Source organism: Portunus trituberculatus, chromosome 25 (assembly GCF_017591435.1).
Source record: "Portunus trituberculatus isolate SZX2019 chromosome 25, ASM1759143v1, whole genome shotgun sequence".
Classification (NCBI taxonomy): Eukaryota; Metazoa; Arthropoda; class Malacostraca; order Decapoda; family Portunidae; genus Portunus; species Portunus trituberculatus.
In genome coordinates, this window is record NC_059279.1 from 15651941 (window position 1) to 15716940 (window position 65000).

Sequence of the window (65000 nt, forward strand, 5' to 3'; positions counted from 1 at the left end):
AGATTAAAGTTTTGGTTAACTCTTGCATTACAAAGATGAACAGAGTAGTAAGGACAGTACGTGGAAAGTCTTACCTGATGATGCGTTCTGCCAGGTGTGTGGAGGTCCCGGCATGCACTAAGACAACGTGACACTCCCTCAGCTTTCCTTCCACTAAGCTAGCCACCTCTTCCACTACCTTGCCATCTTTCCAAGCATTACCTAGCCTTCCCTCGCCTTGCAGCTCGCCCGTCAGTACTCCACACGCCAAGCACAGGAGGATAGATGTCACCCACATGCTTGTTTTGCTGTAGACCCGAGTTTGTGTCAGCTGCAAAACCACAACGCTCTAGAAATTAGATCTGTATAAGTGTGGTAGATATGTCTTCTCTCTGCCTCACGTGTTCATACCAATGAGGTCCAGATTACGAAAAAAGACTAGTACCGTTCAATGTAATGCTTGGTAATCTACATCATCGCCAAAACTCGTGCTTTTTTAGTAGGCTTTACCGACAATCTTAACTTCAAGTAGTGTTTTGTTTATTTATTCATTTTCTTTTTACATATTTATTTAATCATTTGTTTTATTTTATTTTATTTTATTTGTTTATTTATTATTATTATTTGTTCAGGCATTCAGGCAAGTTGGAGGAGGAGGTGAAGAGAAACACAGATATGGAGGTGAGTTTTTTTTTTTTTTTTTTATTAGACTCGCCTCCTTACATCTGTGTTTCTCTTCACCTCCTCCTCCATTATTATTATTATTTATTTATTTTACTTATTTATTTATCTTCTTTTAAAGGTGTGGCAGAATAAATTGTTCTAATAGTTACTGTGTGGAAGTAGCAATAGGAAATTTAATCTTCGGTGAACGGTGCAATTTAAGGTGTGTTAGAGCAGTGCACGCAGCCTCGCCACATTCGGGTTTCTAGCCAAAAGAAAGAAAATACACTAGTTTGTTGATCTATACTGAGGGCCTCTGCTGAAGTCGATACCGTTACTGGTGAGCTACATGTGGGAGAACAAAATAGAATAGTACAAGACTTCTCTCGGTCCGCCTGCTCTCTCTCTCTCTCTCTCTCTCTCTCTCTCTCTCTCTGGTATTGATTACTAATTTACGCTCGTTGATGGGAGAGAAACACCATTAATCAGAAACTTTACAAAGACAACTGGATTAAGACTGTCATTTCTTGTATTACTTATTGACTGTTTGGGGATCTCTTGGAGCGAGCTGGTCAGAAGTTGGCGTTAAGTGTTTGTGAAGGTGATTCTAACTCCGTTTTTATTACTTATCGAACGGAATGATATTACTTACGTGGGAAAAAATGCGATTAATTTGTTGAGTTCATAGATGAGAATGGATTAGGGTTTTTTGTGTTATATTTCAGCAAGCCAATATTTTCACACAGAACAAAGAATAAACTGCCATTGAACAAAAAGAAATGATTTATGTACATTGTTTTCTGTCAAAATTCGCTTTTTTTCTACTATATATATTTTTTTTCTAAGAGAACAAAATGGTTATCGACGGAAAAAAGTGTTAATCTACGTTATGATTTCGTTATACTTAGCTTCTTTTTTCATTTCGAGTACTCCTTTTTTTTTCATTTCAAGTACTTCTTTTTTCATTTCGAGTATATATTTCTTTTTTTTCATTTCGAGTATATTTTTCCATTTCGAGTATATATTTATTTTTTTCATTTCGAGTATTTTTTATTTAGCACTACGAGTCACTATAAGTCTGAATTCTTACCCTTTACTTTGTTCTGATCAAGTCCTTCACATTACAAGTTTTCTTTCATGTTTTTTTATTTCCTTCTTTTTTTACAGGGCGAGGAACTGATTCTCATGAAACGAAAACTGTCATGAAGTCTTAATTTGTGTCATAATTCACCATTTATTGCTCATTTCTTTTACTGGAGTTTTCTCTCAACTCACATTTGAAGTCATTAATTACAAAACTTGTCCGATATGCTCTAATGCATTTGAATAAAACTACTCAGAAGTCTTAATTTGCGTCATAATTCAGCATTTATCGCTCATTTCTCTGTTGTGAGTGTTCTCTTGGATTGCCACGTGCTGCCACTAATTATAATACTCACCCAGACTTTTTTCTTTCTACAGTTGTACGAGGAAGCAAATCTGTTCACAAGTGTTAATTATTTACATCATTTAATCTTTCAGCACTTTCCTTTGTTCCAGTTATTGTTCTTAGCAGCAATTGTTCTCTGTAATTACAAAACTTGCCTTGAATTCCTTGATGCGCCTATTAAGGAAGCAGAATTGTTCACAGGTGCATATTGTCCTCATTACTCAGCGTTCATCGTTCATCTCCTTGGTTATCCAATACTCTTTGTACTTTAACATGCGTCACTGATTACAAAACTTGCCAGGAACTTATGGACAGACTTCTGTTTGTTGACTAAATGACTTCCATAAGCATCGCTAAGGAGGATAACTCTCAGGATCAAAAAGTGCATTTCTTCCCCTTATACATTAAAACTACATCGAAGAGTAGTCCTTATGAAACAATATATCATTATTATTATTATTATTATTATTAGTAGTAGTAGTAGTAGTAGTAGTAGTAGTTCATTTTTGTGCGTTATTACAGAACTGAATACATCTTTCTACCAAAAGATTAAAGATTCTGCAGGAGTACATTTATTTCTTCCTTTAATGCGTCAAACTCCGTGACGAAGAGGCTCCTTTTATCATCTGGGTCAAAGTGGCCACTTACTCTCACAACAAATATACGTGGTAGGTTTGATTAATTGATCGAATGAATGAATTATTTATTTATTCATTCAACCACTGAGTTATGGCGCCGCAACAAAGAGATCGCATAGTTCCACCCAACGTTTAGAGACCGCTGCCTCTCCCCGCTGAGGAAGCCACGCACCAAAATCGAGCCTTCAACCTTTAGTTTTAGACTCAATATTGGCCTGTAGACACCTCACAACCACGCAGTGTATGGAACTCCCAGTTAATTCCTGAATGGCGCGATACATCAGTGCTCGAGAGTGTCACACCGATACTAGGCCGATAAGCGACAAAAGAACACTGTGTGAAGTAAACGTAGGAGCGAGAGAAGAGAGAAAAGTCTATAAAACACAAAAGAATGCATAAGTCTTCGTGTATTGTCCCATACGTGATGAATACCTTTTGTACATACTGAACTTGTGTACTTGTAGGCAGCCAAGTGTTTGTCGCTCGAGTGCACAAGGCAGTATCCCATCTTATGTCGAAAAGGCAAAATCTAAAGTAAATATAGAAAAGAAAGGATATACGGTATAGCCTATGTCGGGCGTGGAACACAGTAGCGATATCGAAGACACCATCACCTCCTATACAAAGTAGAAAATCTATACAGAACAAAACACACACACACACACACACACACACACACACACACACACACACACACACACACCGCGTAGTGTAGTGGTTAGCACGCTCGACTCACAATCGAGAGGGCCGGGTGCGCGGCGAGGCAAATGGGTAAGCCTCTTAATGTGTGGCCCCTGTTCACCTAGCAGTAAATAGGTACGGGATGTAACTCGAGGGGTTGTGGCCTCGCTTTCCCGGTGTGTGGAGTGTGTTGTGGTCTCAGTCCTACCCGAAGATCGGTCTATGAGCTCTGAGCTCGCTCCGCAATGGGGAAGACTGGCTGGGTGACCAGCAGGAGACCGAGGTGAATTACACACACACACACACACACACACACACACACACACACACACACACACACACGATACATTAGACTAAGTGTAGATGTACTTTGCCATAGCTGATTGACGTTCTTATCCTTTCAACTCCTTCAAATAAGAGTATTTACCTAACACCTTCAGAACAGCGTGTCCTTATGGTTGTGTGTGTGTGTGTGTGTGTGTGTGTGTGTGTGTGTGTGTGTGTGTGTGTGTGTGTGTGTGTGTGTGTGTGTCGCTCCTCATAGAGCTTTCTTTCACCTCTCCTAAAGAATTCTAGCATTTACTTAGCATTTTTTGTCCACTACTTCTTTCTTTCTTCTTCTTCTTCTTCTTCTTCTTCTTCTTCTTCTTCTTCTTCTTCTTCTTCTTCTTCTTCTTCTTCTTCTTTCTTTCTTTCTTTCTTTCTCTTGTTTTGTTATAATGAAACGTTTGTCGTACCGGTGTTACATGCCAAAGTGTGGCCCGTGACAGTGTTTAGTTGCGTCTTCTGTGCATGCGCGGCCCGGGAGCGAACGACAGACACTATATATTATGTCATGCCTATAGCTATGACAGAATGTGACAAGTGATATTGTGTGAATTTAAACAATTCGATTTTTTTTTTTTTTTTTTTTTTTTATATTACAGTAGCCATTGGCTTTCAGCATGTATCGGTGGAAAGACTAGTGCCTCACTCTGGTAGAAAAAGAACCAAAGCAGAAATATCACTATTTGTTTGATATGGGTGGCCTAAAATATGCTGTGACTGAAAACAGTGTTAATATAGCTCATTTTTCAATGATGCACTAAATATGGGCCTTGAAATGTATGTCATACCTTCTCCATAATCCCGTTGGATGTTTCCATGCCATACTTTGTCACAGCAGGCCGCGGATCGCGCATGCGCAGAAGACGCATCTAAACACTGTCACAGCCACACTATATCACGGGACACCGGAAACACAATATTGATTAATCTAATGTAAAGCAAACATTTTCCATTACTGACAAGCGTCCCTTACCATTCACGTTGAAACATTGATAGTGTTTACCTAAGCTATTCAAAACACTGTGTAATCTTTTATTTAAATGTTTATCGCCCAGAAAAGACAGTATTGATTATTAGACTTGTGGTAGGCGCGTAGTAGAAACATCCTCTCATACCTGACAAACATCCGCTCACCTTTATTTAATGAAAGTGTTTACGGAAACCGTTTATCACACATAAAAGACATAACACCTTTTTTTTTTTTGTGAGAAAATGTAAAAGATTTCTCCCATGAGTGACAAACATTCTTTAGATAATAAGTGTTTACGTAACCTATTAGAAAACACGGTATACTTATATTTTGTATCCACGCGCTTATCACATTGAAAACCACATTATCGATTACTGTTAGACTAAGCAGGAGTGTAGATCCAAGCATCGTCGCATAGCTGAAAAAACATCTTAGCTTTTCCGTTCATCCTTATGTAAGAATAGTGTTTGCTCAACCTATATTCAAAACACGGTGTTCTATTTTTCTATTAAGTGTTTGTCGCATCTATGGAACACGCTAAACAGGAGTGTAGGAACCAAACATTGTTCCATACTCCATCTACCACTTTGAGAGAGAGAGAGAGAGAGAGAGAGAGAGAGAGAGAGAGAGACGCCCACGAAAATATATTCTTTATTTATTTTTCGTGGCGACAGTTTATCATCATTAGTGAGGCTGATGGAGTAATGGGACCACGTGGGACGCAAGGAGGACTCATCACCCCTATGCTCGTCCATCACCATTAGTCTCCACCCACAAGAATCTTTTGTGCTGACGAGAAAAAAAAAAAAAAATTAGACAAACAAATAATTGCATACATTTTTTTTACCCTTTTTGTTTCTTACTTTTTCGTTAAAGCAAATACAAGGGACGAATATATCTTAAACTCCCTATCCTGCCCTGGACTGAATATCACGAGCTTAAACTTTGTAATGCGAATCTTAGCCTCGGATTCTCAAACGTTTCTGTGCTTCACCTCCATTATTTCAAAAAGGTTTTATTCAAATTTACACGAGTATTTTTGTGGCGTTTTTATGTTCCTAGAAGCAGAGTGACAAAATTTCTATATTATCAAGAGGACAAACACTCTGGAAAACCCTGCTAGTCATCACTGTGACTTTGAAAACTAATGGTGTTAGAGCAAAGCGTTTCTGAGTATGGACTTTAACTTCACTACAATTGACACAGCAACATCGCTATGGGATAAGTACTGCAATGACAAAGGAATCTTGACTACAAAACAACTCATTTTTCTCCATTACTTCTTCCCTGCGAGTGTTGACATCTTTATTACTACTCAATGATAACCACACCGATATATCCATATAGACACAACAGGCGAGCGTGTGTGAGGGAATATTGACCGTATGGAATGTAGCGCTATTTTATCGCTTTTTTCATGCTAACTGCTCTATTGATCTTGCTAACTGCATACCTCCCCTCCTCCTGCAGCCTCGCTCCACAAGGCTTTTTCTTCCTCGTATCCCTATTCTGTCCAACCTTCTAATGCGAGAGTAAACTAGTATTCTCAATCATTGTCCGTGAATCTCGGCTAATTCTTTTGAATCTTTTATGGAAACTACAATTCCAGTGAGCCTTTTTCTTCTTATATCCATTATTTTTGTCCTTGGTAGTTCTCCCTCTTACAATAAAAAAAAAAAAAACGCGCTTGCTCCTCTTCGTCACCTTTGCCCTGATGTTCCCAATGGTTGTGTCACTCCCTTCTTGTAACTCAATTATGCACCTCGTTTCTTCGCTTTCCTCCTCCTCTGCGTGTTGGTTATTTCTCACTATTATCATTATCTTTTTTTTTTAACCTTCATATGTTATTGTACTTGATTATATCTCTTTTCTTTTATCATTGTCCAATTTGCATTTCGAAATTACAATGCTTTCCTTTTCTTTTTATTATTTATCAGTCTATGCCGTCCGTCCTTTGGTAATCTATAATCAAACGGTGTGTGTGTGTGTGTGTGTGTGTGTGTGTGTGTGTGTGTGTGTGTGTGTGTGTGTGTGTGTGTGTGTGTGTTGAGAGTCACGTGCTGGACTCGTGGCCCTCCCAAACAGAATTCAGGACCTTAGGGAATCTGATTTATGAGTGTGGACAAGACCTTTCAGACGCCACTCATCAATTGCTAGGTGTCTATTTACAGTACCAGCAAAGAGCATGGCGTGTTGCGGCGCACTCCACTACCACCAGATATCCAATAATTTGACACGAACATTATCATAATACAATGGAGAAAACCACTTTTGGGGGATATGAATTATTTGGAGCCCCGACTAATGCCCTGGATGGCTTGTACAAACTGAGTATTGATAATGGAAAGGATAGGCAGAATTATAATGTTACTGCCTGAATCTATGGAACAAAAAAAAAAGGTGTTAAAGACTTAGCTTGTAGAATAAGAATATTAGAATCAAACTACTTAAACTGCCTTTCGGAGTTACGTGATTCTAATAAAATGAAAATAAAGATGAGATTCATATTTCATCACATCAGAATGAATTGAAGACAAATATTTCAAAGACGTGAATAACCAGTATGAGATGAATATTGCCCTGTTTGGCCTTCAAACAACCCAGATTGAAATAATGATGAGAGAGAGAGAGAGAGAGAGAGAGAGAGAGAGAGAGAGAGAGAGAATTAATACCTCATCAACTTCAATCTTCACAAATGGGTGCTGGAATGGCGTGTATAGATCAGGTCATCAAGTGAATCTTTTGCCCACCCCCCACTCACACTCAGCAAGAAACAATTACCTACACAAGCCCACCCACACTCACATCTTTTCCACACGACGAGTTACTGCTGGGAATGTGTGTTGCTTCATATTAGAGACTTCTGCATCTTGAGAAGCGGGTTGTTGATAATGGTGGGCGGGTGTTGTGCTATGTTGTGCTGGCGCGGCTGCTATGAGCCACGATTTATTCCGACTCAAGCACTTTTACCGGGACTGAAACTATTTGCATACGTGTGGTTGTGATTTTACTGATCTCTTTTCACAAGACACCAAGACACACCAAGGCGGTGGCGTAGTAGATAAGGTGGTGAGCGTGGGATCGGCAGACGTTCACGCGTAGGTTAGAATTCCACCACGTACTGCTATGAAGCTATGCCATTTGTCGACTGGTTTAAAGTTACCTATACATGTCACCATGATACTCAAGTTCTAGGTGGTTACACCAAAGATGCGCTTTGGTGGTGATATGGGCCCTAATAAGGCTACCACTATAAATAAAATCGTTTGCGCCACTAATGGGCGGAAGCTGAACAGCGCTTCCCACACCTACTTACTCTTCAAGTATGCTTACAGGCGCTAAAGGCCATAACATAAAAAAAAATAAATAAATAAATAAAACAGTTCCTCTTTCCAACCTTTAACCATTCAGGAAGGCACCATTAGGTTTCCCGTGGTATTACATTACAAATACAGACTAATATTGAGTGTAATGCGAGCCCAAAATATGATTTTTCTCTCTTTTTTTTTCACACGTTGATCTTGTTGTGGTGTATGTAATGCGAGGTGTGAATGTGATTTTGTTTACACTCCTCAACCGTCTCTCTCTCTCTCTCTCTCTCTCTCTCTCTCTCTCTCTCTCTCTCTCTCTTCATTATTTCAATTTGGGTTGTTTACGGGGCAGACAGGGCCTGCCGCTGGTCCGCCAGGAAGACCCTTGCAGCCCAGGAGCAGGGTGCCGCTCCTGTGCTGGAGTAGCCTGGTCGCGGGGTCAACATCTGCCATGGGGACGGCCAAGCGGCTACAGTCCACGACTCTCACGCCTGAATACTCTCACCACAGCCACTCCCACCTTGACGACCCTCAGCTGGGCGAGTATCACACAGGCAAATATTTCGATGGGGATTCTCTCACAGTCCAAATCTGATAAACGACTGGACCCACCCTGGACATTTTTGGACATTCTTGAGGACAAGCCTGACCAATTCTCCCGTTGCCAAATCTGCTAACGATTGGACCTCCCCTGGACATTTTGATGACAACCCATCCTACCCTGGCCAAAGCTATCCTGGCCACACCTGATAACGACCGGACCTACCCTTGACAACTCTCCCCTGGCCACGCATGACTCTTAGCTAATTTCTCAAAGCCAGGGGTAAAAATGTCTTTTCTTGAGTTCATTTATTTTTCTTTCATTTAAAATCACCTTACATTCAAATACTTGTTCACACTTTCCGTGCTAATTTCTCTCTCTCTCTCTCTCTCTCTCTCTCTCTCTCTCTCTCTCTCTCTCTCTCTCTCTCTCTCTCTCTATATATATATATATATATATATATATATATATATATATATATATATATATATATATATATATATATATATATATATATATATATATATTGCTGATTCCCTCACTCGCACGCTCGAGCTCTGTCCCCGAACCCCGAATTTTAGTATTATTGTAGTGGATAAGGTGGTGAGAGTGGGATCGGACGGACGTTCACGCGTTGGTTCGAATCCCCACCACATACCACTTTGAAGTTATACCAATTGTCGAGTGGTTTAAAGTTACCGACATGTCACCATGATACCCAGGTTCTAGGTGGTTACACCTTGGGTGGTGATATGGGCTCTAATATTGGTACTACTATAAATAGAATTACCTGCGCCACTAATGGGCGGAAGCTGAACAGCGCTTCCCATGCATAAAGTCTTCAAATATACCTACAGGCGCTTTAGGCCATAACGTAAAAAAAATAAATAAAAAAAAAAAAAAAGTAATAAGAGATTGTTGCTGATCCTCACCAATCTTCACAACTGCTCTATTTTCATGTGTATCCTACTGAAACTTCTCCCTTAAGTTGTCTTTTGTATAGTCCTTTCTACCGCAACTTGCTTCCTCCTTTTCTCTCACCCACATACATATCTAGCATTCCTAGGGCCACACACTACTCGCGTCTCTTAATGTACCCGTGCTGAGAGAACGCTGTCATGTTAGAGGGAGCTACGGTGCTTTTTTTTTTTTTTTTTTTTTTGCCATTTTAACGATGTCCTTGCTTGATACAGAATATATATTACGGACCTGATAAAATATTACAACCTAAACATTAATTACAGTAAAGTAAAGGAACACTGGCTGTAAAGTTTAGATGAATCCAGAACGTAATGGAAACAAAACGCGATCACACGGGCGGTGATGACTAGAATCAGTGTTGTTTAAATAAGTTAAAGGTAAATACCATCATAACTGCAACTACAACTACAACTGCAACTATTTAGTCCTGGTGATTGAAATTTTTATAATGTATGATTTTTACATTCTTAATACTTGGTGTGTCGATGCCGCTTGAAAGGACAGACGCAGGAGACACAGAAGCAGCACGAATGAGTCTGCTTGATGTAGGATATGGAAGACTGTCATCAGTGCAGCTATCGCCACCAAGCAACGGTAATTATTCACTGACATTATACAACACACAAAACTTCTTCCAAATGCGCAGAGTAAAAGCAAATATTATAAAATAAAATAAAAATGTTGCACCGGCATTATAATATAGTAGAGTCGTCTCACCATCAATTATATTTCATGTAAGTGTGAGGTTTGTTATCCTATCCTATTATTTATGATAAGAGGTTTCCGACACACGATAGGTTTTTAGAACACTTAATAGAGATCAACAATTTCATACAACAGCTTATTCTTTTTAGAGTATTCCAGTTCTTGGCGATCGTGGCTAAATATCCATATTTTTAGTTGTACTTTGATTACATTACGTCTTATCAAGGTTTCTCCTCTACTAGAACTGCCTTCCGTGTGATTCTTGACTTCATAAGCGCAACACAGACAGCGGTGGTGAGCGGGGAGGCCACATGATGCGGGCATGTGGGTGAAAGGAGAGGGTGGAGGCGGTAACACCAATGCGGTTAAGGATATAAAGTGCTATATAGAGCGGGACACACACACACACACACACACACACACACACACAGGGAGGAGATACCGTTACTGTTGAGTGTGGAGTGTTGAATGAATGCTTAAGGAATGAAGTCCTGGATAAATATGAGAGGAGTATCATACCTTAGCTCGCTCGCCCCACACCGCCCCGCCGCCCCTCCTCTTCCTGCCTGCGCCACGTAACGCCTCTGACTCAGATCGGGCGCGCATTTACAGCGAAGGCAATAAAGTACCACCGCAGCACAGACCAAAATGTCAGAAACGCATGTAGCATTATCTAATATTCTAACATGTAAACTGACACGTACAACAGCATTGGGCGAAGTGTGCTAATGTTAACTGTTGGCGTGTCACTTGTAATCATGAGAATAAATGCAGACGACTTTACTGAACTCCCGGCATTATAGTCTTGAAATACTCTTTTCTCAAACATTTAGACGTCCTATTGTTGTCATTTTTAACACGCTTTACTAAGTATGGAGATTTTGAGGGACGTTTGCATGATCATTAAGTTCAGCAATGATCGAAAAAACGCCCTCGAAAACCCGACAAATCATCCGTGGAGCCTTAGAAATAGTCCATAGGAGAATTTAATGTCACTGGATACGTGCTCTGATATCTAAGAATGGTGTCTGCCGCAACGATTATATTAGCTTGCACCAGGATATGAAAGCCAAGGCAGTCAAAGGTCAAAGGACACTCATGCTGGTTGTCACTTTTCAACATAACACAAACTGGCCTCGATCCGTGACACCCGGTTGTACGTTTCCTGTATTCATAAGACTGTTACTTATTGTCAGACATAGTAATGCCGTCCACTCAGGAGCTTAAAAGTGTTGTCAGCAATAAAAGAGAGCAAAACCTGAAGGAATTATTGAATCTTACATAAGAGAATTTGGTAGTAATGCAAATTCCCCGCATGTCACTTTAATTCAGTCCACTAACACCTCCATCCTTATCATCTCAATTGCCACTTTCTTGAACTCAGTGTCTCTGTTGCCTGTTGTCTGTTGCCAAAGGTATTCTTATTACAACATTCACTATCACGACACTACACGGCATTGTTAACTATATCTCTCCTCCTCATCCTTCCTGTCCTCCTCTGGCTTGCTTTTCTCTGCTATTTGTCGCGTTTCACTCTGCGCTGCCCCTCTTTCCTCCTATTGTGTTAGTGTTTCCTGTCTTCCTGTCCTGTCATATGTTTGTTCCATTGTTGCCACGTTACATTCTGCTTTGTATTAACCTCCTCTGTCCTTGCCTTCCTTTCCCTTGCCTTACCGTGTCTTGCTTCATTCTGCCCTCCCTTGCATTTGCCTTCCCTTACGCTGTCCTATGCTTTGTCCTTAGTCCTGCCCAGCCGTTCACATCCTTCCTGTTCCGTCGTATATTTTCTCATAGCATCTATACCTACTGTTATGATGTGCAGTGCCTGTTTACATATTACATATACGTGACTGTTCTATATAGCAGTACATATATTCATCCAGCACAATTCCCTCCATATTACTGCACTTTGAGTATCTACTATGAGTTTTATTTGTCTTCCGATATTCATTTTGATCTACCATAAGATTTATAAGATGTTTTGTTACGTGTATTTTTGTAAATATTTAGTTCTAGTTATCCGATGCACATGATCTGCCCTGTTCCTCTCCTGCGCTTTTATTTGTTAATTGATTGATTATTTATCTATCTTTATGTATGTACACAACAATGCGTGGATCTTTTTTATTGTTTTTGTTGTCCTTGGCCGCCTTTCCCCTCTTATATAAAAACTCGCACGGTGATCTTATTTTTCCCCGAACAGAGTTGAAAGTGGAGTCAAATTGCAGGATAAATGTCTTTAAACCACCTCCTTCACCGAGTTCATAGGAGGGTACAGAAGCAGGCAGAAAGTTCCGGAGTTTACCAGTTTGTCTGTTGCATTGACTTCTGTACTGAAAAAGCAGACTAATAGGAAGAAGATGCTATGCGCCCTGTCTACTGATCGCAGGGAGGCGTGGGTGAATGTGCCGCGTTGCCAGCTCGGTTAGCCAGTAGCCCTCGTGAATGATAAGGCCGCAATAACTGAGTCATATATACGCCGCCGCCTCACCAGACCAGAGAATAAGAGAGAAGAAATTATTATGACATGGTATCATTGCATTACGACGAACTTGCGCGCACACACACACACACACACACACACACACACACATTTTTTAAGGAATTTGTGAATGCAAAGCGTTTCTCTTTTTTTTCTCTCTTTCTTTCTTTCTTTCTTCAAAATGAAACAGTTTGTGAGATATTATACAACGTACTGCAAACATATGAATGATAAAGTTAGTTAACTATTTTGGATATGTGTATTTTACATGTTAAGAATGAGTATAGGTATGGAATTGAATAGGCTATGTAAGTTTGGTAATTTTTCTATTCACGGGAATTTTTATGGGAGCTTTCAGGTTGATATAATTGCTATTTGAGTGACTTGATATTTTTGTGGACTACAGTATTTCACTTGTCTGTGGATTTTTTATGTATTTTTTTACGTATCTGTTTCTGTAGTCAATAAATCATCTATCTATCTATCTATCTATCTGTGTGTGTGTGTGTGTGTGTGTGTGTGTGTGTGTGTGTGTGTGTGTGTGTGTATTCACGATCGCCTGCCAGTCACCCAGCCAGCCTTTCCCCTGCAGGAGCGAGCTCAGAGCTTATAGACCGACTGATCTTCGGGTAGGACTGTGTGTGTGTGTGTGTGTGTGTGTGTGTGTGTGTGTGTGTGTGTGTGTGTGTGTGTACGGAGAGTACATCTGTAGTAAAGAGGTTTAAAAAAAGTCAGCGCTCACTAGTTTTGTGTTGCCTCACTTATTTCCGCGACACTTTGTACTTATCAAATATGTATGAGTATCTACTTATTCAGGATGACACACTTGTTTAGTATAATGAATTGACGGAGCTATTCGTCACTATTCTCTCTCTCTCTCTCGTCAATTCATCTTTACAATCTCCCCCTGCAGTATTTGCCAACCATCTATCTGCTGCAGAGATGAAACAAGCAAGTCATCCTCATCCCTCACGTAGGGATTGCAAGCCACTTCTGCTCTCAAAACTCGTGTCGCCTACAGAATAGAACATTGCGATGTCAAGCACAAACATTTTCTTTTTAGTGATCGTCAAAAATCCTTACTTTTCAAAATTGTAGTGGCATCATTTCTTTTGTTTGCATTCTACAGGACAAGTCAATTCTTTGTTGCAATTTTTTTTTCTTTCTTTAAGCATCACTTTTGATGCTTCCTAATGTGTGTGTGTGTGTGTGTGTGTGTGTTTGATTGATCTGCTGCAGTCTCTGACGAGACAGCCAGACGTTACCCTACGGAACGAGCTCAGAGCTCATTATTTCCGATCTTCGGATAGGCCTGAGACCAGGCACACATCACATACCGGAACAACAAGGTCACAACTCCTCGATTTACATCCCGTACCTACTCACTGCTAGGTGAACAGGAGCTACACGTGAAAGGAGAGACACACTCAAATATCTCCATCAGGCCGGGGAATCGAACCCTGGTCCTCTGGCTTATGAAGCCAGCGCTCTAACCACTGAGCTACCGGGCGTGTGTGTGTGTGTGTGTGTGTGTGTGTGTGTGTTCCTTACCCATATAATAATCTCTAATGCATGTGCACATTTCAAGATGCTACCCCAGTCACTTATTATTCTACAAGACCAGGTATGATCATGTCTGCATTTTTTTAAAAGTCTTCAGATTTGTCATGTAATTGTTTTATTTTCATGATAAAAGTTTGTCTGTAAAAATTTACATTGCTGTAAAATAATAAAATAATCATATGTACAAAGATGTACAATGTTAAAATAATGTTACATGATTGTACAATGTAATACATTGTTACATGGATGTATAATGTAAAAACAAAATGTTACATAGTAAATATAGAACAGTGTACAGAGTTGTGAAACAGTACATTGTGTATAATACTTTGGTTCACTGGTCCTATTGTTTCCTCTCTACAACAGAATCTAATCAAAATACTGATGAACTATAAATTTGTACAAAAGAAACAACATTTAAAAAAATATTTTAATGTTACACCGTAGTAATCCCATAAATGCACACAATATGTACTTTGAAGTCGATTTAAAATACTGGCAAGAAGAGGGTAAAATAAGTTAGTTGTACTTCCATACATAAAGTATATACAAATACATTTAATTAAATGTCTATTGTTGGCACATAACTGTGAAAACTTAATAACTTATACCACCATATTGTTCTTGGTTTTCTTGTTTCAAACCATATCATTGTCTTTCCTAAGTCTCCTTTATCAATACCATTCCTCCTAACACTATTTCTCAAGTCACCAGCCACTGGGATTCCGGCATTCTTGGACAGTATGCCGGTGAGGTACACGTCATCCACCCACAGCACCGGAACCCTAGTGGCCGCCTCCAGGAGTTTGGGTGCCAAAGACGTTGCTACAACCCACGCTCCGCCCGCACAGTAGGTGGGATATATGTTGTCTTCGTATTCATTCTGCCGCACACACCACTTCCCATACCTCCTCACGGGGGAGTTCTCCCAGGGGTAACAGAAAAGACTATTCTGAGTACCATTGTTTTCTAAGAACTTTTTAAGGAGAAATATATCAATGAGGACATCATCATCTGCATGTATGGTCCAGGGCACATGGGAGCAGTGCTTTGTGACCCAGTTGAGGGATGCCAGGCCCTTGTAGCTCAGCATGTGGTAAGTGTCAGTGTAATTACCCTGCAGGAAAAGTGAGCAAGATCAGTCTCAGAAAGAACAAATATCACACTGAAACGAGATAAAGAAAATAAGAATGACAAAAAAACTTTCCAAATAAAATGATCCATCAATGGAATGCATTATGAGAAGTTGTGTAATGCTGTAGTATTTTATAATTATGAAAAGAGAACATCTACCCATAAGTCTTCTTTCATTATTTGACTTCATCATTCTATATTTTTTTTATTTGCCTATCATGAACATATTGTCACATCCCATCTATTGACTTGTTGTATCTTCACAAAGCTAAATAAGACCTCACAAACCTGCACAATGTCCTGATAACGATGGCTTTCCTCCCGCAGGATGATCTCTTCCTCCTTGGTTTTTGCCAAGCCCACCATAAACACCACGGCCATCCTCACACTGGAGTCATACAGTCCAGCTGATGCCCAGGTCAGGCGGGTCTCCTGTCTCTTTTCAACTTTCCCCAGTGAAGAGTGAATATATACAATGAAGCTAAGGTTGGAGTGCCGGTGACAGAAGTCCGCTTCCTCTATCAGATACTGGTTCAGATGGATGGCACTCAAGTTGACAGGCATACCAGCAGGAGACATCTACAGGTAGGAAAATATAAAATTAACCTTTACTCTTCTATATGTTATATGATGAAACCCAAGATAAACATACAACCTACTGGAAATGTTACAGCACAACATAATACAGCAGTGTTGCATCACTGTCAAGTATTGAAGCACCCATATTTGCAAAATTTTTCCTAGTACTACAATATTTCTAAAAAGTATTTTGTCTTTATTCAACATAACTTAAGTGTTATGTCAGTGTTAATTAAAGATGTATGTTTCCTTAGTAAATACTATGGTAATAAGTCTGACTACACCCCACACACCCTACACACACACACACACACACACACACACACACACACACACACACACACACACACACACACACACATACAAGGACAAGAGGACATGTAAAGAAGATTAGGATGAGGCAGTGTGTGAAGGATATTGGAAAATACAGTTTTCCACATAGAACAGTGGGAAACTAGAATGCATTGAGTGATAAAGTTATTACAGCACATAATATGCATAGCTTTAAAGAAAAATTGGATAAATGGAGACGTGGAGACAGGATACTATGAGCCCCTTGCTCAAATCCTGTACAATACAACTAGGTAAACACACACACACACACACACACACACAGAGATGCTGTGTATCCTTAATAAAATGGCCATGAAAAGGTTCCATGGAATCAGCCAGCCACATCATAGGACAGTGCACAGTTCAGAAGATATTAATTATACCAATGCTTCATTAGCATACGTGGGGTATAAATCAATGACCCCAATCTGTTCCATGGGAGTGGTCAAAGTGTGCATCAGAAATGATACTCACATAATCACAGCTGTAGTCCAAGAGGGCAACCTTGATAAAGAATAGAGTAAGGCAGACACAGTTTATCAGCACTATATGTCTCCTCCCTTCTCCAGCCACATCTGCAAACATACAATAAATATTACAAAAGTGTGAATAGTAAAACTGTCATGTGTAAGATTCCTAAATGTTAACATATTTATAATGGGAAAGCATTATAGTACTGAACAAAATCATATATATATTTAAGTTATGGCACTGATACATGGAACAGTAATACCTACTACAGCTGAAAATTTTCAATGTCATTCTTGCTTAAAAATTCAGGAATAGTGAGCTATTTTAGTAATAAATGTGTGATCAGACTGTGTTAAGACTTATTTCACAGTAAAATGGTTCACACTTTTTTTTTTCTTTTTTAACTAATTACATTTCAACAACTCTAGTGTGTGCATTTACTATTTACTTAGTTGTATTTACCTAGGTGTGTGTGTGTGTGTGTGTGTGTGTGTGTGTGTGTGTGTGTGTGTGTGTGTGTGTGTGTGTGTGTGTGTGTGTGTGTGTTTAACTAGTGAACAATGCCTGCCGGGGTGACCGTTGCAGCACAGTCGCCGTGCCGAGCAGCGCAGCGCTGCAAGCACTTCCCAGGATAACACTCAAACCCAAAGACTTACTCGCTATCATAATCAAAGGGTGGACTAAACTTTAAGATAATGATATACAATACTGAATTCGTATTAGCATAACCAAAATGTGGAATAAATTATTGCAAATTATAAATGCATGCCTAAAATTTTCATTCTAGAATAACTCTTATATAAAAAGAGCCATGACTATAACTATAAAAAAGCTAACTATATGACTATAACTCAAGACACGCACATACAGTAACTTTACGTGTAAATCTTCAAAAGGACTTTGGATTTTTTTTTTTTTTTTTTTTTTTTTTAATGTAAAGCTTAAAATTTAAGTGATCTATTATAGATTGGTCAATGTGTGTTGGAAAGGCATGAGCTCGTACACTGAAGACTACGCATGTGTCCTGAAACAGCACAGTTACCGTAAATAATAATAACAATAATAATAATAATAATAATAATAATAATAATAATAATGATAATAATAATGATAATAATAATAATAATAATAAAGTGGCATAACTTCAGGTTAACGAAGTAATGTTTCTCAGTCAATCGGGTCTCGCCTTTGTTCAGTTCAGTGTGTCAGTGTACTAGGCTTCCTAGCTGTATTTTGCATTTTGATGATGGTCATTACTATCAACATATATTTCCTGCCGTCTCATGTCGAGAATAATGTAGTATATTAACACAGACATACAAATGCAGTACTGTGATACGTAAGCAAAATCAAACCTTGAGTGTGTGGCGCTGGCAGGCAGGTACCAAGACACAAAACATAATGTTTGTTAACATAAAAAGTGACTGAGTATCTGTGAAGTGACTGAGTATCTGTGAGGGAGTCCTGTACCTGCCCTGCAGTGAGGACTGAGGAGTGAGACGCGAGGCGGGAGGAGTTCAAGGTGTAGTTTTGCCTGGCAGCGAGACAACGATTTTACTCGGTACCATTACTAAGTACCCCCTCCTCAAGAAACTCATAGTCGCAATACTGCATGCACCTATTATGTTTACGTAGGGCGCGAGTATCACTTGTGTGCGTATAAGCTGCATTCAAACCTATGCATTTTCCAAGCCACCATACACTGCAGTTATTGATTAGCAGGCAACCTCGGATTCCTGTAGTGTCGGTAACTTAAAGAATTCCTGGAAAAGCATGTCAGTAATAATGTATGAAATGAAAAGTAATACAAATACTTACATTTACAGAAATGGCGTGTCCTGGCCAGCAGTGTGCTGCGGATCATCCTACACAAGCTTGCAATATAGACAGAGAAGGGCGGGAGGTAGCGCCAGGAAGTCTGCCAGGATGCCACTGCAAGGATGATCTTTGTACTAACTTATCTCTTTCTATAGAGGACGGGAATGGAGAGGGTCGATAGAGGCAGTAGATTAGTAGGCACCATCCTGGCTGGCGTGGTGACCGGAACACGCCCCTCAGTGCACTGAATCAGCTGTGAGGGCTTCACCTAGCCACCAGCAGCCACCCGGCCCTCATCCTGCACCGCCGAAGGTATACGCTCACACATCTCACAATAGCATCACCCTGCAGCCATCCAAATTACACTGGTGTGTTGTGTGTTGTGAGTCAGCAGAGGTGTGATTCTGAGGAGTGCTGAGATATAAGCTAGGGCTAGTGAGGACACGAAATGGAGTTGGAGTTGTGTGAGCGTGTGGCTGGCAGCGGTGTGGCGGCGCGCGCCAAGTACAGTATTATTGAGATTTGAGGTATCGTGCTCACAACCTTGACTATCCTTATTAGGAACATATCTAATTGTATAATGCTATGAAAGGAACTGCATGTTGCATGTTTTCCTTACTTAAGTAAATTGTATGACCACCTCCTTCCCATCCGTACAAAATATAAAAAAAAAAAAAAAAACCTACGTGTTTTGTCCTTCACCAGACTCAATGCTCCCACACCACATTTGAAGCCTATGCAGCCTTCCTCCCAGTCTCACACAACGTCATGAGAAACATGAATATGAAAAAGAAAAAAAGATAGGAATAGGATGATCACGGTGTTAAAAAAAAAATGTATGTGTTATTGTATGCATTTAATCCCTTCAGTACCATGATGTTTTCATATTTATTCTGATTGATATTTAGCGATTTTATACATCTTCAAAAACTTATGTGTGGATTGAAATAGTGAAGACTATGACCATTAATCGTTTGACCTCCGTAAACTCTTCCTAATGTAAATAAAATCGTCTAAGGTACAGTACATACACAAATCTCAAAGCAAAACTGCCCCAGTATTGAAGAGGTTAATGCAGTACATTACCACATAAGTTGGCCCACACAATAATTTGGGCCTTATTGGCTTATTCTGATGTTTGGTTAATCATAAACAGCACACGTCACTTTCAGATAACTTTGTAGATTCTGCACAAGATAATTCAAGAAGGGGAATTTCCTATCAAATTTCTTAGTTACCAACTTATTTGTCAAAAATACACGTAGTTGTGGATTTTGTTAAAAGGTTTAGTTCGAATAAGGAAACATACCTTATGCAAGATTCTCTCATGAATCACAATAGTATTATTGCTAAATGAGTTCATGTTTCAAGTGTACCGCTGTATCATAAACGTTTTGAGATGTTATTTGATATTTATGATACAGAGTACCTAAATGAAAATAAGGAAAGGACGAATTATGTTTTATAAAACAAAACATTAATCCATTTAATGATGAATGGATTTTCAAATACAAGTTTCATACGAAAGTGAAAATACACAAGGTGGAAGTTCCTAGGAAGTGTTAGAAAATGCATAATTAGAGTTGTCATTTAGGTTTTCAAACAAATGCTGGGCCAAAAATCAACACTGCACAATGCTTACTTACAACATTTGGGAGTAATAAATGGGAGATAGAATCTTTGACTGTTAGAAAAAAAAATGGAAGAAATTATGTTACAATTTGTTCATCCTTCATATTCTCTTCCTGAGTATCTTTCTGTTAAATTCAATGCATAACACGAAATTATTCTCTCTCTCTCTCTCTCTCTCTCTCTCTCTCTCTCTCTCTCTCTCTCTCTCTCTCTCTCTCTCTCTCTCTCTCTCTCTCTCTCTCTCTCTCTCTCTCTCTCTCTCTCTCTCTCTCTACTAATAATGACCAGTGTTTTACTTACATTTTTTTTCTCACATTCTCTTTTTATACTCTTCATTACATGAGCATATTTTCCTTTAAATGCTATTAGAAACTACTGGAGTTAAGAATCCTAGATCTATTTAATTCGACTACAAAGCATTAACTATTTGGTTTATTAGAGTGTGGATTTGCCAAAGTAAGCATCCATACCGCCCACAGCTCTATAATTAATTGGGCTCGATCATCTTATCTTTCCCCGGAGGGTTGGTCTGAGGTACACAAAAGATTATTAGCTCTTCAGAAAGTTACCATTATGCACCAAGAAAAATGTTGACCAGCATATGCAGAGAAGAATGCACCTTGCTTGTTTTGAGAAGCAAGTAATGACGGTGGTGGTGGCGGTGGTGGTGAGCGGGAGATAAATGCAATTACTAATGCAACCACCGGGTCTTACTTTAGTACGAGATGCCAGCTACGTGCACACTACCTAGTCGTGTATGTATGAGATCTATTTCTTTACTGTATATAGCGAGCTGTGCTACAGATACAGTATTATACATACAGTCTGGTGCTGTAGGCGGTCGTGCCATCAGTGCTAATTTTAGAGGATACCCATTTAGTAGAGGCGCATGCGTGTTGATTGTAGCGGTGAAAGGGTGCGCGATAGAAGTATGTATGATAAAGGCCATAATTACATCAGGGTTCTTTTTTCAGATTAAACTATTACTTGCACTCTTGAAATACTTAAATATGATGTACTGAGCTGTTATGAGCCGATTAAAAAAAGTAAGAATAGCATTACACGAATCTTAACCGTCACATGCTGAGGCTACCACCGTGCAAGCCGCTATAGGGAGTTTTGAAATGTCTTGTGTGTTAGGATTGACTGCTGTGCCTATGTCAGAGAGAGAGAGAGAGAGAGAGAGAGAGAGAGGTTACGATCGAAAAGTGCAGGTGATGGCATTGATTGTGGATTTCTAATGTACAATAGTTACGCATTTTGTTTTCTCAAAGTATTTTTTTTCTTTATCTTTAAATGAAAAAAAGAAACACAAGGAATACTTACTCGCCAACCACTGCTGTCACGGTTTTTTTTACGTCACTTGAGATCTTCACTGCACACAATCCACATGGCTTCAGTGATATAACCACTAATTTTCTTATCTTAAAATCAAAATCACAGCCTATTCTTCACAGTGTTCAAGCTAAGAAAAGATAAAACATTTTTATCATGTTTCTGGAACGTGGAAGTATTGTAGTTAACACTCAGTATTGCGTAAATGTTATCTTCCTTTACACTCGGATATATTTTTCTTCCTAAAGTGTAATATCCTTAGTTATATGACACACACTTGTGACTTCCGTTCAAGTTGCTGTATAGCTACACTTATGGACATGTTTTCTTTTTTTGTTTTTTAACCCAATTACTCGAGTTCAATTGACGAGAGGGTTTTCCTACTTTTCATCACGCTAAAGGAGACGCAGCGCATTCAGAGTTTCAGACAGTTTTGTGTTCACTAGGATGATGGAACATTGTACAGTACGTCCCCACGGTTGTTTATTCCTGCAAAGAGAGCACGTGATTCCTTCTGCTGTGGCTTGGAAACCTTTCCTCATCTGAAGTCCCACTCTCTGTAAACCTCAATCCGATGCACGTTGCCTCTTGTTCATTTGATGAGACTCGAGTGAAGTGTCTTATATTCCTCTGAACCACTCTTATTAGATTTTTTTATATATATATATATATATATATATATAAGGACTATTGGTATTCTATTACTCTTTCACCAGTCTCAAGAGAGCTTTTCATACGCTTCTGAGTAATTCTAGGGAAGCTAGCTCACTCGATCCCACGAAGACGCACACGTTTGATTCAGAAGCGGACACAGTTATCTACCCCGGTGGAGTTACATCCACTCGTGCCTGCATGTGATATCTGTTGCACAAACGCAAAAAAATAACTACTGTGATTGCAAGCTGTCTAATTAAAAAAGAAAAGACATATCCTATTTATATAACCATAGTGTGGTTGCATTTTATGCTATGAAGGGAAAGAGTCGGAGGTAGGGGAGAATCGGGTATGCGTAGATAAAAACTAATGATTTCCAGGTAAATAACGTGCTCACATGATATTTGGCATGTGCAACAATAACATGTGTTATTCATCTACGGTACATTAACCTAGACTAGGTAACAGTCCTGCCTGCTCGTTTTTTATTTTTTTTTCTTCTTTATCTGTATCACTATAGCTTGCACCGATTATTTACCTATATATTTATTTCATTTGTGTACTAAAACACACACACACACACACACACACACACACACACACACACACACACACACACACACACACTTAGTGTAGTGGTTAGCACACTCTGCTCATAACCGAGAAGGCTCGGGTTCGAGTTCCGGGCGCGGCGAGGCAAATGGGCAAGCCTCTTAATGTGTATAACCCCTGTTCACCTAGCAGTAATTAGGTACGGGATAACTCGAGAGGTTGTGGCCTTGCTTTCCTTGCTCATAGACCGAAGATCGGTCTATGAGCTCTAAGCTCGCTCCGTAAAGGAGAAGGCTGGCTGGGTGACCAGCAAGGATCCTTGGTGACCAGCAGACGACCCTGGTGAATGAATCACACACACACACACACACACACACACACACACACACACTCTCTCTCTCTCTCTCTCTCTCTCTAGGTATTGTGTTTAAATATACGACACTTGTCTCGAGTTATAGTTAATCTGAAATGAAACATTTATTGTTCAACCTATATATGCACAGGAGGAAATCGGGGTCTGTCAACTGTTAACTAATTTATTACTTTTCCTCTTACATATTGCTTGTGCCCTTGTTCCTGAATATACTTTGCTTAAGTATTTGGAGTATGTTAGTGGGCAGGAGGTGAAATATAGGGTTGGTGAAAAATAATAACTTTTCCTATTATATTGATTCTTTTATGTTTCTCAGTCCAGTTTTAAAACAAGTAATTCCAGGGAAACATAATGGGCATAGGAAAAAGTAAGGGATTTGGAAAGAAAGAAAGAAGCGAATCGAAGCGTCTGCACATATTAGGAGAACAACATGCATGCTTATCCCGTTATGTTCCCCTTTTGTTCCTCACTCTTTTATTCAATATAGGGAATAAATATGTCCCGAGTAACAAAGGTGGGCACAGCTATAACTCCAAACTGAGCAGCATAAAAAGAATCAAACACCTTTATTTCCGCATTGGGTTCATATATTTGATCCTCTTTTGTTTACCACTGAAATAACATTAATTGGTGCAATCCCTGAAGTTAGAGAATGTTTGTGTCTTCTCCAGATTGGACGTGAGGTTGGTGGTTAAAATTGTGGTGTTAAAAAGTGGTGTATAAGGAAGAGAAACCGTTGGAGTGTGTTGTTCAAGGTGCAAAGGGACAGAGTGTGGTGTTGAGGTGCGGATGGAGTGTGGCGTGAGTGTCTATTAAGGAGCGTTGGTGTGTATTGTGGTGTATTTCCTGTAGAGGTCAGCTGTTTGTGAAGGAATGTGAAAAATGCGGTGAATGGTAGGGCTGGTGTGGTGTTAATGAGGTGTGTGTGGTAGTGTCTTTCTGCCGCTCGTGTGTTGTGTGTGGTGTGTGGTAAGTGTGTGTGCTTATCTACGTGTGTTTGCCAAGCGTTCAGTCTACTTCGTAATATTCCGTCTTCTAATATAGATTTACCATATTTTCTTACGGTGTTACTTGTTCTTTTCTACAAGTGTGAGTTTTAGTGAGTGTGTCTGTGCATTAACCTGCTTGTATTTTTACGTTGTTGTACAAGGTTCATGGTGATTTGCCCCTGTGAGTCCAATAATAAGATGGAAATTCATATGATACACCACCTATTTTTATATTTGTCAATCTTTGTGGATTTTCATGCGGTTTTGGATTGTGTGATGCACGTAATTATAACCATTAGCAAGTATATCTGTCTTTTTCTTTATAGTTATTACAGAGTTAGACATTTCAGTAATAACCATCATCCTGTCAGTGTTCATGTGTTAGTGTCAGTGCAGCTTGGGGTGTTACTTTTCACAGAGCTTCATCTCTTATTCCATTCATTGTTCTACTATCTGTAGCTTCAGTAATGACAAATTCATATTGTGGCATGAGACATTGGCCGTGAAAGACTCATTGAATCCTTGACGCGATACTCAAACAGGATAGAGACACAAGGGCAACACCACCAGGCAGGCCAGTAGAGATTACCAAAGTCCAATCAGATTTTGGTGAGCTTTGTCTGTGCTGTAACTTTTGTAGTGGTTTGTGCTGAATCTCAAAGGCAGTGTCTCGTGAATGGTAATAGCAAACTGCTGTCTCATTGTAGAAGGCAAAAGGGCAGCTATGTAACACATCTGCAATGGCCATGTAATGTAAATGTATTATGTGAAAATTGATGCACAGTTGTCATTTTGGTAAAACTTGATATTTTCTGTTTAATTAATCTAATGTAATTTTCTTGAATATTTTTTCTTTATGGTCCCGGTAATATAGACAAACATGCTTTTGAGCTAGTTTCATCTGTCCCAATAAGCTAGACACCAAGTTATTTCTCAAATCCTTAAAGTGACAAAACACTGGCAGCAAGTCATCAAGCTAAGTGAATGTGTTTTCCAGCAGAGTAGCAGGGAGAGTATCTGTGCCATGACGTAGCCATGACCTCGCACCAGGAACACCAGCAAGCCAAATCCAGCCAGCAGCACTCCTCATCCAAGGACAAAAGCCTCACTGCACCCCAACACAACCCTCTTGCAAAGAACAAAGGTAGGCTCACATGCACACTGTCCACTGTTACATGTCTCTCTGTACTGTTTCTTGCTTTACATTAATACAAAAGTAACATAGAAGTACCACCTTTCTCCCACAGCATATCCATTGTATTAGTTACATTTCAGTTGTAATGTCAGATATACGTGACTCATAATGATGTAAATACTGGTTTGAGCTATCAATGAAGCTTTTATATTTGATGATTCTCATGTTCTTTACTAATGCTAGTTTACATTTCTATCCTGGGACAGACTATGGTTACAGCTTCAGTGAAAGTGAACCTGATGTAAGCACCTCCAATGAAAATCTAAGCCCGGAGGAACGTTATGCCCTAGAGCACACCCAGCGACAGGAGCCTCAGGGTCAGGAGAATGTTAGCAGCACTGCCACCACCATGGCCAACACACAGACTCCTGATTCACTGATGAGTGGGGCATCAAGCATGTCCAATCACAGGTCCAATGAGTAAGTGCCCCATTCATGCTGATCAGAAAGGGTGTCTTGGATGCAGTTTGAAATTTTTTGAAAATGTACTACATGATATATTCTGTGTATCTATAAGGATACCGCAAGTTATTCTAAGTAGAAAGTATTTTATGTACATATGCATTATGAGGCAGTATAGCTGTGTATGAAATTCAAGTGTTCCCTGGTGATAGATTCACAACCACTAGGATGGCATCCATGGCATGATTTGTAGATGCAGAATATTCATTGGTGTAGCATTACAGTATTATTATGGTATTAATGAACAGGTGATTTATTTATAAACATTACACAAGGATAGTAAGGCTGATATTCACTCTCTGCCATTGTCTCTTCAGTGATGATAGTTATGCTGTTTGTATTGGGTAGCACAACCCACCACAGAATGCTTTGGTTGGCCCTCACAGCCACTCTGCACATGTTTCATTCTCCTGTTCTTGCTATACCAAATTTGTGATTATACACACTTGGATCCCCTCTTTGTTAGTAGGTGAATTCAAGAATAGTACTAACTGGTAATTGTTTATTTATGATTGCATATATCATGTATTTCTGGTCAGATGTAATTATACTTACATCCTTTGTGTCCTTTTCCTTTCAGTTGCAATGCCTCCATCAGCAGCAGCACAAACACCCTGATCATCCACAACTCTGTCAATGATGACTCATGGCACTACCGCTGGGGTTTTGGAGGATATTCAGGCTCAGGCAGGAAGTCCATGTAAGTGTCAAAGGTCAAAACAAAAAGGTAATGTTTTCCTTAGATTATCACAGCAGCAACACCCAATGCATATCCACTGTCCAGTGATAGCCATTCTTGTGAAATATTCCTCACTGTGTGTGTTGTGCTACTTGGCTTGTTTATAATCCTGTCACCATTGCTAGCCTAGGTATTTAATGTAGCATGTCAAGTCTTCTTACTCTATTTATGGTACATATCTTATTCAGAATTCTCCAATTTTTCCTTTGTTGGAATAGATTAGTGGGAACAAAATTGCTATTTTTGTATATGTTCATTTTTACATTTGAACTAAAACCATTTGAACTTCCCAGCATCTTTATTTTGATGGAGTGAGATTTAAGCATCAGTTAGTGCTGTGGTGATAGTTGAATGATTCTAAATTACCATAACCGTTACTATAATAAACATGATTATCAGGTATTAACTTGCTGTGGTGACAATCATCTTGTCTTGTTTCATATCTATCCACTTGTGTGTCAATTGGCAGATGTCCTATAGAATCCTATCATGACCACACTGTTAGGAATAATGTGGCATCTTGGTATTCATTGATTAATTGATTGCCTTGTGTTGTCAGGTCTGCCAGTCTCCTGGATGGGCAAGACACAGGACCTTCGCAGTATACCAGTCAAGCTCACCAACTCAACATGGAATCTCTCAAACTCAACTCCTCTCTACTCAACACACCTCTCATCGAGTCATCGGCGGGCAAGGCAAACCTCCTGTCTTCTACTCTACTTAACTCCTCACTCCTGGACTCCTCAGTGCCGTCTCAGAAATCACACGTGCCTTACTTGAACCACAGCAGCATTCCGGGCTCCCCAAAGCTGTCCTCCCGTGCATCCATGAACTACCAAACTTCCACTGACCTGCCGGATATTCCCTCCTCATACCTGGATCAGTCTGAGGTTCTGAAGCACCTCTTGAAGCGTGAGGGGAAGGGGAGTGGATGCAGTGACCAGAGTGCATCGTCCTCAAACAGTGGTATCAATCTGATCACGGAAAATGGAATGATGACCAGAGATTTGTCGCAGGCTCCTTTATATTTTAGAGATTTTGATTCTAGTGGAAGTTATGATCTGTTGAATTTACCTCCTCCGCCGGCTTATCCCATGTGGCGGTCAAAGCAATCTGAGAAGCCGGAGAGACAAGGGGACTTTGGGAATCATTCTGTTGAAAAAGCCAGCTTGTCAAAGTCCCAGCCTGATCTGACGAGGATAAATAATGCCAAAGATGCCTCTAGTCCCAAGGAGCTGCTGAGTCAGAGGTATTGTGGTGCTGCTGTGAAGTAGATAATGAAGTAAATAATGGTCATGAGATAATTACAGTTGAATTCTTAGAGATAAAAGATATAGAATGATTAGGGATGATTCTTGTCATATTAGTACTGCATGTAGTTTTTGTGATTTTTCAGTAACTAAGTATATATTTCTTTTCAGAGTTGTGTCAGGACAGACTGATTATGCTGAAGGTCCCATGCAGGAAGTAGCAGATTTACTGGCTCAAGAAAATAGTGCCTTGAAGATGGAAGTGGATATGTATCATAGAAAAGTAGCAAAACTTCAAAGGGTAAGTGTGTATGAGTATAGGAGAGAGAGAGAGTGAGTGAGTGAGTTAACTAAGGGGTGTGTGGCTTTCTGAGAAAGTATTGGACTTATTGCTAAAAGACTGCAAATTTGATTCAGGCCAATAGTTGAATGCCAATTCCACATTTTTACTCTTACCTTTTGAAATTCAGTGATTTATTTTAGTTTTTCTGTTACAGTGTACAACATGAAAATTGACTTCACAACCTCTTACAAGATTTGGCATCATAGTTGAGGGAATTAATTTATAAACAGAAGTGGTTTAATATATATGAGTTCCTGTTATCTTTGTCATTTCATAAGAATAATTAAGTTCATCTGTTTCTGGATGAGCTTGGCTATGTTGTATTTAGTTACCAAGTCTCATCTGACCAGTTCTAGCTTAACCTAATTTCAATTTGCACATCCCAGAATACCAGTGTTGCTGGTCTGCATGTGATCCAGTATGTCTGCTGTACCTGCATGTCAGAGTAATTACCTTGTTCCCCGGCAGTTTGAGATGGAGATTGTGAAAGTTCACGAGGCCCACCAGGCATTGGTGAAGTCATCTGAGCGGCGGGAGCAGTTGGAGCGGCTGGCCCGGCACAAACTGCATGCTGAAGTGAAGCGACTGACTGAGCTGAACGCTGACCTCAAGGACCAGGTTGATGTCCTCAGCACTCAGATTTCTAACCGCCCTGTGTCCACCGACAACAGCGATGCACTCCGCAAGGAACTGAATAAAAGAGATGTCTTAATAGCACAGCTCATATCACAAAGTATGTTGCTTTTACTTTTTTGTATTGTTTGCTAGCCTTTGTGATCATCACCACTGTCTTTACTAATCTCCACACCACACAAGCAAAATTTCTCCTTTTATCTTCATCTAGTTCTCAACCTGCCCTTCCTTCCTTTATTATCCCTATTTTGCCATTAGCTTCTCTCACTGTAGTTAGCTAGTATTTTTTTATGTCTGGTAAAGTAATCTGTAAAGCCTGTTCCTTGAAATTCTCATTTGTTTTTGTCTCTACATGATGTTCTTCCACTCTCCATCTTACTTGAAGAATGATGACTGGGCATGTTTCAGATAAAGAGCTGATTGCTGCAAAGGAACGACAGGAAATTGAGTTGACTGCCCAGAAGCAAACTTTGAATGAACAGCGGTCACACATTGACATCCTGGATTCTGCCTTGACCAACGCTCAAGCTAATGTTGTCAAGCTCGAAGAGGAGGTATGTTTACTGCTAGTGTTATTCCAGTATATCTGCATACCTGACTCGATGTGTGCTTGTGTGAGTGATCCACTGTCAGCCACCTCCAGACACAAACATACCCACTACTGTTCCATAAATGGGTATAATATTCTAACAAATTGTCAGCATAACATAAGATCACCTCTTCATGAATCTCTTTTGTTGTGCTTGGATTTTTATGAGTATATTAACTGATATTTTCTGAAGATAAGCTTTATATGAATTTTTTTTCATATTTATATCTTGTTCATTTATTATTAGATGTCAGTTATTCAATTTCATTTTAAATCATTAAGTTATTGGTATCTAGTCTCCTGAGATGTACTTTTTCCACAGTTGCGAAAGAAGCAGAACATTGTGGAGCAAGCAGGACAGCTTAAACGCTTTATAGTCTCCCTTCAGTTGGCAGCTGACAAGAGGGAACAGTCGGAGAAGAACTTGCGTTATAAGTTAGAGAAAGAAGTGGAAGCACTGCGTCTTGGCTCCAAACAGGTGAGAGACCTTGCTTTAGATTCTTAGGTGTTTCAAAATAAAAAGACTAACAACAACAAAATTGGATAAATTAAAGGAACTATAATTGCTGGCTTGCAAAAAGTTTATTTACTTATTTACTATTTATTTAGTTATTTGTTTTCTAGGTAATGCAACCTTTTCATTTTTTGGAGCATTGTTCTTTTAAGGAGGCATTTTTTTATGCTGACATTAATTTTTTGTCAGCTCATTCTGTGTACCTTGAAAATTACCCTAAAGCAAGAGAGATCAGTATGTTGAGTGCACTGCAGCAAACTGATGGAAGTGTTGAACTGATATATTACAGGAAGATCCAGGGAGCAAGATAAGTGACTTGCAACGTGAGCTTCGGGAGAAGGAAGAAAAGATCATGATTTTGGAGGGCGAGGTCACCAAGTGGGAGCAACGGTATCTTCAGGAGTCAGCGATGCGGCAGCTGGCCATTGATGCTGCGTCCATGCCCAAGTCAGTGTTTGGGAGTGGCGATGGTGAACCACTCATTAGCCAAAAGATAGGAATAGATATCTTGAAATGTCTTGTGGCACACTGTTCATGTCAGGAATTAATCTTTTGTTATCACATTTTCAGGGACACGAAAATTGCCGCATTGGAGAAGAGCAACCATGAGAGTGAGCGCTCCTTCAGTCAAGCCAAGTTGGACAAGCTGCGTCAGATGGAGGAGATTCACAACATGAGTAAGAAGCAGGCAGAGTTTGAAGCAAGGTCAGTACAGTGGAGGCTTTTTTGTTGGCAGTTTGTTGAAAGGAATGTTGTGATGTATTTATTTCAGTAGTCTGTCTAGTTTTTTTATCTTTGATATTTTATTCATAGTGGTGTTATGGGTTTATTGTTTTCTTCTGGTGTTATGTTGTGATATTTCTATGGTAATTCCATTGATTCTTTTTTGTTTTTAATCTGTTTTGCTGTTCAGTTTATGATTTGTGTTTATTGCCGCCTCTATTGTTAATGTAGTGTGTAATATGATTTCATTCATGATGTCATGAGTTTCCTTTTATTTTTTTGGCTCATGGCATTATTTTTTATATGCTATGATAAGTGAGTTGTGTTGGAAAATTTCTACCGTATTTGAATCACATTTTTTGTTGAGTTATGAGAATGTTCTTTATCTAATGAAGTGTTATGATAAATTCTTGATATTTGATCTTTGTGGATTTCAGTATGTTCTCTGTAGCAAGAGCTTAGCACACTATTTTTTCCAACATAAATTATTATGTTTCTTTACCTCCAGAAATAGGGAATTAGAAAGCCACATTGCAGAACGAGATGCAATGATAAGGGCTTTGCAGCGAAGAGTTGAAGAGAAAGAGGTTTTGTATCAGAAGGCTCTCATGAGGACAACACTTAGCAGTGGAAAAAGGTTAGTGTTCACTTTATGGTAAGAAGACATTGTAGATGTTCATCCCATAAGAGAATAGGTCAAGAATGGATAGCCTGGGCCAGGTAGAAGTCATTCTGACTCATTTTATGTCAAGTTACACCAGCTCACCCAGTCAGTCCACAAGGGAATCTGTTTACTATTATGTTATGAATAAAGTTATTTTATTATCCAGGGAATTCACATTTACAATTGAAATTATAAAAAAGACTTACTCAAGAATGCTGAATATGCACTAAATAGGAAAATTTAAAACATGTGCCAATTCTGCTTTGTAAGCTTTTATTTGTGAACATTTATTAAGATATGTAATTAATTTTGAAATGACAATTAATTTCTAAATGTTTGGAGCACCACCACATCCATCACATCTGTATTCTTGCTTATGTAGAGTGAAATTTATTGCCACTATTTTACAGCTTGGATTGCCAGAGCAACAGCAGCACCAGCATGGGTCACAGCACACAGGCTTCCACAGTGCACTCCCACAGCAGCAGTGGGCTGGGCTGTGCTGGGGTCGGCTCCAGCACCCCAGGTACTCCCAGGCGTGATGAAGAGCTTGGTGAAATCCTCCTGTAGTAAAGGGAGAGGCAGGAATATTGCAGGCTTTTTTATTGCAGACTGTGTGCTCACAATCAGTGTAGATAATATCCTGGTACTGATTGTCACGTCAGTATTGTTTGAACAGAGATATTTTCATACCTGAGAGAGAGAGAGAGAGAGAGAGCACTCATATTGAAAAAGCAGCCATCTGTGATTGTAATATATTTATGTACACCAAGCTATTCATGGTTAACAATTAACTGCCATAAAGCTGAATGTCACACCTTACCTCAGTGTACTAATTGAGGTCATGTGTTGTGTTGTGTGGACTGACATGCAATGTTGATGTTGATATGTGTTCAGTGTTGAGTCCATCTGTTGTGTTACTGTTGCATGTTGTGTTTTTATGGCCCAAACCTCTGAAGAACCATCCATTGTGCATCTGCTTAATGTTCTGTGACTTGTGAGCAGAATGTATGTTGTCCACCTGCCTGCTGTCTGCCCACTTAACTGCCTGCCTGCCTGCCTGTTCACATAAACCTCCTTTGAATGTTGTAGGTGAGACATTCAACACTTCTTTTGTATCTTTTTGTTTATGTATAACCTGCAGCTGTTAAATTTTTAGTATTTTTTATGTTTAAAGTTGTTTGCTTGTATTTAGAGTAAGTTGTTTTGTTTTCTTGTATTTGTCATTTTTTTTCTTTTTGAAACTTGCTTGTGAACAAATATTCAGCTTATTTTATGTCTACTTATTCTTAATTTGCTTTAATTGGCCATATGTGTATCCCTAATTATCAGATTCCCTACTCCTTATTACCCTGCTTTTAGCAATTTGCATGCCTAAATTTACTACAATGTACACACACACACACACACACACACACACACACACACACACACACACACACACACACACACACACACACACACACACACACACACCACGTAGTGTAATGGTTAGCACACTCGGCTCACAACTGAGAAGACCCGGGTTTGAGTCCCGGGTGTGACGAGGCAAATGGGCAAGTCTCTTAATGTGTATAGCCCCTATTCACCTAGCAGTAAATAGGTACGGGATGTAACTCGAGGGGTTGTGGCCTCGCTTTCCTGGTGTGTGGAGTGTGGTGTGGTCTCAGTCCTACGTGAAGATCAGTCTATGAGTTCTGAGCTCGCTCCGCAATGGGGAAGGCTGGCTGGGTGACTAGCAGGCGACTGTGAATACTTACAAAACAGTCTTTGTGATATATTCTAAACCACAAGATAAAATGTTTGACCCAATTACTCACTTATGAATCCAAGTAACTACTACTACTACTACTACTACTACTACTACTACTACTACTACTACTACTACTACTACTACTACTACTACTACTACTACTACTACTACTACTACTACTACTACTACTACTACTACTACTACTACTACTACTACTACTACTCTACTACTATTACTATTACTACTACTACTACTACTACTACTACTACTACTACTTTTCAGCTAACCCTTGCAAGGCAGTGAGCACTTGTGTGATCTGCTGAAGTTGTTCATATATATATTTCCCAACTGTTTGTTTATGTAACATGAAACATTCCACTTTTTGTGTCTGCTTTTCATGAGCACATTTCTTGTAATATAGTTAAATAATTTGAAACATGATAAGTTGAGTTAAGTAAGTTTTTATCAACATAGGTAAGGTTATTCAGGTCTTCTGATTCAGAAAACATTGATATCCTAACAAACAGTAATTGCAGTTGATTTTTTATTCAAATTTTATTTTCAGAGTTTTTTATTCTATTTTTATTATTATTATTATTATTATTATTATTATTATTATTATTATTATTGAATAGAGGGTGCTTGTTTTTCTTGTTGTTTTATAAAAGTCTCCCCTGGTGGCAGTGACTCTTGGGCAAGACCTGCACTCCCTTGGCTCCCTTGGCTCCATTAGCCGGCTGCAAGAGTCAGGAGCTGAAGGAAGGAGAATGGATAATGGTGAAGGAGGAAGCCAGTCTGCAGCGGCTGGCTTGAAGTCCGAGGCTCCAGGTTCTGATGATCTGCTCCTGGATAATGAAGATCCAGTCCTTGGGAAGGTGGGTGAGATGTAGTATTTCAGAGTGTTTTGTGCTTTATAAAGTGAAAGCAATACCTTATGTGACCATATAATCATTTGTGAGAAAACAGCTTCCATGTGTTATAAAACTACCATACTGATTTGTTTGACTAATTAAGCCATACATTTTTTTTTTTTTTTTTTTTTTTTTTGTCCTCCTAATCTCCTTTCAACCTTTAAACACTTTGTCTTCCCTGTTGCTTAGCTTTTGTCAGTGCAACCCCTTCTTGTTTAGTCAACCTATTATTTTCATTTTTTCCTGGCCAGAACGTGCATTAGTGGACTTGTAGAGCAGTAGAATGCAGATAGAGCTTCAGTGTAGAGGGCATTGGAGTACTTTGGTTCTTAGGGACTCTTTGGTGCATTCTTTTCGGTTCTAGAAAACAAAATTATATTGGGAAGTAAATTTCTTTCTTTACATGGTTCCTGCACAGTAAAGTATGGCACTTCTAGAATTATTATTTATTCAGCAGTGGAAGAGGTAGAAATTTTTAAATGTCTGACAATTAGTCCTTTTGAAGATATTATTTCCACTTCATTTTCAAAGGTAGTCTTCTTCAGTAGAAACAGTAGTAGTCATTTGCAAATCAGTAGTTAAAGTTGTTCCTGCTTTTGAAGTAGTATTGAAAGTAGATGGATTTTGGGTTTAAGTCTTAGCTTCATCTTCTAATTTGGGAAGACAAAAGACTTCATTTAGTGAGCATTCAGTCCAGAACAAGTGCGTGTTTTAGGAACTTTCCAGTTGTTCTGTAAAGCCTGAGGAACTATGAACCACTAAGAAAGAGACAAATTACTAACATGATATATGTATCAATTGATCAATTGTATGTTGACCAAAGAAATACAAGGCTAAATTAGTTGAATCAAACCTTAAGCTTTTTAACTAAGATGAGGCTTAAACTGATCTCTGAAGTATTTGGAGTGTCATGGTCTTGTGTGTATGTGTGGTTTGGGGCTAACCATCCACAAATATACCTGCTTTTTCTGTGTCAGCTTACAGAAATTGCTCCTGCTTTCTATTGTATCTTTTAATTGTATTGGTGCACAAGAGCATAGAAGTTGAGTATGTGTGCTTTGAAGGGGAGGTATGTGATAAGTCCATATGGGTGGCAGTATGTGAGAGTGAGTGGGAGGGATGCAGCATGGAAAATGTTATGAATAGAACAGTGTGGAGTGGTTTACAAGAAACTCCTTCAGATGATTTGGCATTACTGAGTGTGTGTAGTGGATGCTGTAAAATTGAGGTCCTTAGATGACCTGGAAGGGAAGGAATAGAATGAAAGGATACATAGGAAACATGTGTGGAAGAGATGATGGTAAAAAAAGTGGATGGATTAGAAGTGGAAGCTGCTCTTCCATGGCCATCCCTTATAGGGATATTGTAGGCAGTGGAAATTAGGCATCAGAAACAGATGGATGGACACATAAGGCTTTATGGCTGTGGCACTTGTCACAGTCACTAAAATAAAACCGTTATGTACTTAATTGTTGCTTTGTGAAAGTAGACCTTGTTTTGTAGTGGGAGAAGTGAAATGTGAAGCAGATGACATGTACTCTTCCTTGAGTTGTTGAGTAGGAAATGCTCACCTTGACATGATGTGCACCATTAGTAAACTCTGAGGAATTGAACTTGGAGGTTGCTACAGAACATTCGTAGCAACTTTGGACATTTACCTGTGTTACCTTTTTGACATTGGCCCCTCAGTGTGTGTGATTGTAGAATGTGTTAGTAATGGCAGAAAGGAGGGAAGTGGGTTAGAGGAGGATGTACTGTACAAGAGTTGAAAGTATTGAAACTGATATATGAAGGCATGTTATCATCGCACCCTTGAGGGACTTCCAACAAATGGGCATCAGTGAAGATTAGGTAAGGTTAACACAAAGCCTGTTTTCCACTCACACCATGTTTTAGCTTTACACTCACCCATCCTTGCTCAGTGCTGGCTTACTCAGATTGGAGGCACTAGCAGTTAAGTTTTTGAGTTGTGACCTCAAACACTAATTCTGTCTTAAAGTTCATCTTAGTGGTTCAAAGTTCTTTACAAAGATAATTTACAGAATCTCTGTATCATCTGTTATTACAATTGTATTTATATATGCAACATTTCAGATAGATTAGATGATTAGCCAGGTATTACAGTACAGAGTGAATGGTGTCAAGAAGTCTCATGACAAGGATTAACATTAGGTTTTTATTGGAATATTGGGAGTATAATATTTTGTTGCTGGTCTGTATAGTCATTGTTGACAGACAAGCAGATTGGAACAACATTTAGGAGTTTAGATCAGGAGAAAGATTTATGATTAACAACGATCAACGGATAAATCGTTATGGGTCTCTTATCCAATATGATCAGTGAGAATAATAGTTGTAGTGGTTAAGAGAACAGGTATCAACAAGATTGGCCATTTACCCTTCTACTGTCAGCTTTCTGGTGGTGACACAAATATTTCATTGCAGCTGCGTGTGGTGTGTTTTCCAGGATTGGTTAATTCAAGCTCTGCAGCTGGAGAAGGCTCGGTTTCCCAGTCACTATTGGCGAGTGTAGAGATTCGTCCCTCAATGCTGCAGCCTAGTCAGCATCCTTCAAGTGATTTATCTCACCCTGGTCTGAATAAGGGTTCAGAGTATCCAAGTACTGTGCAGACCAGTTCCTATAATGATGTGTCTGGCCTCTCTCATCCAAAATATGATTCTCCACCTGCATATGCTGCTGAAGCCTCACCCATGCTTCCCTTGACGAGAGACTTATCAGCCTTGAGTATGGCACAATCACAAAATCCAAATTCATTGAGCCATCCATCAGCCACTCATCCTCGAGGTGATCCACCGCCATACCATGGTCACCATGAGGTGCTACCACAGCAGCCACCCAGTACTGGGCTGCAGGCACATTCTTTTTATCCCACTGAGCAGCCAACACCTTTACTGTCAGATACCTCACCTGGTTGCATAAAACAAGAAATGGTGTCTCCAAGCTCTCCCAGTCTTTCAATAGATGTGCCATTACCTAGGCCACCCATGTGTCGCAGTCCACACCACCCGACTGTTGCCTGCAGGAAATGCAATAGTGTACGCAGCAGTAACAGACAAAATGCTGCTATTCTTGTGCGCCGTGCCAATTCAAGTGTTGGACACAGCTACAGAAAATCTGCACCTATGTCAGCATGTCAGACAGAGATAGATACAGATGACACACCAAGTATATTAGCTCGTCTTAGAAGGGAATGGGAAATGGGAAATATTCCATCAGTTGAGAGCTTACCAGTAAATGAGGCAGACTCACCATCCCACGGCATGTCAAAGAATAATCCTGCACAAACCAAAGACCAGCGGAGAAAGGCCTCAGATGTCAGAGAATTCTCATGTCAAGAACAACATGTGTCCTCAGCCAATGTGAAAGGAAAGGCAGCACAACGAAGTGATATGCAAAGTAACAAATCGCCTGAGGCTCAGAAAAAGGAATTTGATTTGTCACATCCTAGGGACAAGTTAGTAAAAGGTAAGTCCCTCCAACAAGATCCGGTGCCACTAGAGGCTCATTCACCACAAGACAAAACTTTAGTTAAATCAAAATCTTTGCCATCTAGTGACACCAGTGAACCTCCTTTAGCTTCACCTACATCACCTAAAACTAAACAGAAACTGTCCAACAGAATACAAAACTTATTCAGTCCACTGCATGGATCTGCCTCTTCTTCCCAGACACCAGCTAATAAAAGCACTGCAAGAGATTATCTTAATAACAGAGTTAATGAGGAACATTATAAGAAAAATGACATGAACTACTTCAATAATAACCAAGAAAATAAAACAGAGCTCATAATTTTGGAAGATGCAGATAAACTCAAAACTTCAAAGGATATCACAAAACCACTACAGGATGTTATCTGATATTTGATCTTCAGTTGGATTTTGTGACAGAATCTTGAGGAGTATGTTCTCCCAGCGAGATATGAATCTCATTGCTCATAACTCCTAGAAAGTGAAGGTTACTGAGTTAACTCTTCATGCAGATAGCCTGTGGTTGAGTGTTTCAAGTCATGGGGTCCAATTGAAGGTCCTTGTAAGACTCATTGTTTCCATGAAAAGTTGCTTTCTTTTCATGTAACATGCAGCTTTTAGAAGGATGATGAAATCCTTTCACACAAAGCTTGATAAATATTAGCAGGAGCTGGTGACAAGTGTTAGCTCTAGTGATGGAAGCAGTTCGTCCTGTAACAGTTTGATCAAACGTTTCACATCCAGTAAAACTATTACAGGCAAAAATATTTCATGAATTATGTAAAACACCAAAGGGAAGGATTTATTTTTATTATTACTATTGTTATTCATTTATTTATTTTTTATTTATTTTTTATTAATTAATTTTCTCATGAGTTTACTGTAAAAATACGTTTGGCTAGCCGTGTTCAAATAAGATTGTTGCTCAATTTACACTTTAGAAAAAGTACCTCCATAGTATATTAACATATTACTAGAGAACCAGGTTACTAGAGCAAATGTAAGTTTTAGGCTTCAAATGACACTTCCCTTGAGTTACTGGGTGTGATGCATTAGTTATTTTCCAAGCATATGAACCTGAGGGTTGTTTGGGGATTGCATAAATCCAAACTACATTTTATTCTGATGCAGGACTTGAGGTAATGAAGAGTGTGTAGAGGGAGCAAAGACTTATTAATGGTTCCTAATACAAACTGGTCAGCAATGTGGTTGCAAGCTTTTAGTATTTAGCAATGTGCCAATATTATGTGACTGATTTGTTCTGGTTGGTGACTGACTGTACCTCAAGTTGATCCAACGTGGCCTTAAAGTGTCATGTTTTCTTCATAAAGCCAATGTGTGACTGGCAGAGTGTTGGCTGAGCTGCCTTGGATGTTGTGGTGGGACTGTACAAGTCTTCATTTTGTATACCCTGATGGAACTTAAGTTTTTTTTTCCCTTTCTCAAATGCATACATAGTTATTGAGTGTCCTATCTTGGTTCCACAGTAGTAGGGTTATGTGACACCACTCAGGTACAAATGCAGGAATGCACTTAACTCAATAAAGTTGTATATCATTGAATTAGAGGTAGTGAAAATGCAATATAATGTACCAATTCTGGACTGAGGGAACAGAAACTCAGTGGTAGGGATGATAGGTAAGCTGTTGTGAATGCATGAAGGGAGACAGTCTCATTGAGAGGTCCTCTGGCATCTAGGGTGATCAGCTGAATGATTTGGGTGCAAGAGGAGTAAGTCTATTGTGATGCATCAGTGATAATCCAGCTCTGCCGTTGGGGGGTCTTTTTGCGTGTTTTGTTACTGCCTCGTCATGTACAACATGTTTACTTAGGTATGAGTACATTCCTGCATTTGCATTAAGTAAATACAGCATTGTTCAGTGTAGCAAAGCTGAGGCAGGCTGTGACTTTATGAGAAGCATATGTTACTTTATGGTCATACTGAATCAATGAGGTGTAATGCTTCATAGAATGAGTTACTGTGTGGAGACAAGGGTGTTGCCCTGCCCTCCTTGGTGTGTTCTGTCATCCTTTGAATATGAATCACTGCAGTGGTACTCTTGGCTATGTCTGATACTTTAAAAGCTGTCAATTTTGTTGGACACTAGGTTATGTGACTCTTGGTTTGAGTGAAACAATGTTCCTTTTGCATTATGTATTTGAAAATAGTAGGCCATCAGTATGCACTTCTGGATTTTTAATGTGATCAATGGTTCTTTAATTCATCTGAATTATCTGTAATCTCATGACCGCACTTTATTGAAAAGTTAAACCTGAATTGTAAATTTTTGTCTTGTCTTATCACTGTTATGGTGGTGATGGTTCGTATCAAAGTTTCAGTGCTGCATCTTCGTAATTCCTTCTATCTCAGCATTTTCTCTCCAGTCTGCAGTGAGTGCACTGCTACTGTTCAGGGATGGATATCACTGTACACAACTCACAGTAATAGAAAAGTTTTATAATGTAATTATATAGATGGACAAGAAACAGTTTATGACAACCTTTGACAATTGGCTCCTTGGCAATGAACGTCCATTTAAAGGGTCCACCTTTGAAGTGCATACCTAAAGTCTACTGAACAAGAAAAATTTTCTTTGTAACAAGTGAATTCATACAAGTGTACATAACATGGTTTCTTTTTTTCTTTGGACTTGCATAAGTTAGTTATGATTTCCTTCCATTAACATTGCAGCTTCTCATAGTTGACAGTATGTGATGATAATCATATTGAAGGGAACACTACTTGTTTCAACATGAGTCTCTATTACCAGTATGGTTATCTTAATTTCTACATATACCCAAAGCTACTCAAATTTACCCATCCATGATCAGTATTAGAATACATCTTCATCACAGGAAATATATATTCTTCATGTACATTTTGCATCGTAATTAAAATACAAGTGTTAAGTTCATTAGTAGTATTTAAAGATATACGTTTTCAAAAGGTGCAGCATTGTTAAGTATCTGTAATGGAAAACAACAAGTCTACCAGCTTCTCCTTTCACAACTTTACAGTCACAGCATTTGGTTTCTTTATTATCTACTTAAATGGAAGTAAAAACAAAAGTTTAGTAAATTTAATAATTGAAATAAATGTGCACATCTCATTCTGTCCCATTTTGATACCATGTCCTGAACCATGAGTGTGCCATCCTGCCTGGCCAGAGCAAAGAAACCACAGTGTGGCTGTGTTGCTGCTGATGACTTGTTAAAAGGACATCAAAATAATTATGGCCTACAATTCTAGACTGTGATGTTAAAGCACCTAAAATGTATCTCAGAGCTGGCCTCTGTTATTTGACTTAGTCTTTGGACTTCACATTAAAATGTAATGTGTAATGTTTCTTGGGAGTAAAGATGCAGTTTTTACAACTGTATGTATCCTCTGTATCTTTAGTGCATTGCTTAAATATTCTTGCCTTAGCATTTTGTTTTGGACTTCACTGAATGGTGATCAATTGCCTCATAATCTTAGATCTGAAGATCCCTATTTTTTATAGTAGTAATACTGAAGCACAATATCTAGGAAAAGTGCTATGAATCAGTGTTTTCTGCTGTTCTGAATAAGCTGGGAGAGCTTTTCAGAGCAGTGTGTTATTTTGTTGGTCTGTTGGTGCAAGCTTATTTACTGAATACTGTTTGTGTAAATTTGTATATTGGATGGATAATGTTTTCTCTCAGAATGATTTGCAATAATCTGAACAAAGTAGTAGACATTGGAGATTGTTGATTGATATTTGGTTTTCATGGTATAGATGGCAGTTACATTGATGAAATTTGCTTTATCATCAAGTTTCAAGTGATCAAATTTATTAGATGAGAAGTATTAAAAATAAAATTATAGTTTGTTTAAAGTAGTGATTGGATCACAATTTGCCTAGAAAATATTCACCATAATTAAGGCATTCTGTGTTTGAGGATGCACTCATAATGGCACTAAGAAGGAAGATTTTCTAAGCGATCAATTTTAAGATATCTTTTGAAGAGGCATGAGAAAATATGCTTTTATGTTATTAAACCCTGCCCTAGAATTGTTATACTCCACCTACACCCAAATGAGGAGTTGAACATATGCTATAGCTTTTCATAACTAGAATTAATGACCAGTCATGACATTGTTTATCTGAAAAGAATGAAAATTAAAGAAAAAAGTAACTTCAATGAGAAAAAAGAAAATAATATAATAAGTTTTGTATTAGTTTATTATGACTCATAATTCTGTTTAGAATGAAATTCCCATACATAATAAGTTTTGTATTAGTTTATTATGACTCATAATTCTGTTTAGAATGAAATTCCCATAGAAAGTCTCCAGTTATATATTTTCTTCAAAGACATTATTTTGGCCAGAATTTATCTTAGCTTTAATCAATTATATTTTGTGCTGTGTCTTCCTGTGGGGATGTCAAAGGCTGAACAAGTGACTAAAATGATCTCTGCCATGAATGACTGATTTCTATTCAAAGTTCTCATTATTACATCTTTGTTGAATATTTTGTAATCTCATATTGATGTTCTTGAGTTTTCTACTACTTCAGTAATGTCAGATATTGCAATTAGCATAATATTTCATAGGCTTGTCTTGTCTTCACATTAGTGTATGTATATATGTATTCATTTCAAGTATTCTGAATAATATACGTACTTGATCCATGTTACACAAAGTATTGGTTGATTTTATCTTTATGCAAAAAAGTATTGGCATGAGGACTTGTATGCTTTAAGCTCTCTTCCCCAAACAGTGAAGTTCCACTGACTCTTACATTAGGAGTTCAATGCATATGTGGAAATAACTGTTCCCAGAACAGAAAAATGCACATTATTAGACTCCTTGTTTGGGAACATGGCAACTTGGGGGCAGAGCTCCAAAACATATGATTAGACTTTTCTTACCAGTAACTATAAAGGAATGATACATAGTACTTAGGTGGATTATCAGTATTACGTTTCTTCATCCTTGATCTTGATAAAAATTGAACAAGGTTACCTGCCATGTGATGCTTTTATCAGTGAAGCAGCACATGCAGCTAATCCCAGTGCCTTGGTACCTGGTGGGCCATGATGGCAGCATTGTCAACCCTACCAGGTGGAACATTTTGTGAGAGTAAGGTCACAATTAGTTTAGTAATGCATAAATATATTTTAGAGAAAAGTCTCTGTGAATTGAAATATCAATCATCAGCTCATTATTTTTCAATAAATTAGACTAAGTATCTGAAATTATTGTAATTAATTAATATAAGTATTTTTATACATAATGTAAGAAAAATGTATTTTATGAAATGCACAAAATTAGAATCTAAAAATAGTATGAGATATTTTGGAGAGATTATTCTCATAGTGAAATATGAATAGCATGTCAACAGATGAATGATGAAAGCCATCCAAGTACTGCCATGGATCTTGTATACTGAATCCTCATAGATAATGTTGTACTGGTATCACACTTCAACACTTGTCCTTTGTACTGAATGTTAAAGAATCTTAATTGTGCCATATCTATGGTGTGTGTAAGTCTTTAGTGTGAGAAAGAGAGAGATAATACTCGATAATGAAAATTCAGTTACCTTTGAAGGCACAATCATCATTTTATTCCAAATTTTACCTTAAAATCAATAATTTTTTGTGTTGCAGAATGATTTGTATTACTGAAGACTGTTCTAGTGATAAATGGTGCTTTTATTACATAGTACTCTGCTTATCATGTAACGGTGAAGTATGTATTGAGATTTATTATCTGGCTTTATTAATTTTAGGTATTTACCTTTTAATGCGAAAGTAATGACTTACATAGGTTTTCAATTTGCATGTCCATAACATTTTCTTTTGTTAGTAATGTAGTAATTGAATCAAATGTTACTACAATGATGTGTGCATTTGTGTCTGGCTCATGCAAAGTGTTAGACGTGTGTGGTAATGGTTCTTTACGCCATTACTGCAAGAAATGATAATACTCCTATTTCTACTACTACTACTACTGCTACTGCTACTGCTACTTCTACTACTACTACTACTACTACTACTACTACTACTACTACTACTACTACTACTACTACTACTACTACTACTACCTTGCTCTAAGTTGGCCATCTCTTATCTTGTATGGATGCTGCCCCACAGCAGTGATATTGTTACAAGAAACAATTTAATCCAAGTGAAATGTGTAGAATCTTGCTGGATGCGGAGAGGTCGAGCCAACAGTATAATGCCTTGTAATATTTGTTGTGACTGGAAAATACCTTAAAGCTTTGTTGTGTGGGTCTTTTATAAACTCACTTTATTTACCCATTATAGTCTTAGTGTAAAAAAGGACAGTGTACAAAAGTACCAGGTGCTAGTTAGCTTTGTTAATGCTGTAATGTCATCAGTGTAATGTGTTCCCTGTGACATTGTCTTGGACTCTTGACCTGTGAGGTGTTGGATAAGGGAGGGTCAGCTGTCACCAAACTGCCATTACTGTATCTCTTGTGCTACTCTTTCCCAGCTGTGTATGTTATTTTTTTTTTTTTTTTTTTTTTTTTTTCATAATCATGCTAATGATGCTTTACTTTTAATTTTTGTTCTTTCTTTTTTACATGTTTTTTTTTTTTTTTTTTTTTTTTTTTTTTTTTGATCAGTTTTGTCTTCTCTCTTATCAAGTCTTAACTGTGGGTCTGTATGTATGTATCATACTTCTGATTGAATAGTCTTTGAACCAAAGATAACTGATTAGTGAATCTCAAATGACTTTTTTTCCTTTTTTTTTTTCTGGAAGACAGATAAGTATGATCTGCAGATTTTGAAGTATCAGTTATTGGTTTAACCTACTTTTTGGGAAGAGGACATGGTGTAACTGTCTTCCTTGCCACTGCAGCTGTTTCACATGTAAATAAAAAATATATACTTAAGAATGGAGTCTTATTTATTTTTTTTTTTATCAATATCATTAATTAGCTCGCTCTCTCTCTCTCTCTCTCTCTCTCTCTCTGCACAAGGCTTTATTTTTTCTCTCATCCTTATTCTGTCCAACCCTCTAGTACAAGAGTTAACCAGTATTCTCAATCGTTCATACCTTTCACTGGTACACTCTGGAACTCCCTGCATGCTTCTGTAATTCCACCTTCCTACGACTTTGCTTCTTTTAAGAGAGGTGTCAAGACATTTGTCCTTGGCTTTTGGATTACTCTTTTTGTACCTTTTAGGGAATTGCAGTTTTTTTTTTTTTTTTTTTACATTTTGTTGCCCTTGGTAGTCTTCTCTCGCATAAATAAATAAATAAATATATATATATATATATATATATATATATATATATATATATATATATATATATATATATATATATATATATATATATATATATATATATATATATATATATATATATATATATATATATATATATATATATATATATATATACACACACACACACACACACACACACATATATATATATATATATATATATATATATATATATATATATATATATATATATATATATATATATACATAATTCAGCTACCTTTTTGCTCATATTTTTTGCGACTTGCAATATTTGCAACGGGTCAAGACAGAAAAAAAGCTAGTGAGAAGTGGCAACTCAATCTGTCAGTGCGCGCCCCGACAATATACAAACCGCCACAGCTTGACTTCATGTATTTTTAGTGGCTAAACACTGCCGTGCCCCATCCAAAGGTAAATTAATTCTGCTTGTAGTAACATTGTGATGTCTAAGAGAGCTAGAGTTATATATGAATGCCATGTAAGGTGAACAGGAAAGACACAGGGGGTATTTCCATAAGTAGTGACTTACCGTTGAGTGTGGTCAGTCACAGTGGTCCTACCACAGTACTTACTGTTTCTTATTTCACACCAATTCACGCTCCATATTGCATGATTGTTGGTATTGGTGGACACTTCAGTGATGCTACACGAACTTTATTGTGAGTAAAGTGTCCCAGGACGCGGCGCCCACGCCTGGGACCAGGCTGGTCGTGTGTGTGTGTGTGTGTGTATATGGCAGAAGATTTGAGTTGGAAGTGCCCATAACTGTTTACAGCAGTGGTTTCCAACGTTTTTGCACTCGCGTACCTTATCCAAAAGTTTGATACCCACGTGACCTCCCTTCTATTAGCAGTTTGATTTGCACTTGATTTTTGTTAAAGAGAAAGAAAGGAAAAATTATACAGTGTCATCAAAGGACATTAGACCACTGTGTTTCTCTCTCTCTCTCTCTCTCTTGAAGCAAAAACAATACGTATATATTTACGAGCACAAAAACTAATTGAGTTAAAATCAACATTATCCCAAGGAACTTCATGCACGTTTGCAACCCCCGTGGCCCTTGCTTAGGCTTTGCAACCTCCAGGGGGTCGCAACCCACCAGTTGGGAAACCCTAGTTTACCATTTCATGAGAATTTTGATTTTTTTTTTTATTATTATATCAATTCAAAACTCATTCAATATCTGTAATTATGAAATGCTTTACAAATAGTATCAGTAAAATTTGGCATGACTAGGTAGCTGGCATGCATCTATGACATTATTTAATCCATCAAGAAGTTAATTGTATTCAAAATTTGATGTGTTTACTTGCATTGCATCTAGCTTGATTTTAAGGAAGAAACTCACTCACCATGTACTGTAGACAAACCTTCACATCTGATACCATTATCTTAACTTTTTCATCGAGGTGTATTTTAATCTACATTATATTCTTGTATCCTATGAACAGTATTTCATGAGGTATCTGATGGCAAGTAATGGGAGTGTTGATGGAGTCCATCAAGAGCAGTGGAGGCGGGGACATCCTGCTGGAGCAAGAGGTGGTGATGCAGGTGGTGGAGGCTGGGACTGCAGTGGCCTCGGCTACCCAGCGCTCCCTCAAGCTACTGGTGGAGCTGCGTCTTAAACCTTCCACTCCAGCAAAGGTACTGGCAGGCTCCTTGATCTGCAATTCAATAACCTATCCAGAGCTTTTGTGAATGGAATGTGTCTGCATTGTACAAGTTTGAAAGTTGATCATGCAAGTCCACAACTATCACACATGTTCAATTTCCTCCAGTGCTCCACAATTCACTCATGTTAGACTCGCTGATCGTTTCTTTCCTGTTATTATCATTATTATCATCATCATTATTTAGTTCAAACTTCATACGCTGGCTTCCACTTTTACTTTATTTCTGTGATTTGTGTACCCCAGGAGCTTCTTGTGCGGCTGACAGATGAGCAGGACCCTTTTGTACTGCTATCATGTTTAGTGCGGGAGGAGGACTACCACACCTTGAGACAGCGACAGGGCCTGCTTGTTGACTTTAGTGCTTTTCCTCACAAGTTTGTTGAGTTAGTGAGCTCATGCATTCAGGAATCAAGCAAGGAGTCTCCCAGGTGAGGATAAATTCTTCAGTCATTTTTGTCTCTTCATATTATTGGATATTAATTTAATGTCAGCTTATATGGACTGTGTGCCTTATTTCCAATACCCAGCTGCTGTGTGTTGTAAAAGATGATAAGGATAAGGAATGTGATTATTAAACAAAATTTCTTAGCTTTTCCAATATGCAGGTAAATTTGACTTTTTAATGTTAAATCTGTGAATTTTGAAAAGTTCTGTATAATAACTTGTCTTTAAATATAAGAATTCAAGAAGTTGCCATAAAATTGTTGGAAAATGCATTTAAGAAAAGGCAAAATCCATAGTTGACTTAGATTTTTATATTTGCAATTTATGAACACTTAAAAGCAATATCAGTCATTTGTGATTTACAGTTTACTTGTGCATCTAATATTTTTGTTTGTGTTGGCATTGTTGTCAGTCCATTCTTTGTTATACTAGCTTATTATTGCTTACATTGGTTGATGCAGGTTTTTGCTTGTACTGCGCTACTCTGAGGATGGAGGTGGTGGAGCAACTCTTGAGGTGACAGAGGTGAACATTTTCAAGCACCTGTGTCATCTGGCCCTGACACTTACACCAGCATCTACGCAACTCAAACTGACCTACCTAGCAGATTGTTGTAAAGTCTTGAAGGTAATCTTTCTATCAGTGAAAAGAGCAGCAAATTATTGCATCCAAGAGTGCAATTATCTCCCATGTTGAGCAGCCAATAACTCCACTTATGGCAAAGATCATCAGGAGTTAACTTTCTAGTCTTTATCCAAACCTTGTCTTGTTCTTTTATCCTAAGCCATTCTATACCCTGTGATATGTATTCTGGTACAATGCTTATAATAGTATTATAGTACTTATAATGCATATAATATTCTGTCCACACACACATAGATGCCTTGTTTACAGCTGTGTTGTCATATATCTCCCAAACACTCAGGCTAAGGTGACAGCAAAAGAAAGAGAAGCGGCAGAAAATGAACATCAGCTCCGGCAGGAAGTGCGACAAGCCCATGAACTCCTGAGTAAGTCGTCAAGGGAGTTGGAGCAGGTGCGTGCTGAGCTGAGTCACCAGGCAGCAGTGTCGTCAGAGAAGCAGGCACAGCTGATCAACCAGGAGAAGGACAGGATGCTGAGAGTCAGTGAATGTCCTCTATGTTGTGATTGATTCTACAAAAATAGATAAATAGTTATGGAATTCTTTGATATACAGTAGCCTTTGCATGAGTCAGACTAATTGGGGAGAAGGCCAATCTGAGTTAACCAAGAGATTTTTTTTTTTTTTTTTTTTTTTTTTTTATTATTATTCCAAATTTGCTTGCCATTCACCACTAACAGGTGATATCATCTGTATAATGTATTATGTGAATAGGTTCTACATACATGGCACATGCACACACACAACATGGACACACACAAATGTATGCTGTAGACACACAGCTAGCAGTCTTCTTGTGAGACATCACAATTGATAAGTCCTTTAAGAATCAAGAGATTTAAAATTTGAAGGAAAATAGTAAACTGTAGAGATGTTATTGATGTGTTACTTGACTTCAGAGCACAACTGTATCTGCCCACAGATGCAGAGTGATGCAGACAGGAAGGCGGATCGTGAACGGAGAGAGCTGGAGGGTAGACTGAACCAGCACATTGAACACCTGCAGGCCAAGGTCTCCTCACTCACCTCACAAAACAGTGACCTTTCTGAGAAAAAGCACCGTTCAGAAAGCAGTGCAAGGTAAAGGAAAAAATATATATTTCTGCTTCCTTGGAGTTTGTGGTTTTTTAAAACTTTTCTTAGTTGCTTCATGTGAAGGAAATAAAAAACATCAATTCTGTAGGAAGTTAATCTTCATATACATGTACTCTCATCCTACACCATGTGTTTTAAGTGTGTTTACTGATAACTTCAACTAGTATAAGACTTATATTTTTTATCACTGAACAATTGCTTGGCTGCAAGCATTATGGCTTAGTATTTTGTGTATGTACCCAGGACAGTGTGAAAACTGACTGACAGGGATAAACCAAGGGGTTATGAAATTCCTTTCTCTGCATTTCTATTTACACAATGAGATAAGATATGGCATCATGTTTCATTTATCCCTTTTATGGTAGATGTCTGCCTTGTACAGGGTGGGGCAAATCAAATGCCCGAGTTTTGATAGGCGATTAGGAAAAGTAAAATAATACTTACAGAATTATTTGTTGTTTTATTCGAATCAATATACAATGCCGTTTGTGTGATCACTTTTTGAAGATGGCATCAGGGAGATGGTGGCCATCTGTATAGCGATGCACTGTTGAAGGCGATGTCTGAAGTTTTTGGCTGCTCTTTGGCACATCTCAAGGGGTATTGCAGCGATTTCCTCCCGAATTCACATCTTCAATTTTTCCAAATTGTGTGGCCGATTTCACCGCTCCATTCCCCTAAATTTACTGTTTGGTGTGCAGTTTCCAAATTTATGGTAATTGGACCTTATTTCTTTGAGGAGGATGGAAGATCTGTCACCGTCAACTCTCAACGTTATCTTGCGATGTTGGAAGAGTTTTTTGAACCGAAATTGGAAGAATTAAGTGAGGAAACAAATCTGGGAGACATCTGGTTCCAACAAGATGGAGCAACAGCCCACACTGCTCAAGTTGCAATGGTCAAATTGCGACAGATGTTCCCGGCATGCCTCGTCTCTCAGAGGGGTGATGTTGAGTGGTCCCCACACTCATCTGATTTGAGCATTTGCGACTTTTTCCTGTGGGAATATCTCAAGGAGAAAGTGTTCAGAAGTCGGCCACACAATTTGGAAGAATTGAAGATGTGAATTCAGGAGGAAATCGCTGCAATACCCCTTGAGATGTGCCAAAGAGCAGCCGAAAACTTCAGACATCGCCTTCAACAGTGCATCGCTACAGATGGCCACCATCTTCCCGATGCCATCTTCAAAAAGTGATCACACAAACGGCATTGTATACTGATTCAAATAAAACAACAAATAATTCTGTAAGTATTGTTTTACTTTTCCTAATAGCCTATCAAAACTCGGGCATTTGATTTGCCTCATCCTGTATTCAGCATGTATATAACATGAAAGAGATGATTAGGAACATAATTTAATATGTCAAGATTAAATGCATCATTTTATACTGCACTTTACAGGGAACTACGAGCAAGATTACAGAGTGCTGAAGGGGACCTGGAGAGATGTCGCCTAGAGCTTTCCCACATCAAGAAACAAAATACTCGCATTGACCAGGATAATCACTCCAAAAGTAATAAAAGTAAGTTAACCTTCTAACTGTTCTGTCAGTGTTCATGACTGAGTGTGTTGATTGAAAGCTGAGAACTACATAATGGAAGGAGACCTAGTGGCTGCAGAACAGTGAAGTATTTGCAGTTCTTGACAGGAATTTCAGCTTTTCCTTTTTTCCTTCAAAACAGGATTATCAAGGTGCTCACTGGCCTGCAGCACCAAATAGATATGTGTGAATACTTCTAACTTATACCACAATATATTAAGTGTAAAGAGAACACAAAGCATTCAAAGAGTTAACATTGCACCCTTTGTCAAAATATTAGTTCGGGAGTTGGAGTCTCGGGCGTCGCATGTCGAGGGGGAGCTGAGGAGCCGAGAGACAAGCCTGGCCCACACACAGCAGATGATGGAGACAATACAGCAGCAGAAGGTAGGAAGTTGGGTCATCATCACCATCTTCATCAGTATTTTACCCCAATTTACTGTTTGATCATTTGCTGGTGTATATGTAAAGAGTAACAAGAGTGTCTACATTTCTCTGCCAGGCTGCCCTTGAAGTAACTCTTGAGGAACGCCGCCAAAAATTACTGAAGCGAGAAAATTCCATCCAACTTATTTACACTGAGCTGCAGAAGAGTCTGGAGATTATCAAGAAATTGCAGAAGAGAGTCAAGGAGGAACACATGGCAGTAAGAAAGCACAAAAATCTTCATTCCTAGATATTATTTTTTATTGGTAATAATAATGTAGTTGTCGTCATTTCCAGTGGCACAAGTATGTATTATCATATTTTACTTAAGCTCAATCTGCTCTTTTTCCATTTAAATCCTTACCAAGAGAGCTACTGTGGAAACAATTCTATGCTTTTAACTGTTATTTGGCCGTAGGTGAAGCTTAAATATTTGATGATAGAGCTATGAAATAATTATACATTGCCATATTTTATTAGTGCTGTAAGAGACTAATTTTTCTTCCTCTTCTGTAGATAGATCAGGTTGAAACATCTGTATATGTTTAGATTTAAATATTTTACCCTTGTTGGCCCAGAGCAAAGTCCGAGGAACAGCACTGATGGAACAGGAGAAGGTACTGGCAGAGAAGGATTCAAGGTTATCCCAAATGAGTGAGCAGCTACAGGCAGCGACTGCCAAGCTCTCTGAACTCACAGTAGAAAGAGATGAGCTCCAGAGGAGGCTGCAAGACTCCACTGAAAAGTTACAAGAACAGGAAAAAACTCTTCAAACTAATGAAAATGGTGAAGTACATTTGTACCATAGTCGGATTATACAAAAAGTTTAATGTAATATGCCTTAGTTTTCCAATAAGAATGTAAGGAAAGCTGCAAGAAATTGCCAGATCTACAAATGATAGTTTTCTTTGTAACAGCTTTGTTCATCCTTTATTCTTATACATTAATTTGTATAATGTTTTAAAGCTGCCCATTGATTGCACAAACAACCAATGACTGAGTCTATTCTTGCTATCTACTATCTGTATGGAAACCAACTTTTTTATTTCCTTTTTCTAATTTAACTTTATCATGCTTGAACCCATTCCTTTGTCTTGCCTGGAATATTAAAACTAAGGATATTGTCTACTTCATCTTTGCTATATTACTGTTGACTTTGCTTGAATATGAAGAAAGACATTGATTTCATCTCCAATAAAGGAAAAAAATACACCATGTAGCATTGTCACAACTCCGTACATGACATAGGTCATCATAACATATCTTTGATCTTAACTCCTCCTCCTTGCTGCAGTGATCTCATGGCTAAACAAACAACTCAACGAGATGGAGACAGCAGGAGTCGTCACCAAGCGGGCACCCCTCACTGAAGCTTACCTCTCCTCCCACCGGCCAACCACCAGCAATATCAAGTCTCTGGGATCACAGTTAGCATCAGGAGCTCAGCCAAGCCTCCTGTTCCACTCCACACCATTGTCCATGACGCCTCTTGCTCAGGTCATGGGTGCCGGGGGCTCGGCAGGCTCCACCCACACAACACTGGTATGCTCAGGTTCTTTTCCAGTGCAGAGTGTTACTACCTGTCTTTGTAATTATAGAGGTCTTGTACTAGTGTGTATTGTTTTGTCTACAGATATTTCATGATGAGTTATAAGTTTTCATTGATCAGAACTTTGGTGTACAGTAAGAGCAATGAGAAATGCCATTACTTGGATAATAACCTAGACTGATAGACGGGCGGTTGAAAAGCAGGACATGTGAACAATACCCGTGTTGTTTCCAGAGCTCCATCCGTCACTTGGGCACCATTCCCCCAATACCTGAGGAGATCAGTCCTCGGGCCTCACAGGACTTGCTGCTAGGCACTGACAAGATGCCAACTACTGATAAAGAAAAGTAGGTTAATTTTAATGGTGAAATATATTAATTCTTCAATTTTCTGGACTAGAGAGTTTTTCAAAGTAGTATGTAAAAGTTAGTTTCTTTTTCACAGAAATTAGAAATAGTAAAGGAAATATTTTACATTAGTACACAATAATTACCAAATACACACACTTCAAATTTCAATTGTGTAACCTTATAATAGTGGAAAGTAGTGCTTAGAATGAAATTAATTCATTCAACTAAATATTTTCCATGTTTTAGACTTGAAATTCCCCATATCCTGAAAATTTGAGGTTATGCATTTTATTAAATTTGGTGAATGACAAAATGTGTGTGTGTGTGTGTGTGTGGTGTGGTGTGGTGTGGTGTGGTGTGTGTGTCGGGGGTGAGGGGTATGGGGGTGTGTGTGTGTGTGTGTGTGTGTGTGTGTGTGTGTGTGTGTGTGTGGGTGTGGGTGCACATATGCTGTAATACCTTCCTATTAACAGCTGTGGTAGCTATAGTGTTTTGTCCACTTAATCTTACAATTAAGAAAGCTTTGGTAATATTCTGACATTTCTAGTTTGTGCTTTGAAGTAATCTTAATGTCTAATTTCAGCAGTGGGAGTTTGGATCCCAAGTACTTGGAGCCAACAAAACCTGCAAGTATTGGAGTTCGTGGTTTGCTGAGAGCTAGTGCTTGTAAACCCTCCACTGTGGAATCAGATTCAAAAGCACCAAGCAATAATGTGTAAGTTTATTGTTGTGGTTTGTTGCTATGGGCAGATGTATAGTTTGAAGAATTTTGTTATGAATTAAATATTTTCTAAATCTTTTAGTATTTTGCATTCAGTATTTACTTATTTACACAGTACATTTTGACATCTTATTCTTATTTTTTTGCCATTTCCCAAGTGTCAGTGGTCAACACTACATATGTATGAGTCATTAATTCATTCTTGTCAATTGCATCTTTGTTACTCTCATCCTTTGCAACTCAGCTTTAAAATTCCTATCTACATCATGATCCTTCAGCAGGTGTTCTCCAGCTTTTATAATTAATGAGGTATATCTCTTATGCAACATTGATAGGAAGGATGTACATCACTTCTCATCAAGTCTTGATTATGATTCAGATTTTTTGTTGTGTTACAGTCTGCCTAGAAGAGCTGGAGTGTCTGGGGTGAGGAGAGGAGGAGCCACTGGAGACATAAGAGGGAAGGGTAGGGGCTCAGGCAGCACTGGACCAAACACACAGCCTTCCAGCTACTTCCCTCGCACTTAACTACTTACCCACTTTGTCTTTCATGTACTTAGTGATATAGGAATAAATGTACATAGTGGTGATGCATATAAAAGAAAGCTTTCCCTCCAATATTAAAGAGAGAAAAGGGTGTGAGGAGAATGAGAGGCCCAGAGTTTGGAAGAGCAGGATAGGTACTTGTCACAGCTGATGGATTTATCATGTGGATGTGTTCTTCATGTTGCTTTATCTTAATATGCTATTGCTGATCTATTGTAAATATATTTTTACTATTTTTATGGTATATAATGAATTTTAATATATTATGATTATTTTCAGATGTGCTATATTTTACATCCTTAGAAAATGGAGAGAGTATTTGATATAGTCAAGTATAACATTCATAGGCAAAAAGAGTGTCAGAAATAATAATAAAAAATGAAAAAATAAACAGCCCACAACTTTGTATGAACATTAAGCAGTTCCACATTCTCATAGTGTACATTTGTCAGATTGGAACAATGAAAATTACTACTAAGAGAAAAGACTGTTGAACTAACAGCAATGCAACTTTTGCCTGGTGTTGAATATATGTTAAGAGAGTGCTAGAAGTGAGAGTTGGTGTGTCCTACCATGCCATGCTATCTTCTGTTTGCTTTTCCATTCTTTATTTCATCTGTGCTGTGCTGGGGATCCACCCTTGTCTGTTTTTCCTATTTTCAAACAATGATTGAGATTTACAGGTGCACCTTACTCAAGGTGAGCTTGGCTGTCAGCAGCTGTCATAAGGCAACAGCTGGTATGGTAATTGCTGGCACACTGGGTGATTTCGGTCAAGCCAGTCATTATATAGTACACAAAGTGTTGCTCATGTAACTGTGGCATAAATCTTTGTCATCTACTGTTGCTGTGGTCATAATTGTTCCTGTGGTAAAATTTTCAAGTGGTCCTCTTGCAAGACTATTTTTTAAGGGATATATACACCATTAGCTTATACAAACAGACAGCATGATTATACTTTTGATTTGTGTTTTACTCCTCTTGTCACACACACACACACACACACACACACTAATACATTAGTGTGTGTGTGTGTGTAACAAATGAGAAATAGAACATATATATTAAAAATATAGTTATGCAGTCTATAAGAAGCGGAAGCTGATGATTCCAATGAAAGTTATAAGATTATAACAGCCTTGCTGGTAATAATTGAGGTGAAGGAATACCGTAATTCTTGCATCACATGTGCCTTGCATCCTCACTGTCTCACAGCGCCTCACAAGCATTGTTTGAGCCACTTATCCTTAACTAGAGACACCTTTCACTTTGGGAATGCAGAGTGAATGTCGGCAGGAACGTGAGGCCTTGAGACTGAAAGCGAAAGTGAAAGTGACAAATTGCATTCGGCACAATAATGAGCATCTTGATAAGTGCATAATGAGCATTAATAACATGAACTATATTTCTATATAATGTAAATCTATATATATATATATATATATATATATATATATATATATATATATATATATATATATATATATATATATATATATATATATATATATATATATATATATATATATATATATATATATATATATATATATATATATATATATATATATATATATATAAAGTTTAAATTCACGCAAAACTTTTTATCATAACGTTCTTCAACAGAACTTGAGTAAACGCTGTTGCTGTCTGATGCTAGACATGGTAGACAGCTCGCCCAAGACACGCTTTGGAGTCATATGTGTCGCTTCCTCCTTTGCCTTCCACCATAGTGTCTGGCGGCACAATGTAAGGGATGACACGGGCGGCAGGTAATTAGCTGGTATGAAGCCGAGTGAGTTGAGTCATCTACATCAAAGGCCCGGAAAAGAGCTTCCCTTCAAACACTTTCCCTCTGGAGAGCTCTTAAAAGGCACTACAACTCGCTCGTAGTCACAGTATATCTCCTGCATAGCTCCGCATCGTTCTTCGCCTCCGCGCGGCCACCATCATGCCAGCATCTATCGCCACCGCGGCCGCCGCCTCCCATCAAATAGAACGAAGTCTGAGAACTCTTGGCCTTGATCTCTCCAACACGCTGAGAACATTGGACCTGCAGACAGTGGGCTTGCTGGGTCTTCTGATTCTGGCTGCCATCATTCTCTTTGATCTGTTTGGCAAAGGGTCAAACTACGGTCACGCCACCTATCCCGGGAGTGTCGGCGGCGGCACCTACGCTTCCTACGGCAGGAAAGGTCTGCTGGATTCCTCGGCCTCAGGAACGTCCCATCTGGAACCTTCTGCCCGCACCAGGTATAGTAATGTGCCGCTCGGTTCAGTCACCGTAAAAAAAAAAAAAAAAAAAAATATATATATATATATATATATATATATATATATATATATATATATATATATATATATATATAAAGCTATATCGTGATCGTAAGTTGCTATTCTAGGATTGAAAGTTTGCGTATTGCTACGTATAGGTTTGGTTACGGCGAGATATTAGGAATTATCCTTCAAGACAAAATATTGTAATAGGTACATGCATGTGCTCTTATAAGCTGCTGATCCAGTATTGAATGATAATATCAGTGTAGCTATATTTCTTTTTATCCTGCTGAAGCTATTTATATAGTCATTTTTTTCTTTTATTCATTCCTTCCAGCCGAAGCTTGGAATCCATGGCGGAGATTCTTGAGTCCGTGGCAGAGGCTGCACTGAAATATCGAGGGCGTGATGCCGACGAGGAGCAGCATGAGCAGAAGCAGCAGCATCTCATTTAAACTTAATAGTGCTAGATAGACTAGTTCTGAACTTCTAGCCATCCATGATCCAGCACCATGTACCTTGTAGCCGACGAGATAAAATTGCATGAGAGAGGAAAACAAGTTATTGTGGTCTGACGATGAACAACAACCAGCGAATGATAATAATAATAGTAATAATAATAATAATAATAATAATAATAATAATGATAATAAAATGTGTAGCCTACGTTGGTTTCAGCTATTATCAGAAAATATTAATGTTCTATCTAGAAAATAATTTGAAACTGTAACAGGTTTTTAGAGTTGTAAGTAGGATATCAATTTTCATTTTATCAATGTAAACTAACTATCGTATTAAATGAAAACAACTGTAAAAACAAAAATGAAAGAAAACTGGAATAAGTATCTCATTATGTTATTCAGTATATACCTTATTGCGTATTTGATGTATTTGATTTGATTGTTTCACCTTACAGAATGAATCCTGAAATATTGTTAGTATTTTTATGATATATTTACGTGAAAGTGTACAAGATAGACCCATCAATATATAAACAATTACGCAACGTTCTCAACTTCTCACTACCTCAGTTGGAAAATGGCGGTGTGGAGGCGGCAGTTCACTGACTGCTCGTTTCCTGTTTTTTTTTTTTTTTTTCACAAACTCTAACGACCTGCACCAAACCCAGAGGCGTCATGTGAGCCCACCAAGTGACAGTGTTGATGTGAGGTAGAGAAGATTACTTCGGCAAAGTCAGTGAAGGCCAGCAGATTAGCAGTGCGGGGTGAGTGGGTGAGTGCTGGCGAGATTTGTTTACAGTCTGGGTCAGGGCACGGACACACAGTACTCGATTTACTGCGAGGGTAGAGGGTAGCTGGATGTCTAGTTGGCATAACGCGGGTAGCGGGTTCCCTTCAAGTTTACCTTGGATTGCCATACGTCTGGATTTTCCTGGACATGTCTGGAATTCGCGTGTCGAAATTTGCGTCCGGGGTGGTGGGGGATTTTGAAAGATGACAATCTTGAAATGTCTGGAATTTTAGCTTCCACCAGTAACTCTTTATAAATGTCATATTTCTCTAAGCTGAAATGATAGGAGAGAGGAAAGGGGAAGGGTTTACTGGGTGGCAGCTGCTTTAGTCTAGTTTCGCTCTAGATCAGTGGTTCTTAACCTGGGGTACCTGTACCACCAAGGGTTATGAAACCTTAAACCTAGGGGTACGAGACATATGGTAGCCAGTGCAATGGTACCGTATATTTACCATGAGAAAGCAAAACATGTATTTTTTTTTTTTTTAATTTTCTCTTACTATAATTGTCTCAATTTTTTTTAAAGTTAATGCTGTAAACACTATCACTAATCCTTTTCATGTTTATATAGTGTTTTTATTGGAGGAGGTACGAAAATTTTTTCTGAGATATCAAGGGGTACGGGCACTGAAAAAGGTTAAGAACCACTGCTCTAGATTACTTTAGTTTAAAAATTAACAGGAGTGATAGAGGAGAGAACACACACACACACACACACACACACACCACCACCACCACCACCACACCTACACACACACCCACCTACCACTACCACCACCACACCAAAGCATCCCATGCGCCCCGACCCGCCAACTCCCGCCAACCTCGCCCCTTCACTCTGCAGCCAAGTGATTTATATATTATTTTTCTCTCTTTTCGAGTTTTGCATGCGTGCGTTTGCAGGTGTCTTAAGGGCTCGCTGTGTTGGACTAGGTGGAAATGGTGGAGATGGAGGAGTGGTTGATGAATGTGGGAAGAGGGAAGAGGAAACGGAGGGGATGAGAAAAGGTGCAAAAAAACTACTTCGGATCTACATCACGATTTTCCTCGTTTATTATTGGAGTTTGCATTATTTTTTGTATTTTATTTATTGATAGTAATGTAAAGTTATAATCCATTATAAGATCGTCTCTAGCTGTTTTTTTTTATCTCATTGAAATAACACTTTATGCATTCTATAATTTTAACTTTTTTTAATTAGCACGTCTAGGATTGTTTTGATGCTTGAAATAAGACTTAAAGCATGTGAAAAACATGACCCCCAATTAATAATATATCATGAAATTTAGTCTAACTATTCGTATTTTCAAATTCAAAAATTTTAACGGTACTGGTACTAAAATAGAAAACAAAAATCTTTATACGACGAGGAATCTTTGTTTTCTTTACTTGGCTGAAAAGCAAAAAAAAAAAAAAAAAAAAAATCGTATTCAGAAAGTGTACTATGATGTAGTGTGGACATGCTTTCCTTCTCGACATTTTGATGTGTTTGTGGGCCGTTAGTTTAAAATGGAGGTGGTTCGTTGGCCTTCGGTGTGTAAACAATAGACTCGGTAGCGTTCTCATATTTTGGTTAGTAGTTAAAGTACTTGTTGCGTCTAAAATTGTAGTGCATTCCAGTCTGGACGCCTTTTTTCTTCTCGCTATTTTTTAAATGAATTACGTACGTAAATTGTGGGCCACAGGGACACATCACCGGTGCCCTCCTACCAGGTCAATACATCAATGATACCTACACTCCCTTGTGTTTCCAGACCCAAAGAGTGAAGCAAGTCAGAATCAACTATCAAAATAGGTAAACACAACCCATTACTGTGTTAAATAAGGCGAGGGTTATGTATATCCCCGTTCAGACCGCCCGGCGCCCACCATGACACAGACCAAAACACACCCCAACGAACCCCGTCTCTCCCCCGTGTCAACTCATCAACATTTCGGTTAGGTTTGGTTAGGTTCACTTCTCAGTGTTTCCCGGACATTTCCTGCTGTTTCCCATCTGAAATACATAAGAACGTAGTGATACGAGGAAGAAATGGTGAATGGAAGTGTATTACACTCCGTGTAATAGTAGTACCAGGAGGAGCAGCATTGTTATCGTTGTGTATTTACCTAGTTGTAGTTTTACAGGGCCTGGGTGTGTGTGTGTGTGTGTGTGTGTGTGTGTGTGTGTGTGTGTGTGTGTGTGTGTGTGTGATTTATATGCCCAAAGACGAGACCATTATCACTCCGCGGTGTCTCGCCAGGACTGAGTTGTGCCCTGAGGTGGCCTAAATATAGTGAGTGGATGAAACTTTGGCGGCCGGCGGCTGTCACTGTCAGGTGGTGTTCACTGTTTAGGCCCTAGGCCCCGGACAGACTGCTTCGCCTTGAATGACGCTCTTACCAATTACATCCTCTATTAACCTTAAAAATTGCTGTGTACACTTTATACTGTTTTTTTTTTTTTTTTTTTTTTTTAATGTAAGAAGGAAGAGCTGGCGAAGGGCAATAAAGAGTGAAATAAATAAAAGAAGGCCCATGGTCTCTTATAATGGTCTTATAGAATCGATGCTCCCAGCCTTCCCTTCGTGGCATGACTCGCCTCACGTTGCGCGCCAGTCTTTTCTCTTTAACTTGCGTTGATATAGGCGTCAGTTTAGATCATTGTTTGTTTGTTTGTGGCCTTGTGACCTTGTTACTGCAGCAAAGATAAATAAATTGAGCTTTTTTCATTGATTTACATGCTTTCCAATATTATATCAGGTGTTAGTGAAGATGTCCGGAATTTTGATAGTTAATATATGGCAACCTTAAGCTTAGCTACCTGTTACAGAGTCATTTGAAATAACGTGTTTTTTGCCTGACCCGCTATAAGCAATTAGGCATCTCGCGACGCTCGACACTTTAAGCAAATGGCGCGCAGTGTTGCCTTACTCTCACCCTCAAGTGGCATTCTCGAACCCCCTTTTTCGGATCTATTAGTCATCTGCGTCTTGATATGTGAGCTAAGGGGAGGTGACTAGTGAGCTGGTACTATGATCGGTAAATGTTATATTATGTTTAGATTCTTGGTATTTTGTTTTGGTTTCTGTTTAGGGATATCATTTGAAGGAATTGGTAATATCTCCTGCTTCGCTTTATTTTTTCGAAGCTTTGTAACTCGATAAGCGTTGATGGCTCTCTCTCTCTCTCTCTCTCTCTCTCTCTCTCTCTCTCTCTTGTGGAGCAAGCGATGGACTCCCAGTGGATGGACAGCGAGTCTATCGAACACTATGTCATCATGCGGACATACTCTTTGAAGTATCGTCTCACGGGCCTAATGGTTGGTAGACACAACGTAGCGTCTGCACGTATCAGGTTGGGATATAGGCCTGTGTGGCAAGTCGCGGAACTGGAGGAGAACCAACACTTCACTACGTGTCAACTCTATAACGCACCTTTCTCAAATACTTTGCCTATACATTGTCCCATAGTTAGTGATATGTTGCCAAGGGGACAGACACTCATTCAAATATGTCAATTTTTGTTATTACTAGATCATTTAGACACTATACTTGTCCGCCACCCACACTTTGTGGGTCTTTAATTCACTGTGAATATGTTGGTTTGGTTTGCAAGTAAGATTCAAAATACTTAACTCAGAGTAACTTTATTTTACTGACTGTATTAATGTCTTAGTACTTTGTTATATTTACTGTGATGCATTGACGCTTTGCTTAATAAATTGATTACAACAAATTCTCTCTCTCTCTCTCTCTCTCTCTCTCTCTCTCTCTCTCTCTCTCTCTCTCTCTCTCTCTCTCTCTCTCGTGTGTTACTGTGGTTTTCGTTGTATAGATGGTGATGCAGTGTGTGTGGAGGGAGGAGGGGTGTTTTGCCTTGTCTTTCATTGTACAAATGGGGTGGGGGGTGCTGATCGGGCGACGAGACAGACACGGGCTCATCACTTGTGGTTCCAATCTGCCCTGGCTCGCCTCTACTCTGAAACACTTATGCCGCGCTCCCTTACCATTTTCAAAAGGCTCCTCGTCAATATACACGAGCTTTTAATGTTATGATCAAGTCCCTTATTCTTGATACACACAGGCATGACATAGTCTAGGTGCGTCTTTATTCAATGAAAAAAGAAACGCTAATTTGGTCTGGGGGAAAAAAATTATATATATATATATATATATATATATATATATATATATATATATATATATATATATATACTAAGACTGTAATGGGTCTTGTTATATTGCATTACTTCTGGGAAGGGCGGCAAACTGGAATTGGCCGCGGAAAAAAACAAATACTATTTTTAGCTACACCATTTCGTTGAAGCCTGCTGCTGCTGCAATTATTGGTTATGCTACATCTTTCTTTAAATACTACTCACTTTTAGACATCAATACTTGTTCCCTGCAGCCGCCTACGTAGAAATTACGCATTTTCTTTTTAACCCCTAATTTCTTGTAGATACTTATAAAAATGTCATTCATTTCTTCTGATGCTGTAATCGTCGAGTGTTTCAGTGAAGGATTAAGTAAGTTACGCTCTCACATTTCATTCACTTCAAGTTACGCTGGGCTCCCCACGTTTTTTTCCGGTTTCAACTCTGGTAATAATGGTGAAGTCCGCCTTAGTCAAGCCATATGCATCACTACTTTACTAATTTGTTTTTCTATTAGCATTTTGAAGGTAAATTTATTATGTGGTGAGATAATGTTTGAGTATTATGTTTTTCGTTAGCTTTCTCCATTCTTTCCCCATCCGTCTCTCACCAAGCATCTATGATAAGAAAAACGTGGTATTGAGAGCGCGATACCAGACTATCAAGCATTGCAAAAGACTTGTCTAAGACATTGCAATACTTGGCTCCATTTTCTGTACGTGAGGAAGAACTGCTTGTTTGAAGGACAAACTAAATACTGTTGAGTCTAAGTGAAAGTTCAGAGTCCTATTTTTCTTTGCTATGTTGTAAACGATAAGAAAAAATTTTGAACAAAATACAAATATAAATGTTTGGGGATCTGCATACCTACCGGCTAAAATACATAACTAATAGGTAGATGGGCCTATTTAGAGTTTATTCCATCATTTTACGAAGGTTTTCACCGGCCTGATGGTCTAGGGGTATGATTCTCGCTTAGGGTGCGAGAGGTCCCGGGTTCAAATCCCGGTCAGGCCCACGAGGGAATATTTTACTGAATGGCTCTGACAACAAGGAGGTGCGAAGCGAAGAAAACACGAGCCAAGACTCCGTGTAGTGCCTGCCATTCACTGGTGGACGAAATATGGAAACACCTGTTGCTTCGTTCACTAATGGAAGAATTGCTGCTGATACACGTGCGGTGCCACCGTTCGCTTAACTATTCGCATGTTTTGGATTGTTATGGTGTTATCTACTCATGTCTTTCTTCTGATTAAGGGATCTGAAATGATTGGAATTTGTTCTGCCTAAGATGAATGAGATGAGTACGTGGTGTTAATTGAAGTGATGCCATTTTTTACAGGTTAAGACTAAGTGTAAAGGATTATGAGTGAGACATTGGTAAGATGAGATTTTTCAACTACGAATATCTAACTGTATAACGCCAGGCTAAGGTCCCCCGCCTAGGTGATGGCCGTGGGATCTCTTGTAATGATTTTTTTTTTTTTAATCCATTTTTCCCTTGTCTGGCTACAGGACAGTAGTCGAACACAAAACGTAAATACCAATGTAATAAGGAAAATAAGATAAAAGAGGAAAAAAAACTAAGGTGATATGATAAGATAACTCGTGATTATTGAAGGAGTGTTCATACATAGATGTGTGAAGGTATTAAGGCATTGTTTGTGGAGTAAGTGTATTATGATAAGGTTATGCTGATTACATTTCCAAACATACGTAGTTGATCTTGTCACAGAACATTACCAGAAAGACGCACAAAGCTAGACTCAATTTGTTACTGGTGATGTTACCTGTGATCATTGCGTGGTGTAAGTAGATGCTTGTTCATATTGAGCTGTTATCGTGTCCAGAAAAATTATTATCTCGTGGGCCTGACCGGGATTTGAACCCGGGACCTCTCGCACCCTAAGCGAGAATCATACCCCTAGACCATCAGGCCGGTGTAAGAAACTTGTTAGAAAGCTCGTAATAGCTTTCTGTGGTCTACTTAGTGCAGCTGGCTTAGCTATGTTGCTCGAGGCGATCCGTTTTCTGTGGTGCACCGGTGATGGATGCAATGGGATACTGCGTGAAACCAGGAAGGTGCGGCCAGAGTGACTCAAGTGACGCAGGTATGTGCGCCTGACAGTGACAATGTTGAATGATGACAAGGGAGGTGCAAGTGCCTGACAGTGATAGTACAGTTGGTGAAGTCTTCCTGTTTTCACCCCCGGAGCAAAATTGTGATAAATGACCCATGACTGATAATCTTTAGCTTAACCCCTTCTGTATCATAACGCGTTTTCATATTCAATTCTGGTTATTATTTAGTGACTTTGTACGGTTCAGAAAATTATGTGGGGATTAAAATAGTGAAGACTAGGTATTAATATTCTGACCTCCATAGATAATTCCTAATGTCAATAAAATGGTCTGATCGTGCTCAAATCTCAAGGTAAAAATGTGTCCCAGTACTGAAGGGTTGAGACCACAGCTTCTTTTCTCAATTCACGGTTATCTTATTCTCTGTGTATGTTATGTTTAAAAAGGATAAAAGGTAACTGGGTATAGAAAGGAAGTTATAAAGACAAGGACATTAATTTTCCATTTTATTATCTGGAGGAAAGTGAATAGGGCAATTTTCAGGTTTCAAGACATTTAACCTTACAATTTTTGACGATCCTTTCTGAGTGTTTGGGGACTGGCACCTCAGTAGATCCTTTCTTTTTTTTTTTCCATGATTTTTTTTTTGTCCCTGGCCGCTGCCCCTCTTACGTAAGAAAAATAGATAGATAGATAGAGAGAGAGAGAGAGAGAGAGAGAGAGAGAGAGAGAGAGAGAGAGAGAGTGGATAAGACGAAAGAACAATGCAAGAAAACTGAACATGATGAAAATACGATAACGAATTACTGCTTCATATTTAACTATTAACTCCTTCAGTGCTGGGACGCATTTCTACCTTGAGTTTTGTGTATGATTAGATTCCATTTACATTAGGAAGGGTGTATGGAGGTCAGAACATTAATGGCCGTAGTCCTCACCATTTTAATCCCCACATAAGTTCCTGAAGCTGTATAAAATCACCAAATAGTAAGCAGAATGAATATGAAAACGCGTCATGGAACTGAAGGGGTTAATAACGTCCCCTATACACGTGAAGTAAAAGAGAGAGAAACCTTCATACAAACCACTATAAACAATCCACACATGAAGCCACCGGTAAGGGCGTGGCTGTGTGCAAGGGCGTGTCTGAGGCGTGGCGGAACACAGTGGCATGTTCACCTGTACCTGTGCCCTGGGGAAGTCCTCTGTGCTTTGTCCATCACCAAGGACAAAGGAGGAATCAATTTGCACTTAACGAAGGAGAAAACAACACGGGGCTTTGCATAAGGAAGGAACCCACTAGCCACAAAGAATTAGGGAGTGGAAGTGGGAGAGGGAGTGAGAGAGGGAGGATAGGAGTGGGGAGGAAAGGTACAGCACATAGAGAGAGAGAGAGAGAGAGAGAGAGAGAGAGAGAGAGAGAGAGAGATTCAGAATATAATTAAAAAGGTTCTGTTATATTGAAAAGATTATTGGTGAGGTAAACGTACAGAACATTGCACTCCTCTATCCTGTTTATTTTGGAAAATATTGAATAATGCTGAGGTATCCAGAATTTGAAAAGTGTACAGAAACTTCCCTCTT

The 65000-nt window shown here is 38.8% G+C and overlaps 6 protein-coding genes and 2 non-coding genes across 13 annotated transcripts in view; 5 read left to right on the top strand and 3 right to left on the bottom strand.

Annotated features, from left to right (window-relative positions):
• The window catches only part of LOC123508945 (probable glutamate receptor), a 21590-nt gene extending 21083 nt beyond the window's left edge, over nt 1-507 (bottom strand). The window contains exon 1 of one of the 3 annotated variants that reach the window (XR_006676041.1): nt 75-507. Coding sequence is in view for 2 of the 3 variants with exons in the window: in XM_045262992.1 (XP_045118927.1) it covers nt 75-277 (203 nt within the window). In the remaining variant the exon portion in view is untranslated. The remainder of the gene's footprint in view (nt 1-74) is intronic. The other 2 variants (XM_045262992.1, XM_045262993.1) reach the window with 2 other exon arrangements.
• The window catches only part of LOC123508947 (battenin-like), a 50829-nt gene extending 41923 nt beyond the window's left edge, over nt 1-8906 (top strand). Inside the window, exon 13 of the transcript XR_006676045.1 lies at nt 8351-8906. The gene's annotated coding sequence lies outside the window, so the exon portion shown is untranslated. The remainder of the gene's footprint in view (nt 1-8350) is intronic.
• Nucleotides 8907-14686: 5780 nt separating this feature from the next.
• On the bottom strand, nt 14687-19259 carry LOC123508805 (beta-1,3-galactosyltransferase 2-like). 2 transcript variants are annotated; one of them, XM_045262719.1, is made up of 4 exons: nt 18606-19259; nt 16791-16891; nt 15693-15983; nt 14687-15387 (listed from the first exon to the last, which is right to left on the bottom strand). In XM_045262719.1, the coding sequence occupies exons 1-4, from the start codon at nt 18649-18651 to the stop codon at nt 14833-14835; spliced, it is 993 nt and encodes a 330-aa protein (XP_045118654.1). In that variant the 5' UTR covers nt 18652-19259; the 3' UTR covers nt 14687-14832. The 2 variants fall into 2 exon arrangements, with proteins under 2 accessions (XP_045118654.1, XP_045118655.1); XM_045262720.1 differs by lacking the exon at nt 18606-19259 and adding an exon at nt 18143-18332.
• A 4517-nt stretch (nt 19260-23776) lies between these two features.
• On the top strand, nt 23777-42066 carry LOC123508699. 3 transcript variants are annotated; one of them, XM_045262567.1, is made up of 15 exons: nt 23777-23834; nt 25138-25284; nt 25542-25755; nt 26378-26497; nt 27096-27785; nt 27958-28087; nt 28598-28862; nt 29171-29316; nt 29674-29829; nt 30155-30312; nt 30436-30570; nt 31097-31225; nt 31663-31778; nt 33690-33880; nt 36362-42066. In XM_045262567.1, the coding sequence occupies exons 2-15, from the start codon at nt 25176-25178 to the stop codon at nt 37793-37795; spliced, it is 3993 nt and encodes a 1330-aa protein (XP_045118502.1). In that variant the 5' UTR covers nt 23777-23834; nt 25138-25175; the 3' UTR covers nt 37796-42066. The 3 variants fall into 3 exon arrangements, with proteins under 3 accessions (XP_045118502.1, XP_045118504.1, XP_045118503.1); XM_045262569.1 differs by having other exon boundaries at nt 23791-23834; nt 25141-25284; XM_045262568.1 differs by lacking the exon at nt 23777-23834 and adding an exon at nt 23875-23952.
• A 2888-nt stretch (nt 42067-44954) lies between these two features.
• On the top strand, nt 44955-54069 carry LOC123508844 (spindle assembly abnormal protein 6 homolog). Its single transcript, XM_045262790.1, has 14 exons — nt 44955-45088; nt 46129-46324; nt 46597-46781; nt 47259-47424; nt 47723-47920; nt 48363-48520; nt 49937-50058; nt 50357-50463; nt 50579-50722; nt 51081-51288; nt 51797-52044; nt 52286-52398; nt 52985-53116; nt 53521-54069. Exons 2-14 carry the CDS (start codon nt 46157-46159, stop codon nt 53648-53650), a joined length of 2079 nt encoding a protein of 692 aa, XP_045118725.1. The 5' UTR covers nt 44955-45088; nt 46129-46156; the 3' UTR covers nt 53651-54069.
• A 1224-nt stretch (nt 54070-55293) lies between these two features.
• LOC123508752 lies at nt 55294-56955 on the top strand. The gene is made up of 2 exons (XM_045262635.1): nt 55294-55921; nt 56283-56955. The coding sequence occupies exons 1-2, from the start codon at nt 55620-55622 to the stop codon at nt 56398-56400; spliced, it is 420 nt and encodes a 139-aa protein (XP_045118570.1). The 5' UTR covers nt 55294-55619; the 3' UTR covers nt 56401-56955.
• Nucleotides 56956-62279: 5324 nt separating this feature from the next.
• Trnap-agg lies at nt 62280-62351 on the top strand. The gene has a single exon. It is a non-coding gene; the product is annotated as a tRNA-Pro (tRNA).
• Nucleotides 62352-63201: 850 nt separating this feature from the next.
• On the bottom strand, nt 63202-63273 carry Trnap-agg. Its single transcript has one exon. It is a non-coding gene; the product is annotated as a tRNA-Pro (tRNA).
• Between the last annotated feature and the right edge of the window lie 1727 nt (nt 63274-65000).

Excerpts from the sequence above, each read along its gene's own strand:
- LOC123508805 (XM_045262719.1), bottom strand. The coding sequence starts at position 18,651 with ATGATCCGCAGCACACTGCTGGCCAGGACACGCCATTTCTGTAAAT. Across the intron at positions 16,892-18,605 it reads GACACGCCATTTCTGTAAAT|ATGTGGCTGGAGAAGGGAGG; the intron begins GTAAGTATTTGT and ends GTATGTTTGCAG. Across the intron at positions 15,984-16,790 it reads TGGACTACAGCTGTGATTAT|ATGTCTCCTGCTGGTATGCC; the intron begins GTGAGTATCATT and ends TCCTACCTGTAG.
- LOC123508699 (XM_045262567.1), top strand. The coding sequence starts at position 25,176 with ATGACCTCGCACCAGGAACACCAGCAAGCCAAATCCAGCCAGCAGCAC. Across the intron at positions 29,317-29,673 it reads TTGTCAAGCTCGAAGAGGAG|TTGCGAAAGAAGCAGAACAT; the intron begins GTATGTTTACTG and ends CTTTTTCCACAG. Across the intron at positions 31,226-31,662 it reads ACACTTAGCAGTGGAAAAAG|CTTGGATTGCCAGAGCAACA; the intron begins GTTAGTGTTCAC and ends ACTATTTTACAG.
- LOC123508844 (XM_045262790.1), top strand. The coding sequence starts at position 46,157 with ATGGGAGTGTTGATGGAGTCCATCAAGAGCAGTGGAGGCGGGGACATC. Across the intron at positions 47,921-48,362 it reads AGAAGGACAGGATGCTGAGA|ATGCAGAGTGATGCAGACAG; the intron begins GTCAGTGAATGT and ends ATCTGCCCACAG. Across the intron at positions 52,045-52,285 it reads GCTCCACCCACACAACACTG|AGCTCCATCCGTCACTTGGG; the intron begins GTATGCTCAGGT and ends TGTTGTTTCCAG.
- LOC123508752 (XM_045262635.1), top strand. The coding sequence starts at position 55,620 with ATGCCAGCATCTATCGCCACCGCGGCCGCCGCCTCCCATCAAATAGAA. Across the intron at positions 55,922-56,282 it reads GAACCTTCTGCCCGCACCAG|CCGAAGCTTGGAATCCATGG; the intron begins GTATAGTAATGT and ends CATTCCTTCCAG.